The sequence below is a fragment of the Perca fluviatilis genome, chromosome 20 (genome assembly GCF_010015445.1).
Source record: "Perca fluviatilis chromosome 20, GENO_Pfluv_1.0, whole genome shotgun sequence".
NCBI lineage: Eukaryota > Metazoa > Chordata > Actinopteri > Perciformes > Percidae > Perca > Perca fluviatilis.
The window spans coordinates 17,066,372-17,138,460 of record NC_053131.1 but is presented as its reverse complement, the minus strand read 5'-3'; the positions used below and the strand labels follow the sequence as shown (position 1 = coordinate 17,138,460).

At 42.0% G+C, this 72,089-nt stretch overlaps 2 protein-coding genes across 8 annotated transcripts in view; both read right to left on the bottom strand.

Moving 5' to 3' along the window:
* Window positions 1–13,547: 13,547 nt before the first annotated feature.
* si:ch1073-358c10.1 (peptide methionine sulfoxide reductase MsrA 1) lies at window positions 13,548–51,948 on the bottom strand. 7 transcript variants are annotated; one of them, XM_039785995.1, is made up of 6 exons: window positions 51,696–51,934; window positions 44,045–44,113; window positions 43,664–43,783; window positions 39,025–39,129; window positions 25,211–25,317; window positions 13,548–14,659 (listed from the first exon to the last, which is right to left on the bottom strand). In XM_039785995.1, the coding sequence occupies exons 1-6, from the start codon at window positions 51,907–51,909 to the stop codon at window positions 14,486–14,488; spliced, it is 789 nt and encodes a 262-aa protein (XP_039641929.1). In that variant the 5' UTR covers window positions 51,910–51,934; the 3' UTR covers window positions 13,548–14,485. The 7 variants fall into 7 exon arrangements, 5 of the variants coding, with proteins under 5 accessions (XP_039641929.1, XP_039641932.1, XP_039641933.1 ...); XM_039785998.1 differs by lacking the exon at window positions 51,696–51,934 and adding an exon at window positions 46,688–46,993; XM_039785999.1 differs by lacking the exon at window positions 51,696–51,934 and adding an exon at window positions 46,477–46,645.
* A 17,876-nt stretch (window positions 51,949–69,824) lies between these two features.
* ythdf2 (YTH N(6)-methyladenosine RNA binding protein 2) overlaps window positions 69,825–72,089 on the bottom strand; it is a 9,186-nt gene continuing 6,921 nt past the window's right edge. The window contains exons 5-6 of the mRNA XM_039785579.1: window positions 71,890–71,955; window positions 69,825–71,559 (exon numbers count right to left, since the gene is read on the bottom strand). Of these exons, the coding sequence (XP_039641513.1) occupies window positions 71,536–71,559; window positions 71,890–71,955 (90 nt within the window). The 3' untranslated portion in view covers window positions 69,825–71,535. The remainder of the gene's footprint in view (window positions 71,560–71,889; window positions 71,956–72,089) is intronic.

The window sequence follows — 72,089 nt, the reverse complement described above, 5'->3', positions numbered from 1 at the left end:
AAACATGGGAAAGGAATACCAAAAGTAGCTGCAGGGCAGGATACTTTGGGGTTGTGAGTGAGAAAATATGTTGTTTTTTGTAATTTGGATGAATCAACCTTTGAAAAGCAGAAGGGGCCAATTATTAGTGAAGGCAGAGAAAGAGACAACTGGTTCAGGCTGATGACCTCAACACAGTGAGCTCAGATAAAGACGAGCACTTCAAACACCACTGATAAGCTTCACAGTGAAGGACGCAGAGCAGCTCCTTTGGCCAAAACAAGAGATAGCCCTGACAAAGCCCAGCTTATGAGAGGTGAGAATTATTGTTAAACTGATACAAATCACTGTGTCTCTGCACTGTATTCACAAAAGGCTCAAGTGTAAAGATATTTGTTCCCTGTGGGTTCCATGTTGAGCGTCAGCAGAGGATAAGAGTGTGAAGGATTCGGTCATATGGGACATCACCTTTATCTAATCAGTGTTAATACAGTCAACAGTGGCATTTTGTAACCGGATAGGCTTCAGCCTAACGTGACAGACAAGCTATGACAATCTTAGTTGTCAATCAAATGTGTGTGTGTGTGTGTGTGTGTGTGTGTGTGTGTGTGTGTGTGTTCATTCACATCACAGCAGCCCTATAATGACTGTTTAACAACCGGAGCAGTGCTCACCTGTGTCAACGCATTGAGTGACTGAGTTAATTATTGTCCTCCAGAGGTCTGTAAGGCCTCAGAGAGACAGAGAGATTACGGAAGACAAACTGAAGATCAGATAAGCCGAGAAGCTACCTTTCTCTTTAGCTGCAAGACTGATCGATCTCAAAATTTGAGTTCCATTCTGCTGTTGAAATATTACAGATAAGCAAAAGCATCAGTGCTGTTGTTCACGCTCATTTAAGATAATGCTCATAAATGACTTTTCTGCTCACGCCAGATGTGTGCCCCCCTCTTGTAAGGGAGGCAGATGATTCTACCCTCCCCGACCAACAACAACACTCCAATGTTAGGCTAACCTCCTGGTGACTTTATCGAAGCATCTGGCAAATGTTAGGCTTCACCTGAACCCACCGTTTAAGATGTAATCTGAGAAGCGTTCTTACAGATGCGGCTTCAGTAGGCAAAGCTGGGTGTGTGCGATCATGTACGTTTGTACTCTTGCATCTGTGTGCTCTGTGGGCTCAGCTCCCCTCGCGCGGGTTTAAAAAGACAATTGCTCGGTTCAGGATGGGAACCAAATAAGCCGGTGCCGGCACAGCAGGGGAGTCCTTTTCACAGCACGCACAATAACCACCCAGCCCCAGCGAACACAGTGCCTGGCTTGCCTTGTGAATGCACAGCAGTGACTGTGTGCAGCGCACGTGGTTGAGACGGGTCTATGTGTCCTTTTGTTAGCAGCGACTGATAAGTGCAAAAAAAAAAAATGGCTAAAACAGACAAGACCTATAAGACAATAATTCCACACTCCCTGCACAGCTGGCATTTTTTTTTTTGAGAAGCTATTTCCTGTTAAAATTCTGACACGGGAATAATGATGGCTTTGATTGGGCCCCAGTTAACGGGAGGAACTTCCTGTTCCTTTGTATTGGTTTCATTGTGAGGCGATGGGGTGGGAGGGGGAGGAGGGGTCGAGGCAGGGTTTGAGGGAAACAGCTGCTGGAGATGACACAATCAAGAACATCCCTGTGACCCCCACACCCCTGCACACCCCTACACACCCCTACACACACACACACACACAGAAAGAGAGAGAGAGAGAGAGAGAGAGAGAGAGAGAGAGAGAGAGAGAGAGAGAGAGAGATCAGCTTTCAGGCCATCATGTCATCTTGAAGTTCAAAAACAAGACACTCACTACTACACTAAATCAGTCAGTGATGCCTATCATCTTTGGTGTAGAGTCCTGGCCAGTGAGAATATCTAGATTAGTGTGGCTCTGTTCAGACAACAGAGGGGTAATACCTATTGCACCCAATTACAAGAAACCAGGGTCGAACTGAATTTCCAAATAATACTGAGAAGTCTTTTAACCTGCTAGGAAGACCAGATAGATGGTGTTTATTTCAACAGCACCATTCAGAGAATTTGTCAAACTGTTCAGTGTTACACTAAGTATTTCCTGTGATTGTCTTAACATTCCTGCAAATGCTCTATTGCGTTATGTGTCACCAATTTTCCACCAAAATAGCGTATAAAAAAACTGCACGAAGATTTGTGAGCACAATATAACCCAGGTTTGAATTATTGCCACAACAAAACTGTGAACAATTTAGTGGCGAAAGAGGCTTCAACAGCAGAGGAGTTTTAAAATATTATATAATATCAGCAGTTAAACCAAATATAGCTCAACTTTCGAGAACAGAATGGTGCTTTCTGGTTTAAAAAAGCGGTTACGAAATGTTGTGAAAAGGTTAGGGGTTGTCTTGTCTGTTTTGTTTGCACATTTCTAAGGGAAGTCTCACTTGTTATCTATAAAGGAAAGTCTGTGGTTCTTGAGTTAATTGCTGCAAAAGCAGGTGAACGTTGCATTTATTCATCTTTAAGAACCCAACCCCCACCCTACCACTCGCATGCAGGTATTCAAATGCAAGCACATAAACACACATACTTGCTTTTATGCATACACACCCACGTTTTCTATCTGAGTAAGGTTTTTCCATTAGTGTTTTTGCAGAGATCACAAGTTGTTCTGTTTCCTGCCACACAGAGGGTTTCGCCACAGAAGCTAACCAGTGTTCATGCTCTCTCTGCTCTGCATCGAAGATGATCACTGGAAAATCATCAGCACAACACACACACACATACACACACACACACACACATACCACAAACAGATGTATGAACACAAGCACAGCTAATGTTCAGCTTTCTCATCTCATTTATTAGCGTTCTCTCACCTCCTTTTCTCTATACCATTCTTCCCTTCTTTTCTCTGTCCCTCCTCTCATCCCTCTCTCCAGCAGTGCCAGTCTCTAAGGAGGGCTGATGTGAGCTCCAGATGTTGAAGTAGACTGGCTGGAGACAGAGAGGGCAGAGAGCTTCTCCTTCTCTTCACCTCCCCTTAAGCTTATATTACCTGATATTTTTGCGTTTTGTTGGATCCCTTTGGCTTCTGTGCCTTTAGGCAACTTCTTACTTTTGCCTTTAAGTCCACCTCTGTTTATGAAGATACACATATGTTTCAATACAAATTAAGCAAAACTATGCCTTTATGTTATGTTGTATGTATTAACTGCATATGAGCAAAAACGAATATTATCCCACTACAACCTTACAACAGAATACCAATGACATCATTATTTTCTATGGAAAGATATTGTGCTTTTTTTTCATTTATTTATTTGGATCCCCATTAGCTGTTAACAGAGCAACAGCTACTCTTCCTGGGGTCCATATATTAAAAAAAAATATTCTACAACCACATCGTGTGATAATATAAACAAAAGTGAAGGTCTTCAAATACAATAAAGAACACTGCAGACTTCACCACTAAAGCATCTTGTAGGACACTAAAGATCTGAACTAAACTGAATAGTAATGTAAATATATACTGTATACAACAATAGGAATTCCTACAGACATTTCTATAGAAACTGCTGTTAGTGTCTTTCTTTTAGTTGTTGAGACTAGTCTCTTGTCCTTCACAAACAAATCTCTGCCTCATGACCCCTCTCTCTCCCCGTTTCAAAACAAATGTTGTTGTCATCTTCATATAAGGCCTTAGTGCTTAGGTCAGGGGTCATCTAGCCTCTAAAGATACTATCTCTCTGTATGTGAACATCCATCAATCACTGTGGATACAATGTCACCTTCCTCACCTCTTGTCCCATACAGCATCTCTGCTCCTCCTCTTCACCCCCACTCTCTGTAATCCATTCGGATCCTGCGTTCGCTCACCCGGTCCCCTCCCTCGAACGCCTCGCTGGTGCATTCCGCCAAAGCACGCATTGATCACCGGTAGACACAGATAGACATTTAAGAGAGTTGTGCGAGTGTGTCGTTGAAGCAGCAGAAGCAGGGGTCACGCTGTGAAATTAGGCTGCATGACGGGGCTAATTGAACTCAGGGGTCACTAACGCGCATCGTTGACCATTCACGTTACTTAGCATATCTTAATGTGCTGATAAGATCATGTGTGTTACAGCTAATTTGAAGTAAAAATAACAAACTGAACAACAAGGTAGCGGTTATGATAAGTGGAGGAAAGAAGAGAGTTTAGTGGTTATTGCTTTACGTTACGGGAAAAGAGTGTAGCTTTCACAGTTTGCTGCCATAAACCCCCCAGCTGAAACACTTTGATTCTATTGAATTAGAGAAAAACATGATTGCCTGGCTGTTTGTGAGAGAACAGGAGGTTTGGCATTGGATGCAGTTTGCCATTAAACAAACCCTAGCTTGTAAAGGTATACATATACACACACAAATATATAAAATGGACTTGACAAGTGTTAATAAGTCCTTGTCACATTGGAATAAAAATAGAAGCTAGAAAACCCAAATGAAAACGTTCACACAGATCTTAAGACAGCTCTCAGGCAACTTTTCCCCCTTGATGTCTTGGCTGTTTTCCTCATTTAAGAGGCCACAAATCCTATGTAACTCAATATTTAAAATACTTCACTTTCAAAATAGACTGTCTACATTATCTCTACAGCCACATTAAGAAACAGCAAAAACCAAGTCCACTCTGTGCTCACACGCACACACCCATTGTATTCTATTCAAAGGTCACATTATGTAGCGATTGGGCATTTTGAAATAGCTGCTAAATCCACTTTGCTGTAATTAGAGCACTTACCAGCACGCCAATGCGTAATGCATTAGTCCGGTCACTTCTAGGCAATTAAGACTTGTTTAATTTCACCTGCTGTGACCCGACATCTCCTGAATATTATTAAGAAGCAGCTATTCTGGATTTCCTGTGAGAATTAGGAAACACAGAATAAGGCCACAGTTAGTAGTTCATACAGTTCTTAAGAACTTACAATTAAAATGAGACTGTAACTTTTGCTAAACAGCAGTCAAGAGACAATTATATTTGAAAAGTTTGCTAACATTAGCCCCCATAAGCTACTGGTCACACCAGATCAAGTAAGGCTGTATCTCCAGAGTGTGGTGAATAGAACAAGGGTGCATTTGATTTCTTATGAATTTAACTTTTCATCTGTACAAATAAGATTGTTTTATTTCAGATTCCAAAAGTTACATAGTCTCACTTCAACACATAAAAACACAAGAATCTACATTTAAAATTTAAGGAGTGATTAAACACATAATCAGAGATCCATTTCACCCTAAGACATTATCAGCAAAATACAATAAGCTTTTTGACATAATATATGGCAAAAAAACTTTTTAAAATATTTAACCTCCAAAGAGTGAAGTAAATATTAGGAACTGATCTACTAATTTGCTGCTTTGATGTTGACCCATGTTGTCCCGCCTGGCTTCTTATCAAATGACCCCAACTCTGACTCACATGCTGATGGAGAGTGTGTGTGTGTGTGTGTGTCCAGCCTTTTACTTCAGACCAAACTGCCTCTATATACAGACAGACATTATCTGCCTCCTTTGCCCATCTGGAGCAAAGGCTCAGGAGTTGCAACAGTGTTGATGATGACTTTAATAAATGTGTGTGCATGGTGTGCTTGATGCCCTGATGCCCCCCTCCCCTCCTCTCCTCTATTGCAGCTCTCTGTGGCTTGACCTTTGACCTGGTCATTTGACCTTCCCGGTGTAGAGTGCTCCTTGGTCATCCAGCTGCGAAATAGACCCTGTGTGTGTGAGCGCATCTGTGCTCTCGCAACATCCTGGAGGAGCTCTGTGCACTTTGAATGAAAAGGCCTGATCGACACATTTGTTTGTTTCCCCATAGGGTCGGTGGTTCCTACGTGATTTCCTTTTATCGTTGGCCTATTTGCTCACACTTAAATCTGCACTGTAAAAATCTTTCTATCACTGCTCTTCCATTCTTGCTCCCTCCCAGATTCCTTGCCCCCTCTGCAGAAGGACAGAGGAACTGCATGAACTGACACAATTTCCAGTTATGTATTTGGGACTCAGGAATAGAAGGAGGCACCTAGGCAGACAAACCACAAATGTCAAAAATATGTAAATCAGTTGGTTTTTTTAACCACAATAGATTTACGTTTCGGTTTGACATGCAATATTTTGAAACCAACTGGGTGAGGGATGAATATGAACATTTGTCAAGGTCTTATATAATAATGTTATATACACAGGGTTGATTTATTAGACTGAGTGGAATGTTTAAGATTATTGTCAGACCTCTACCGGAGAAGAGAAACAGCCCACCGATTTCCGTCACATGTGGCTGATAAAGAAACTTTCCCTTACAAATCTGTCTTCAACAGACAACAGAATGACTCCTTTTTAAAGGACAGTTCCAGCAACTTCATGGATACAATGTAAGCCTGTGCATGCTAAGCTACTGTGCCTAGAAATGGTGTCCCTCTATTTCTCCCCACATCTTTCTTTCCATTTGAACTCGTCGGGTCCCCAGTACAGCACACAGGGCCCCCTTTTCGTCTCCTCCCATCCCTCTCTCTTCTCTCCTTCCTCTATCTCTCTCTTTCTGTCTCTCTGCCCCCCTGCTAGGATCCCCACAGCTGCGCGGACCAGGTGCGTTCCGCCCCACACACACACACACACACACACACACACACACACACACACACACACACACACACACACACACACACACACACACACACACACACACACACACACACACACACACACACACACACACACACGCCAACGGACGCAGCAGGAAATGCCTAATACTAGTTTTAGAATGATGCCACTATGCCAGCTTGACAGGGAGGCTGCAGGATCTGTCACCAGAGAAGGCAACAGAGAGAAAGTGAGACAGAGACAGAGAGTTAGTTAGTATCTCGCAGCTTATTGGAGAAAAAAGTGGAAACTAAAAGAATGAAACAGTTACTTTATGTCTGAACATTATGTTCTAGTTTTAAGTCCAGATAGTTGACAAAACTTAGAATTTCTTAGCTCATAAACAGCATCTACACATGGCCTACTTCACTCTCCATGGAGGTCCATTTCCAGCACTGGATATCAACACACTACATCTCTTCTGGCACAGCCCAAATACAGTATATCCAACTACAGCTCTCTCCAGGGATCAAGTAAAAGGGACGTCTGTCTGTGCGAATGTGTGTGTGAGTGTCACTGTGCATGCATGTGTGACTTTATGTGTGGGTGGATGCACATGTGTTCTTATAAAAAAGTACCAGTTATTTTGGTCTGTGGCTCACCACAGCTCACACTCTCCCCTGTCTTGTGCTCATCTCACACGGCCCCAAGAGAAAGGGGAGAAGAGTGTGACAGACGGAGAAGCGGGTGAGCAAGACAAAGACATAAATAAAAGTAGAGGAGAAGAGGCTGAAGAGGAGGAAAAGGTATTTGTCATCAAAGGAGATAGTAATATATGACTCATGTACGTAATGAGTCAGTAGGCATTGGAAGCCATCACAGGGCTCTCCATTCATGTTTCTTCTAAAACATATACAAAATATACTGCTTATCTCTAACATCTCTAACTTTTATTTTGACTATTTTGATTCTTGGGGAATTTCAGAAGTACTTATTCTTTCTGCAAACAGCAATAATAAAATGAAATCAAATGACTAAACAACTGTGACTAAACAAAATAATGTACTAAACTATTTAACTCCGGCTACAACTAATGATTATTTTATTGTTCAATTAATTTTGTCTATAAAATGTCCATCACAATTATTATTAAAGTCCAAGGTGACATCTTTAAATTGCTCCAACCAACAGTCCAAAAAACCCAAAATATTCTTGGTTATGTTTAGCATTCTTCTGCATTCATTCATCAACTATTTTTGACATCACCTATCTTACAGCCCTGACAGCAGTGAACAGAGTAGTGGGGTTCAGAATAGAATCAAAATATTTACTAACCCCCTTCATACTTAAGTGGAAATGCATTTTACATCTATTTTTCTTTCAGACTCAGGAATTTACAACAAAGTGTGTGCCTTTAGTCAAAAATCACCCCAAACATTTTGGAGAAAAAAAATCCTGTTCTTTAATTTGCCCCCAAATTCTACTTTCCTTCAATAATAGCAATCCACTTTAAACTGGCACTGCTGTAATGCAAGTCTGTCACACAGTTTTGGTGCTGAACACGAGCTGTTCTCCCCATCATTATGGAGCGTGAAGCAGATGTACTGTATCCTGCCTCAGCACCAGCAGCACTCACATTATGAAGAACAATACAAAGACATGACAATTTCCAATTTTATATCTCAATATTTGGGCAACATTTGATCAGTTGACACGCTGGCTATGGTCTACATATTTGGATATGCTGTAACAGCTGTGCTGACAATGTTATCTTAATGACAAATGTGTGTTTAGTTTAGTTCAATTAAATGTGTTGACTTTATGTTGATCTGACTGTAAAGAAAAGTTTCAGTTTGCTATTGGCCTGTTCGCAGAAATTACATCACTGATAAAACAAATCCAATTTAAACTGGCTTTAGTTTTTTATTCGTTAATATTATTACATGGGCAAAATGTAATTGCAATGTCATTAACAATCCCCATTTTATTTGAAATGCATTTGCTCAATAATTTGTCTTACTGTTGATATATATTTCTATTATGCAACTGCTTATATTTTTAAATTGAAAGTATTTAGTTTCTAGTATTTGAAATAGAAGTTGTGAACCTAAAAGCTTGTACATGATGGAACTTAAGCCCAAACAAATGTAGTGGACATGTCAGAGGTCAACCTGAACAGATACTAAGGTGCACCAGAAGCAAAAGCCCTGGCATTTCATTGTGATGGAAACTTAGAAAGGCCGCCACGTACAGCACACACACACACACACACACACACACACACACACACACACACACACACACACACACACACACACACACACACACACACACACACACACACACACACACACACACACACTGCTGACACTTCCAGTGTGGCCACATTCTCACCTCAAACCTTTCCATTCACTGATTGTCAGGCCAGTGTTTCCACCAGCGGATGTTTTTTGAGGCCAGTGTTTCTTTGAAAAGACACAGAGGGCCTCAGCCAGGTAGAAGAAACCTACATCAGCTATTTTAGACTCCATTTTCTGTTGGATACCTGAAGTTCTACTTTCCAAGAGCTTTTTAAGCTGCACCACTAAACTCTTTTTTTGTTCTAAGCCAGTTTTCTGTTTGATTGTAGGTGATTGATCTGTCTTCACAGCGCAGGGTTTAAAATGTATTCTATTTTTCTTCAGAGATATTTAACAAAGTGCAAGACTACTGGCATAATATGGCCCGAAATATTCTATGTTCACTAAAATGAGTACATCAGTAAAAAGTCTGGAGAAAACTACTACTACTAGTAGAACTACTAGGTTTCTCTTTGCGTATGTGGAAGTAAGAAAGACACACACACACACACACACACACACACACACACACACACACACACACACACACACACACACACACACACACACACACACACACACACACACACACACACACACACACACACACACACACACACACACACACACACACACACACACACTCCAACAGGAAGAGTGTGGGTGTTTGGGAGCAGCTGCATGGAGAAGCATCAGAACCAGCTTCCTACTGGTGCAGCCAGCATCTCTCCTCCCTTGTCTTTTTCTCTCCCTCTATTTACTCATTTCCTTCACATCTCTAACACTGACAGAAACATATATCCAGTAATACCAGACAATACCACCATCATGCACCATCCTATGCTAACTTGAAAAGCAAACACAACAAGATTGAATCTGCACTGTTGGCAAAAAATTAGCTGGCGTACAGAAAACATGGTTTGTGCATGTTGCAATGCAAACAGTGTGTGCATGTGTCTCCTGTTTTTGTCCTCTTTCCTCAGAATGGTGACACACCAGCATATCACCACCTGAAAGACCAAATGTTGCACAACACTTTCCTGTGTAGAGCTCTAATCGAGGGCTTGTTGGTAGCTTCGATTCCAACACCTGTGCGAGGTGAGGCTCAGATGAGTCAAGGACAGCAGATAAAGCCAGGAAATTAACATAAGAAAGAGGTTTTGGAAAATGAACTGACAGTTAACAGCCTCAGCTGTAAAATGTCAATCTTTCATTGTTGCGCAATCATCTTTGTATGGACTTGATTTAAAAAAAAAAGAAAAAAAAAAAAGATGATGATGAACAGGATGTACTGCATCTGTCAGTGAATATGTAAATGCACTAGTTGATATAGTTATCTGAATCAAGGCCATTGGAGTCGTCCTCTAACACGAGACTGCACAGGTGCAAATGCCTTAGCATCTTTGTGTTTCACTTTCCTTTCCAGTTTTCTATTCTTACATACTAATGCTATCATCCTGTCCCATTCCAACCAGTATTCCTCCGTCTTCTACTTTCCTTTAACTCCTCTCTGCAACTCCTTTCTGTCAGCAGCACACCCCCAGTTAAGTGGTTACTGTGCTGAAGACACTAAGCAGTTATTTCTGTGTTTCCTGTGTGTCATGTGGTGGTAGCTCGAGCTAGCTAGCATGGCTGACAACACACAGGCTCCCAGGTGCAGAGTGTCACAGTGTGGGCCGTCAGCCAGAAAGCCTGTGGGCCAGTTAGCAAGCCAACTAGGCCCTGCAGCACGTGCTGCCCTCCACCCCCACCCTTAACCCATTGCTAGTCCCAGTGGAAAGGATATACAGGCTTGTGACATTTTCTCTATGGGAAAGAACGTCCGCTTGTGTATGTGTGAGCCTGTGTGAGCTTATTTTTTTTTTTAAATTTTAATTAGGGAATTACTCCACCAAACTAACCTGTTTTGGGATACAGTTGGTATAAATGATTTAATGTGTCATCCACCTGTCAAACTTATGACACTCTGGAATAAGCTTATGTTTCTCCCCCAGAGTTCAGGGGGTGAGGCTGCGCTGACAGAGAAGACCTCGAGTGAAACCAGCATGCAGGGGCACCAGGGTTCGCCCTCTTCCCCCAGCTCGCCCCCAGGCTGCAGATGCACCGACCCAGACAAGGCTGCACTTCTCTGGGCAGCACAGAGAGACTGCTGTGCTTCGGTTCCTGGAGCCCTGATGCTCTGATTGAGACCCTGCACCCATGCAGGAACCAGAGGGAGGGGAAGGGGAGAGCAAAGTGAGGGGATGCAAACACATCTGGCATCTGCAAAACCCTGCACACAACTCTCATATCATCATGAAGAAATGTACAGGCCATATAGAAAAGCGAGTTCTGTTTTCCCCTTGCTATCACACATGCAACAGAAGATACACACACCCCCACCCACACACACCCACACACATCCAATTGTGTGCCTACTACCTCTACAATCTAGAAAAGTAATTATGTGAGGAACAGGACAACAAGTCACAACAATTCTCCAGCTGGTAGGACAGCACCAGAATACACCACTCTCTGCTATTGTTCTATTTATATAGCTCACCAAACAAAGCCATGTTGGTGCCTAAAAAAACAAATTATTTAGTGACATAGCAGTTAAAGAGGAAATCGTCGGAAACAATGCTATTTTCAATTATGTATACATACACAGTATATACATGCAGTAAAATCTATTAAAGCTGTCAAGGGGAAGATAAACGAAAAGCTGTGAAAGGAGGACACAATACAGAGTGTATCAGAGTGCAAGAAATTTGTGTGGGTGCACGTCTCTGCAAGGTGTCTTTTTGGTGTGTTTGTATCTTTTGCGTGGGCGCTGCCTTTTGCATTAGGCGGCAGTACAGGACGGAGTTAGAGGTAGTGGTTGGGACATGTGTTTATATGTATGTGTGTTTGTGTGTGTGTGTGTGTGTGTGTGTGTGTGTGTGTGTGTGTGTGTGTGTGTGGGTAAGAGTGCAGAATACTTTTGATAAACAAGCAGCACCTCTCTTTATCCGTTTCAGCCCACTCGTCCACAGAGCCACGTGTTTATCTATTGTTTTCTTTAAATGGTTTGGCGATAACTTCTCTTTATCGGTTTTAAAGCAATACGAATTTGACAAGAAGGAAAATACATGCATGTAAGGGCATAATTGAATAACATATCAAATGCATATACACAGTGGTGTTGGTGTGCCTCTGAGCTGCCTCCTCTCTTCAGGGTGACTGAGTGAGAAGCATAGCAGCGAGCTGGAGCGGTACGCTCTTTGTGGCCAGCTGTGGGGCCATTAAAGGCCCATCTGCAGACAATAGGCTCTGTCTGAAGGGCACACACAGCCTGGTTCCTGTCCTGCTCTGCCTCACTGTGTTTGTGTATGGATGCGTATATGAGAGTACCATGCATTTCCATGCCCCATTTTAATCTATTACAAAGGAATACACATAAAACATACACTTACTCATGCAGCTACTTCAAAATGTCATTTCAATGTAACTGCATTAAACGCTGTAATTTTCCACAGCAAATCTCTACCTACATATAATGGACTCATAACCCCAATTTGTGATAACGGCCTCTCAATGTGGCAGAGATAAACAAGTCATCATTGCAGATGACGGAAAAACGGCGCACGATTAAAGCTTTCATGCAATTTTCTCTTCAAAGCCAAGGAAATAAAGATCACTTTATTAAAAGGTTATCTCCTCTCACACACTTGAAAAAACACAACAGCATGCAAAAACATAGGCGGGCGCTGGGAAACAGCTAGCTGGCCCAACCACATACCACTCAGCGTGGTTCGATCAAGCAAGCCACATCTTCACATGCCCTGACACACACACACACACACACACACACACACACACACACACACACACACACACACACACACACACACACACACACACACACACACACACACACACACACACACACACACACACACACACACACACACACACACACACACACACACACACACGGCTGCTGCATGCAGACACATGCAAAAAATATCTGTCCCAATACTAAAATAGGCCCTGAGAGGTTGCACCTGCACCTGTGCCCTGGTCCACACCTACACACAGGTGTCAGGATGTGACACATACACACAGACAGAGAAAGAGAGATAGCAGAGAGGGAGGGGGAAATACGAGAGCGGGGTGAATCACACTGCTGCGGTCGACCAAAAAGCTTTTTCTAGATATCATCTCTGTATTTTGGAGTCTAAAGATGAGTGTGATTTTTATTTTTAAATAGACTTCCAGGTGTAATTATAAAAAGTACTGCACACAATTCAGTAATTCCTCTGTTCTCATAATCATGGGTTTGCAGGGAGTGGAGTGATTGTTTAAGCAAAGTGTGTATCATATTGCATACATGAGTGCATTAAGTGTCTCATTTTGCAATCCAAAATGAGTGGTCTCTGATGGGTGCATTTGTGTGTCACACTGAGTCATACCCATTAGTCCCTCGTTGGTATGGTCCCTTCTCAAACAGGGCGAAAAAGGGGGAGAAATTATTTAAACAGTGCTTATCTTTAAAATATATATAGCTAGCTGCATGGGCAGACCTATGCATGCATGAACACAACGATACACACATGCACGGTACATAAACAAAAGGTTGGATGAGATACATTTTATTATTTCAAAGTGAGACATTAAGAAAATAAAGGCAGTATTCAGTCGGTCTTGATTGAGGTAAATTCAGCTATTCACAGTAAAATCAAAATAATAAGACTACTACTCCTAGACTGCTACTGATCATATTCAAATCTGCATTTAAGAAACTTGAAGAACTGTTACTAAAGTCTGAGCTCTGTAGTGTTCTGGCTTTAAGATGAAGGTGAAAAGGTTGCTGGATAGTAAAACTATTAAGGTTGGTTGATTTTCTTCTAATCAACCAACTTTGGAATACAAAGTGTTTACATGGTTTCTTAGCTACAATGTGTCACATTAAAAGGAATGCTATAAAAACACTGCTGGGGCTCGACTGTGTTCTTTGAGAAACATTGACACCTTGTGGAAGCTGACTGTTGCTGCAGTCCAACAAGATGCTGCTACAGCTGCACTAAAACTTCAAGTTAAATTCTCTTTTCATTTATTTATTTCATTTTCCTTTTCTTCTATATATTTAATGCATTTAATGTTTTATGCAAAGCAATTTGAATTCCCTTGTGTTTCACAGGTGCTATACAGAAAAAGGTTTCTTACAGTGTGGACTATTGTCTTACCGTTTACCAATTTCTTTATATATATACCGCTTTTATATATTTATACATAGTAGTACATAGTAGTAAAATATTCATGTTTTTAGCTAGTCTATTTCTGTGTACATTCTGAGCAACCTTGTACACATACTTGGCCAATAAAGCTTATTCTGACAATATATTAATTCTCCACAGCTGACAGACAGCAACAAATTTGATTGAAAATCTGACAAATAAGTTACTTTATTAAAATACTAGTAAAATACTTTTGAAAAGGAAAGATTAAGGACGATAAATGACAAAATAAAAGCCTTCATAAATCCTCGTCCTTTTCTTTCTCACCACGCATCCCTCACAGTTCATCCTTCCCGGCTCCAATGGGACAAGAGACTCCAGTGCCTTTGAGGCCACAATAGCCTTTAGGTACCTTCTTCAGGTACTGCTGGTGATAGTCCTCTGCATAGTAAAACGGCTGCCACTCCCGGATCTCTGTGGTGATGCGACCGTAGCCTTTTTTATCCAGCTCCTAGGCACAAAATACAAACATAACCCACAATAGTCACTGTACAGTTCCAAGTTTCCAAAAACTAAAGATAAGCTGCAGAAAAATGAAATGCCAGATGAACTGCAGAATGCATTTCAAATAAACTGTATAATTAAGGTATTTCAGCTAAAAATCTTCAAAGATTAAAACACTTTTTAACCTACCTTTTTATGCATATCACACACACACACACACACACACACTGGTATGACAATGATTATGAGGTTAGATTTAAGTTCACTTAAATTTGGAGATGCAGAACTACTGGCCTCCTTGATCAACAGCAGTGCTGTTAGAGGTTAAAATCACTAAAAGAGACCCATCTGTGAGGAAAACATTCCAAGTATGCAGCACCTTCATGTGTTTGGTTTCCATCACCACAGTCGTGACATACTTTCAGCACTACTTTCTCCGTTTCGCCTAACTTCCTCAAAATGAACACACCTCTTTAAATGGTTGTTCTATTCTGTGGTGTATTGGATGTGAACTTTCAATACCTCTCACTAATACAGTAAAAAGGTTTTGCTCCGTGGCTAGAAAACCGGGTGATTGAGTGACAGAAGAAAGGAACACCTTTTTCTTTCAGTAGTGCCGCTTGCCTCTGTGGCTCTCTCTGTGGGACAAAGCATCAAAGAGTATCCGCTCTCTTTGAGAACTCCTTAAGACACTTTTATACTTACACTTTTCTAAACACCTTGAGAAAAGGCTTCAAACACTCAAGAGCACACCTTACATATTAAAATATTTTTTTTACTGGGCTGGTAGACAAATTTGCACAAACAAAAAAAAAAAAGTGGGGGGGGGTTTTCTCTATCAAATAATACAAGCACTCAGCCCTCTCTAGATCAGTGCTCCTGAGAGCTAACAAAACAACAAGTTTGGGGTGCACTGAGAGTGTCTGTGGGCAACAAGTAGCTTGCATGTAGCGCGCTACACCTCTGAACCGCGTGCAGCACTGAGAAGCTTTGCTTTATGGAGGCGTCAATTGGCAGGGTTCAGCAAGCACCATGAAACAGAAGCTAAATGAATCCAATCCTGGCTCAACGTGTTCTTATCAGCTCCTGCACGATACTGTCATGGATCCTGCTGGAGAATTTAAGGATTCTTCATTCCTCGTAAAGGTGGTAAAACTTTAAAACTGCCTGTCAAAGTTTGTAGTTTGCTCCCTTTATGGAGGCTGTGGATAAGCTTGAATTCATGATGGATTCCAAGTTTTCAAGGCAGGAAAAAAACAAAAGGTCTTATGAAAGCTTCTCAAACGACTGCAGCATCATCTACATTTCTATTGTTAAACTGTAATGCTCTTCATGTTCACTTGTGAAATATAGTGAAAGACACAGCTTTCATTTTAATGTCAGGCCCAACAATGCAGACTTGTGAGACATGTCCCAGAATGGAGTTGTCACTGTATATGTGCAATAATAATAATAATAATAATAATAATAATAATAAAAAAATATATATATATATATTTTTATATATATATATTCAATGGCAATCAATATTTTTTTATATATTCAATGGCTCAAATGGTGTGTAACGTAAAAGGTGTTGCTCGTAGTGATGAACCCACAGAATTATCACCCAACCTTGCAATCCTTGTGAGCAGGTTCTACATCAATGTTTTGGTTTTATGGAAAGCAATGTCACCGTTTTGGTTCACTCTCACTGCTCTCATTAACCTCGTTTCCAGCAACAGCCGGCAACTATTTTTCAGTGAGAAAGCTCTGATAAACCCCCTATATGCTACCTGCCCAGCACCAGATGGCAAATGGATAACGTTGGTGAACAAAGTACAACATTTAGCAGCTAAAAAGCCAGATATTGCCTGAAAAAAGGATCGTAAATATAGGACTTGCATTCTCCAGTTGGCCAGGAACAACTCTTAATTAATCAAAATGTTCAGTGTCTGCTGGGTTAGCTGCTTTGCAACTTCATAGAATGAGAACATGTCACTGTTGTGTTTACAGGCTGTTCTGCTTTCCCCAAGTGGCCATATAAATCCATTAATAAAGATCTAAATATAAAATACATATATGGCGACAATTTAGAGGACCAACCAACATAAAGTGTCTTTGTAAGAGATTGGATCAACATGAGCCTCCAGAAACTCCCATTGGTGTTTACCTGGGTTGAGAGCTGATGACTGCAAAGACCATAGTATATTATTCACACCATTTTCATACTCCTCAAACCATTCAGTGACCCCTTGTGACAAGTATGGAAGCATCTGCATTTGTTATGATCTTTCACTTATGTATTCAGGTTCAACTTAATTTTTCGCCTACCTGTAACTATTAATTGCGAACCTTTCCATTCTTTAAATGTCAACTGTTGGTCAACCAGTCTCGGGCTGCAACTTAAAATTATTTTCATTATCTATTAATCTACTGGTCATTTTGAATGGATTGCGTTGATTATTGTCAATTAGTCTTATAATATAGTGAGAAATGCCCATCATAAATTCCTCTCATTTGAGAATCTGAAACCAGAGAATATTCAACATTATTGCTTTATATGAGTTTATCATGTAATCCATAATCAGAATTGTTGGCGATTAATTTACAATTAGTCGACTAACATTTTACGCACTTATATTTGCAAGTTAAAATAAGATACATTTGCTGTTTCTAACTCCTGAGTTAAAACCAAACCAAGCCAAATATGCTACACATCTTTTGCTGATGGTGTAACTGAAGCTGAATAAAAGTACGGAAATGATCATTTTGGACAGAACAAGTTGGTACTTTTAGGTCATCTGTAATGTGCATGTAAGAGTATAAAAAACAAATATCACCACTAATTATAAGATGGAATAATGTCACTGAAGGGCAGCAGGGTAATGTATAATTGTATCCACATGGAGGCAGTGTGGCACTAGCTGTGTGTGTGTGTGTGTGTGTGTGTGTGTGTGTGTGTGTGTGTGTGTGTGTGTGTGTGTGTGTGTGTGTGTGACGGAGGTGATGCAGTAGAGTCAGTAAATCAAAGCTCTGCGCCCCACAGAGAGGCTGAGGCAGCGGCTGACCTCTAAGTCCTCAGTGGCTGCCGCTACAATGTGAGGGCTCTAATCTCCCTGCAGGATGGACCCAGCGTCCACAAACCAAACTACAGCCACAACCCCAACCTCACAAGCATGTACATATTTACCTTTCAAATGCACACTGTGTGCAGTCTGACACAGGAGAACCCATTTTTCCTGCCTATATCCAACAGCATTGTAGTGAACCAGCTGACACAAGCGTGGAAGCTTTGTACATCATGGCCTAATTAATCAGTCATCATCATCACCAAACCACTGTAGTAGCAAAGCCTTCAGGGCAGAGGACGCTTCATGTGAGGAGAACACAATGTCCAAGAAAAGGTCTGCTATTCCGAGCAAACGTACACCCCCGCCCTGACACCCACGCACAACTCCCTCGCTCTCCATCCAGCCCTCTACAGCAGTCACAACACGGCGGCCATTTTAGATCTATAAATCAGAATGCATGGCGTCACGCCACTGTGTATAACCTTATGTGGCTTCTCTCTCTCTCTCTCTCTCTCTCTCTCTCTCTCTCTCTCTCACTGCAGCAGAGGAATTGAGGGAAGGATGTGGAGTGTAAAAAACAGCGAAGATGGAGGAGAGAAAATTCTAGAGAGGACGCGCAAACGAGATGTCCTCAAGTTGAGCCTTTTGATGCTGGTGATAATGACGTCCAATGATGCTACATAGAGGGAGAGAAATGTGTTCATCAGTGTTTGTGTATGCGGTTGTATTTATGTTTAAGTGTGTGTGAGGATTGAAACAGAGGGTCATGAATCCAGGTATAGTTCAGAGTGAGTGTGTGTGTGTGTGTGTGTGTCTACATTTGTACAAATCCCATCACACAGCCACATAATGGGGTCTCGCCTACTATTTGACGACAAGGTAAACCTTTACATTTTGGGGCAAAATTAGTTTTTTAGTTACGGTTAGAGTTGGGATGAGGCATGTACTGCTTATGGTTAAATCACCAGGGAATGAATGTAAGTCAATGCAATGTCTTCCTGAGTGACAAAAACATTTGTGTTTGTGTGTGTGTGTGTGTGTGTGTGTGTTCACTCAGCCCAGTCAGCCCTTCCTTTCTTCACGCCTGTCGGAAAGACTCCCCTGTCAAAGGCATGGCTGAACGGGTGCATCGCTCTCTCTCTCCTCTTTTCTGACTCTCTTTTTATCTCCCTCCATTGCTGACTCCCTCTCTCTCTCTCCCATGTGAGCACAGACCACCGCTTCGTGCTACCAAGTCCTCCCTGCTCTCCAGCCAAGCGAGAGAGCCCCTCTTGCCATCACCATCGCCAGAGAGACGGCCTCGGGACACAAATAGGACGTGACACCCCGAGAGAGGGTGGAGGTGGAGGAGCAAGAAGAGGAGGAGGATGAGGAAAATGTACTCTCTCCTCTCGTCCTACCCTACTGTCTTGTCTCTCTCTGTCCCCCCCCTCGGAAGGCCTACGGCTGCAGAGTGGTGGGGACGAGACGCGCATTGACATAGAGTTTGTGACACGCGATGACTCATGGTGAAGCCATTTGAGGAGGGATATGACCTCAATTCGGCGATTTATGTAATCATCCCTTAGTCCACTCCTGTTACTGGTGTGTGTGGTTACCGCCATTTACCATTTCTCTGGCTACTCTGCATCAATTTATTCATTTTTTTGGTGTCCTCATTTCAGTCTTAATCACAAATATGTAAATAATGTAATGCCAAAAAAAAGTAATGACAAAACATGTTTTACAAGGCTTACAGTGTATATATAATAATTTAGCAATGTTGGAAGAAGTACGGAGATCTTTTATTGCAAGCAAATTGCAAAGCCTCGATGTAAAAAATACAGCATTACAAGTATTGAGTCCTACATTCTTATTTTACTTAAGTAGAAGTACAATAGTACTCATTAGAAAATCAAATGATGCCTGTAAAGGTGTTATGTTATTGAAGTATTTGGAATTATCATTGTTGATGCATTAATGTGTAAGCAGTATTTCATATTTTAGCTGGTCTAGATGAAGCTAATTTTAACTACTTTATATACTGTTCTACTACTATAATACTGCATATTTCATTAGCTGATTACATGTTTTTCATGTAAAAATATTGATCTTTAACTAGTGACTACAGCTGCCAAAATATTTAGTAAAATAAAAGATTCTCTGTGAAATGTAGTGAAGTATAAAGTAGAAATAAAATAAAAATACTTCAGTAAAGAGCAAGTACCTCAGAAAACAGAAAGTTGTACTTAAATAAAGCACTTACATTTACTAAGTCAGAATGTAAAGACAAACGACAACAAATGGTTTGTACGTTACTGCAAACTCTTGATGTCATTTGCACAGACCTAGAGCCAAGGTATCGTTCCCTGCAGATGCACACCTCAACTTCGGCACACGCAAAGCCCTTCAACCTGTTAAAAATGTAAATACACTTTGAGTACTGCTGAAAGCAAAGCTACTCTGTGGTACAATGCTGGTAACAGACAGACTGTGGTTCTGCCTGAAAACACATGAAGTAGGCTGACATGATACTTATCGACTAGTCCGCGGCACCCCGCTTGCCCTCGATGACCTCAGGGAGAGAGACGGAGCGGGAGTGATGGAGAGAGGATGAAGAAGGAAGACAGACGGGGAGAGAAAAAGACACAGTGATGGTGCAGAGACACGCAGGGAGAGACTGAGGGAAGGAAAGGAGGAGAGCATGGGAGATTATATCCAGAGGCTGACAGAATGAAAACAGACTGCAGTGAGGTGGTGAAAAAGCAGTCTGAAAGAATGAGGATATAATGAAAGAGCAGTACAATATGCTTCTTGTTCCTGCCAGGTTCTGTAAAATACCTTATATGTAAAACATTAGTATAAATCATTGTGTGTGTGTTAACGGATGTGCATTTAATCTGCGAGTCTGTATGCACAGAGGATGAAGAGTTTTTTTCCCCACTGCCCTGCTCTGTTCATCTCTTTCTCTGCGCGGGTCAGGCATCCATTTTAGCTGGGCTCTAATCTTCAGCGAGCGCGCCTACATTTTGTGAGCGAGGAAGCCAACACTCCTACATTTTGAGAGGGTGAGAGGATGCACACACTTCAGTCTCGGAGCGAGGCGGTGTGCGCTCCTACGTTGTTTTGTTGTTGTCGTTTTATTTTCCCAGGGCAAACAACAAGTAGCTCAACATCTGAAGACTGAAAAACGCAGAAGATCATCCCTGCATTCTTGTGAAAAGCGATCGCCTTTCAACATTTCAGCTGCACTGTACCTAATGTTTTAATATCAATATCTCACTGAGGGGTGGCCATTTACCTTCTGGCAATTAAAAAGTTATTTGTGGACAATATCCCTCATCATTTTCTATTAACAGGTTACATCTTTGCGATCGATCCCTTTAGCACAAAGCAAAAAGATTTCCATGTAGAAAGGGGGGGGGGGGAGGCCCTCCTTCATCCTCTAGACTTCTAGCCCCAAACGATCCCCGCCTTTTTTTTCCAGCCATCATCTGAACCCCAGCATCCCCCTTTCAAGCTCATTAAGTTAGGATGCCTTATCAGAGGGCACACTCACCCCTCCAAGGCCCTACATACATGCATGTGCGCGCACACGCAATATTCAAGCTGGCTTGATAAAACCTATTGTTCATACATGCACACACTCATCTCTCTCTCTCACACACACACACACACACACACACACACACACACACACACACACACACACACACACACACACACACACACACACACACACACACACACACACACAGAACCCCCGTTCTTCCATTTTTCACTCCAAACCCTAACCCATCTCTAGCCCACCCCCCACCACACTCTCCTCCTAATCAACTCTTCCCAACCATTCTCTCTCACCCTCCACTCACCCCCACTCCCCCTTACCAAGCTCTGGGGAGACACATTTTAGCAGAGAGGGAGGGATAGAGAGAAAGAGAGAAGGGGAAAAGAGAGAGAGAAAGACGGGGGAGACAGAGGGAGAGAAAGAGATGCACTCCTCCTCTCTGCTCTGCTGCCATAGCGGCTTGGCTACAGAAGCCTTTGATGTTCTGCAAATTTCAAATTTCATTATAGAGAACCCCCTTCTCCTCTCCCCCTCCCTTTCCCCTCCTTCTCCTCCCCCTCGCTGCTCTCGCGCTTAAACAAGCTTTTCTGCCTCACTCCCCCCCCCCTCCCCAATGCTGAAGTTAAGAAACTGAAAGCCCTGCAGAAGAGACTCTTCATATGGGTTAATTATTCATTGGGCTGTGCGTGTATGTGCCAAATGTATGTCTGTGTGTGTCTGTACGTACATGCAAGTGTGTATGAGTCATGGGCTGGCAGTGGGGTGGAATCTGGATTTTGTGATGCCTGTCTTATCTCCGATCGTCTTGGAGCGCCTCCACGCACTCACTCTTGTCACTCTACCGAACAAGCACTCACTTCCCCCGATACGAGAGCATTGGCCTTTAAGGATAAAACACACAGTCGCACACAACCTTGCGTGCACATACGGATACACACAGAAAGCCCTTCCTCTGTACAGATGCCATTTTCAAGCCAGGGCGTTCTTGAGACTCAGCATCTATGCGGCAAGGCAACCATTTCAGGGCAGGAAGCTGCCATTTTGGTTGAGAGTGTGTCAGCTGCTTTGAGAAGATATGTGTCCCAGTGGCCCTCAGATGAAACTGGGGTGCCACTGAAGTGGTTGACAGATCGGTGGTGTCAGCAGTGTTGGTGGGGAGAGAGAAGGGGAGAACAAGAAAGAAGGAGGGAAGAGTCTGAGTGCTGTTTCTCCTCTGGATGTTCGTAAATGAGTGTTTTTTGAGTGTCTGCTGTAAACTGGGTTAAGGTTCTCAGCCTTTCCCCGGCATGGAGGTTTTCAAGAAGATAATGCTCGATATAATAGCCTTTTTTGTGCTGTAACATGAACCCATTGAACCTTTGGCTGTTTTTGGTTGGTTTTCACACCGTTTATTCAAGGGCTTATGGTGTAGTTATTACATGTCTTAGCTGGGCATTACTATGCTTCTAAATAAAAGAAATGCCATCAATTGAGATGTCAGTGGAACTACAGATAGGACAGTTTTTTGTGAATTTCTAAAAAAAGATATTATCAATATTTTTAGGGAGGGTGGGGGGTTAACACATAGCAAGAAAATTGTACCAGGAATTTAAAGGCATTTTGAGCTTTATTTTGCCTAAATATCATTGATGAGGTCATGAAAACATGACACCAAGCAAATGTTAATTAATTTTGTTAATATTATTGTTTCTATTTTTCCTTTTGACAGAACAATCTCTCCTCAGGGTCCATTTAGTCGCTGCTAACAGATAACATGATCTCCATCAGCAGATGGAGTTTGCTCAGTTGTTAGAGATTCTTTTCAGGGGATTTTGTGAACTTGTCATGTTGGCTAAAAATTTTGTTTCAAGTGCATTAAATGATCATTATATCAACATTTAATGATTAACAATAACGTTTAATACACCCAGTAGAGTGTGCGCCCCATGTAGACTCCTTGGCAGCGGCCTGGGTTTGAATCCGACCCGCGGCCCCTTGCCGCATGTTGTCCCCTCCCCCCCTCTCCTTTCCTGTCTTCAAGCTCTCCTATCAATCTTTAAAATAAAAAAAACAATAACACTTACATTCATTAGTATCGTTACAATACTAATGAATAATTATCAACGAACATATCATTAGAGGTGAAACTATTTTGCCAAATGCGGTTTTCAAGTTCAAGAAAGAACTTTATAACTCAAAATGTATTTTTCTTATTTCCATTTTCAATTTATATATTTTGGCAATGCTTAAAGTCTGTGTGTTCTTTAATTTCTGGTTTTATGTTTGTAAAGACAGCGATGGTGCATGGCTTATAAACCTGGGTGGGTGTGTGTGTGTGTGTGTGTGTGTGTGTGTGTGTGTGTGTGTGTGTGGGGTCACCGTCAGTTGATAGCCTGTCAGTCAGTCATGGCCCTCTGATCTGATTGCCCCCCTCCTCCTGCTTCCTGGTCTCAGCTGCCACTCCTCTTTCACCTCTGACCCCAGCCCAAGGTCAAGGTTGGGAGGTTGTCGCCATGGCAACATGAACAGCCCTGTGGCCCGTGACTGCTGACCCCGGGACCCCTAAGTAACCATGACGATCATAATTTGCTCCCCTCTGCCCCCCTGCCAGCTTCTCCATGAATACCATTTAGAGAGAGGAGAGATGAACAAACCAAAGTGATGCAGGGATCACCGGATTGACGGACTAATGGACGGCCGGCCAGATGGAGTAAAGAACAAAAGGGGGACGCGTGTGCCACTGAAAGGACGAGCTTTAGAAATTAGTGTCGATGATCTATTGACCCTCTTCCTCTCTTTCAGTTCAAGAAAGAGAGGGTCACCGATTGGACAGAGGTGGCTTCGCTTGACTAAACAGCATCAAACTCTAAGAGGTCACCACTCCAGAGACTGTATTTTAATTCTTATTCAAATAACTTGGACAACGCCACGCCAACGGTGTTTTGCTCATTCTCATTTTTTTACAGACATGATATACAAATCACAAACATCTAGTATTTAATGTGGCTGTTTGTAACTTTCAGTTTGTATACGGTAACTTTAGCCTACTTTGGATGAATCGAGAGCTAAACCGGATATCGCTGTCATTTTGTCACGAACCAAAGCATTAAGAGTTTTTTGTAGCAACAAATGTAATAATAACTTAGATTAATATAGCGCATTTCATGAAAGCACTTTACACAAGCACAGGGGGACAGGGGCAAAGAAAATAGTAGGCCAACACAAACAAAGACTGAAAATAAATAAAAACCGGGCGCTAAATAGAAGGGGAACGTAATTTAATGTTGGCTACTGACTACAACCACATTGTGCATTGTGCATTGTTATTTTATGAATGAAAGACATATTACATAGGCTACCTGAGGGCCAATTCGGGGTCGGTTTTGAATCATTTACAATCCCGTAATTGTCTCCATCTGTTGAAAGCCTGACCGTCGTCTTGTCACTTTCCCTTTTAGCTTTTACTGTAGTTGTTCTTTGTTTAACTTCCTTTTTATCTGTGATGGCCCTGCCCCATTATCAGCCATTACAACAACAGATAACTTCTAAAATAAAATACAATAGGCCTAAATGAAGAAATCTCCTGCTAAATCTAAATCACAAATCATTTTGTGACTTTGTGGGAAAAAATAGCGTTCTTTTCAATGTTAGTCTCGTTTGCTGTTACAGGTCATTTATGATCATCAGATGAAAAAATAAACGGTTTCAGAAACATTAAAAAGTTACATAATAGTAACTTTAAAGTTACCTCAGAACTGTAGACCTGTATGATGTGCGTGAGGTTGGGGCAATGGTTTGTATGTTATGCATCAACACTGAACAGCAAATTACAGACAATGTTACCCATTATTCACACTTTTTCAACAGACGCTTAACTTTACTTCACACATGGTTTGGTTATATGCAACGCCATGCTCGGGTAAGTATCATAATGAAACCTTCTGATGTGCGTGTGTGTGTGTGTGTGGGGGTATTATACCTGCTGGAAGGCCACTTTGCTTCTCAATGCAAGCTCCTGTTGAGTGGGGTTGGATGTGTAAATGGCTGAACGATACTGAGTACCACTGTCATTCTGCTGCCTCATACCTGCGTAAACACACAAGACACCCCACAAATAAGCATAATTACCACAATCGCCACAGACACAATGTCATTTGCATGTAAAAGGTTTTCACTATTATGTCATCATCCTGCATTTTGAATTCATGAAGCCAAATGAATTCAAAGATCAGAGCAGATTTAGGCTATCATTAGCGAGGCGGTGTGTAGGTGTATGGGCTCATGTACGTAGGTGGGTGTATTTTCTTTTTCTGTCATCTATGTGGCACTGTCAAAATTTTCATCAGCTTTACATCAGTGTGTTTAGAGTAGGGCCAGGCTTAGTGTACCTTGACTAGGAGGCCAAACAGCTGCCATAATTTCTATGCTTTTCAGAGGCTACAATCCTGAGCAGCTCTGGCATCCATGGCCCACTCCACGGCAGGTTTCTGTCTGTCTTTTTCTCTTACCCTCTCTCTCACTCAGCCTTTGTTTCTTCTCTTTGGTGAAGAGTGTAATTCTTCTCTTCATCTAGCCTTCTAAATCCTTGTCTTTCTTCAATCTTTGGCCTCCAGTTATGAGCTGGGGCAAGTGGCATGTGTGTGTTCTTTAAGTCTTTTACAGCTTTGCTTTTCAGCCTGCAGACAGCAACTGTGGCTTAGTTTGTTTAAGCAACACATTTCCTTATCTTTCCTGCCACTGTCACTTAGGTTGGACAAACTTGAACTACTGTTCAGTGATTGCCAAAGATCAATGGTATATATATATATATCAAAGGCTACATCAATGGAGGAGGTGATTCTGCTTCTGTCAAAGTATGTTGAAGTGTATTTGTCATGCAACAGTATTACTGTTTCTAGGAATTTACTTAAAGTAACTATACGTAACTTTTTAATGTTTCTGAAACTGTGTAATTTTTCATCTGATGATCATACATGACCTGCAATAGCAAATGAGACTAATAGTGCAAAGAATGCTATTTTAATGTAGTTTTTATTAATGCCTCTGCCCAGGTCCGATTTTTCTCGCAAAGTCACAAAATAATTTACGGCTAGCAGAGTGGCTCTAAAGTGACACATTCTAATGGGTCACAGATTTCAGCATAACACCGGAAAAGCCTCTTAGAGTATCCAGCCAGGTAAAAGGTAGCAGGAGATTTCCTTATATTTTAATGTTATTTTAGAAGTTATCTGCTGTAGTTATGGCTGATACTGGGGAAGGGCCATCACAGAAAAAAAGGAAACTAAACGAAGAACAACTTTAGCTAAAAGCTAAAAGGGAAAGTGACAGACGACGGGCGAAAACCTGAGTCAAACTGGGTCGGGCTTTCAACAGATGGAGACAATTACGGGATTGTAAATTATTTAAAACTGACCTCGAATTGGCCCTCAGGTAGCCTATGTAACATGTCTATTTCATTCATGAAATAACTTCACAATGCGCAATGTGGTTCTACATCAGTAGCCAACATTAAATTACATCCCTCTTCTATTTAGCACCTGATTTTTATTTATTTTCAGTATTTTGTGTTGGCCTACTATTTTCCTTTCCCTTGTCCTCCTGTACTTGTGTAAAGCGTCCTAGGGTTTCATGAAATACGCTATATAAATTTATTATATAAAGTTATTATTACATTAGTTGCTACTCCTAATGCTTTGGCAGTGATACCCGGTTTAGCGCACGATACATCCAGAGCAGGCTAAGTGACCGTATGCAATACTTGAAATGCAACGATGCATCTGGAACGTTTTACCTTATTGTAAATGAATGATTTTCTGTCTGAGCAAAACATTCATCGCAACCATATGACCTCCCAGTAACACTAACGCAGTAATACAGTGGGCAATACAGCACCATAAACAAAATACCTTTACGACAGCAGGTGTGGTAAAAACACTACAGTTTTTGTCCGAAGCGGCCGCTAGAATCAACACAATCTGAAAGTTACATATAGCCAATTTAAAGCAATATTACCTAATTATTTTGGCTACTGAGGGGCAGCAAAACAAGCTGTAAACACAACGACATAATGTTAGCAAATGGTTGCCTATTTACACATCAGATACAGAGTGGCAATAGCATTCGTTCGGAGTCGTGTTTGTGTCCTTCCAGAAAACTTGAGTCATTGACTTCCCTTTTTGCTCTGTTTTGGCTAAATGCCAGCTAGTTGGTTTTCTTTATTTCTGTTGAAAACAGCTGTCTGCTGAGGTTGGAAAGGGGTTGCTGAGAGCGGTAAGAGTGAACCAAAACATTGAGCTGTAAAACCAAAGCAATGAGTTGGCAACTACAGAGGTAAGTGATAATTATCTGTGGGTTGGAACCCCTTTCATTCATATATTACTATGTAAATATAAAATATTGATTAGTACTTATTATTTTTAGTAATTAGTAAAACAGTTCTTATCTAAATTGTAATGCGTGATGAAGGAGGTCAGTTTGTGTGAAGAAATGTCTATTGTGCTCTAACAGGAGAGAGAAATATGTCAAGTCTATCTATAGGAAGCTCAGATGACACGATAACATGATGAAGAAAACAACATAATTAACCAATCAGATGTGGCCACTGTAAGGCCAGTGTTCCTTTGCCACATTTGTAGTGCTCTTTGCCATAGGATTTCCTTAAGAGATCAGGTCTTTTGCCCATATAAGCTTTAGCACGTTCATTGTGTTCATGTACATTTTGTCAAACAACATACTGTAGGTCACATGTTAATATTTCTCTATGTTGTTTTCTATTTATATTGTGGGAGAAAAACAGATTTTCACTGAATATGCTGACAAGCTGGAGCCACAAGATGCTGGCATCTTCCCAACACAGTGATCTGCATATCTTGTTCTCTTTAGATTATGTTACCTTACATCATGGAGTGTCACAATCTATCTGTGACATTGTCTGTTTAGATATAATATAATGGCTATAAGTATTCATCTGGTCTTCAATCAAATCAGAGCAGACAAGCAGACGTTTCTAGCTCTCCAATGCACTCTGAATGCCTCAAAGAATTTGCTTCACTGAAAATGTCCCCAACAATATTAAATGCTTGAGTTGTTCAAATAGATAAAACCTTGTATTGTGGAGATTACCATGTTAAACAAAATTTATCATTCTCTGTTTAGTACAGAACGTATTGCCTTTAATATCTTCTCTATCAAAAATACAATGCATTTTACATTTAAAATATTTTATGCCAGCCCTAAGTAAAGGTAACTGACATCTGCATCACCTTAAAGTGAATCATACTGTTAGCCTTAGGGAGAAAACCAAAAGGAATATGTGTACCTTCCTTTTTGCAGATTTTTAAAGTTTAAAGTGAAACATCGCAGATTTCCAACCAGCTCTGTGTCATCGCAGTGTTTGCAGACCATGTCAATTTTGATTGGTTGCCAGGCTTCAAGGAGGAGGGTCTTACCTAATATGAGCCTGTCAGAGGTCGGACACCAGTTGAGGAAAATTTAATTTAATTTTAATTTATATTGATTCCAGTGGGGAAATTACAAATTACCACACACACACACACACACAACCTATTTATGCACAAAAACAGATGTCAGAGTGAGTTGGCTGCCAGTGCTGGACCAGCGCCCTGAGCAGTTGGGGGGTACGGTGCCTTGCTCATGAGCACTATGGCAGTGCCCACGAAATGAACCAGGATCTCTCCAGCTACCAATCCACACTCTATAGTTTTTTGGTCGGTATGGGGACTTGAACTGGCAACCCTCCAGTTCCCAACCCAACTCCCTACAGACTGAGCTACTGCCACCCCCGAAAGTAGTGGAAGAAGAGGAGAGTGGCGTGCTAGCCGATAACTGCAACTCGATGTTGAGACCTCGATGGACCATGAACGATAACCCTCATTTCTGAAGTATCTGGTTTTTGTCTGCAATTTGTTAGTCTCGCATTGCCAGACCTTTTTCCACAGCGCAGCGGAGAAGGGTCTGGCTAGTCCACACAGCAGTAAGGGATGGGAGAAAAACATTCTCTTGTTTATTGGCATTTCTTTAAACCACAATCCTCTTGGGAGGTGCTAAGCTCGGAGCGGAGCCATGGTGCCTTGTGGAACGTGTACATTCAAAGGTTGTTTTAGTCGTGCAACAGAAAACTCAGATTGGACAGATAATCCAGCTAGCTGTCTCGAATTCCCTGCAGAGATCTGAGGAGCAGTTAACCATAGTCCTCATAAATCGACCGGAGTTTAAAATTACAACACAAAGAAAGCGGAAGGTACCGGGACATCTGAAAACGGACATCAGAAAAAATTGACATCCGGCAGAATTTCCGGCAGAACGAGAGCAATCCGGAAAGTGGAATGCCGTGGACATAGACTAGCAATTTGTTAACCCAAAATTGAAACTGAAACCAAAGCCAAGCTTAGTGCATGATTGGTTACCTGAGAGGACTGGAGTGGGCTGTCCTAATAACGTGGGTGGAGCAACTGCGGAAAAACAAATTTGGTTTGTGTAAGGTCTGCACTCGTTCTTGTTGTTGGCAACCACAGGCATTTAGTGTATGTTGTGGTCTGTTAGTAGCTGGTAGTCATAAGGCTTAGTTTTAATTAAATCCCCTTGACCTAACAACAAATCATTTTACCAGTTGCAATGATACAATCACAATAGTTAGTAGTTAAAGTATTGAACAACATTTTGATTTGGTGATCCCACTAAGATGAGGAGTCAGCACTGTCAAAATTATTCCAATTCATCATGAATGTCTGGACCAAAGTGATGGACCAACCTACAGTACAGGCCAAAAGTTTGGACACACCTTCTCATTCAATGCGTTTCCTTTTTATTTTCACGACTATTTACATTGTAGATTCTCACTGAAGGCATCAAAACTATGAATGAACACTTATGGAATTATGTACTTAACAAAAAAGTGTGAAATAACTGAAAACATGTCTTATATTTTAGATTCTTCAAAGTAGCCACCCTTTGCTTTTTTATTAATAAGGGAAAAAATTCCACTAATTAACCTTGACAAAGCACACCTGTGAAGTGAAAACCAATTCAGGTGACTACCTCATGAAGCTCATTGAGAGAACACCAAGGGTTTGCAGAGTTATCAAAAAAAGCAAAGGGTGGCTACTTTGAAGAATCTAAAATATAAGACATGTTTTCAGTTATTTCACACTTTTTTGTTAAGTACATAATTCCATATGTGTTCATTCATAGTTTTGATGCCTTCAGTGAGAATCTACAATGTAAATAGTCATGAAAATAAAGAAACACATTGAATGAGAAGGTGTGTCCAAACTTTTGGCCTGTACTGTACATGTTAAGGAAAAACTGAGAAGCAGCCCAACTCATTTCACAAACGTGAAGAAAGTTAGGGAGACTTTGAAGAAATAGCATTAGTTTGTAAGCTGGAAATTCCACCGTACTACAGACCACCATTGCCATCCAAATTGTGCCATGCTGCTAGCGTGGCTAAAGCCACCTGTAATTTAATATTCTACATATTTTATAAACATGTATTTTCAAATGTAACTTCTTTCCATATATTTTGTATTTATTGTACCATTCAACCCACGCTCTCATTTGTCTGTCTCTGCATCCATCTCTACCCTCACCCTCTTTCTCTCCATCTCTGCAGTGCTGGATGACGGCCATCTTGCCCCCAGCGCTGTTGTTCAGTGATGAGGCTAATGGTGGTCCCTGAATCAAAGGCCACCGAGCCACTCTGCCATTGGCTGTCCACCAGAGCCTTTACTCTGATTGGCTGGCTGGCAGGGGTCTCGTAGCTTTGCTGCTCCCAATGACCTTCCCTGCTGACCCCAAGCTTCTGACCAACACACACACACACACACACACACACACACACACACACACACACACACACACACACACACACACACACACACACACACACACACACACACACACACACACACAATCATGTGTGGACAAAACATGCATTAAATCATGAGCGGAAAGCCTATATGATATAAACATTATATATCATGAAACTATAGTTGGACAGCTGTAATTTGATTCCAGCTATTTTACAGCAGAACAAGGAATATAATATCTACCTAGCAGGAAAGGTAGACATTTAATATCTCATATAACAAAGTAAAGACGACAAAGGCTTTTCATCACAAAGAAATAGTTAATGATGTATGGAATGTCAAAGAAAGGTCAAGAGACAAACACCCTTGAGTAGTAGTAGCTGCTTCGAACGCATCAGACGAGGAGTTACTCCCTAATCAAAAAATTAACACCATCCAAAACATCAGCCTAGGATTTGACTATACTAAGTCCAAATGCATTCCCAAAAGCATTCAGTCCTCAAAGAACTACAACGGCAACAAATACCAGCCAAAAAACTCTGATTCCCCCCCTCCTGCCTCCGCCATCTCCCTCTTGCTCTCTCCATTTTTAACAGCCCCCTTCGTTATTTTCTCCATCCATCAAAGGCGGCAGTAATTATTAATGAGAGCCTCCCTGTTCTCTCTGCATTATGCATGAGAGCCTTGCCTCTGAAAGCAGAGGGTAATGGGGGGTGGACAGAAGGGGAGGGGCTACGGATCACACACACACATAGCCTCTCAGGGTCAGTGACCTACGCCCACAAAGCCAAAAATATTAATTAATATACCCCCCCTAAATAACAAAATTTAAAAGTAGCCTCTTCAACACAAAAGCCAAAATCAGACAAAATGGAAGGGTGGTGGGGGGATTAGCTGCTCTCTCCAACAGACATTCATGCACAAACCTGCGTACACAAATGTCCATGCATACACTTTTGGGCTTGCTGTGATTAAACCTGCTGAGATTTCTTGCAACTGTAAAATATCTCTTCCAGTGTTTTCCCTTGCACACAAAAAAAAGAAAAGAAAAAAGGCACCGCTCAGTTTGTCCCTGCTGGCTGTTGAGGATAGAAGCCTGCCATTTCTCCCATTGCCAACTTCACCTTCACTCCTTCCTTCTGCAAATTGTGCTCATTCAGCCTTTTGTCTTTGGCTCTTGCCTTATCCCTCCCACATTCATTTCCCTCCACCTTCCATTGCCTTTTCTTTGTAACCACAAGTACATATATCTTGTGTGCATACGTGTGGTAGAGGGATAGTGAAAGAAGGGCTGGGGATGCACAAAGCACAGCCAGGCTTGTGATTTTAAGTTGCAGGCTAAAAAAAGGAGAAACAGCAAGAAGGTACATTAATCAGATTAAAAGGGAAGCTGGAGAAGAACTGGTAAGGAGGGAGGTGAAGATGAAGAAACAGAGGTAGAAATTACAGGCCGGCATACGAGTGAGAGCACTGTACCAAGGCATGCAACGCCCCTCTATAGAACCAGTGGCCTGACCCCGGCTTATTCTCCCTTAGCGTCTTTTTACACGACGATCCTTCATCCATTAACCACTGTAATAGCTGAGATTAGCCTCACCTCTTGACCTCTTTATGTACCGTTGCAGCTTTCCATATGTCTCTTTCAGCTCCCTCTCTGTATCTCAGGAGCATTCAAATGGATGTCAAACAAAAAGAAAGATTGCAAATGATGCAAAAACCCCAACCATTTAATCACGGAGACGAAAGAATAAACATTTCACCAGTCAAGCTATATTGTCAGTGTCCGCCATTGTTCAAAATGTTTTTGCATAATTGCCAATTTTTTGCATCCTTCTGAGCGTGGAGGAAAAACATTCAAAGTGAATTCGGAATTATCGCATTTGGCAGTGCTTACCAATTAGACTGCAGCAGAGTGAACACTAATGAACAATCTGATGTGGTTTGTTTTTTTCTTCTTAATTTACCTCTTTATGCCTACCATACCTGCATTTCCCTACACTGTCACACAATGTAATACTTATTCACCCTCTTCAGGTTGAGAGAGAGAACCCTGACACTGCCCTGCGCCCAAGCTGGAAAATCAGTGAGGATATTTGGTGTTTTTCACACTGATGGAGTCTGACCAACAATCGTTAGTCCTACTATTTTGTCATAAAAGTACATCACAAAATAAAAAAGAAGTATAATGAGTTATAGGGCATTATACTTATTTTTATTTTATACATCCCTGTGTGTGTGTGTGTGTGTGTGTGTGTGTGTGTGTGTGTGTGTGTGTGTGTGTGTGTGTGTGTGTGTATGTGAGAGAGAGACAGAGAGAGATAGTACTCAGGGTTGTGCCGTGCCCCGCGGTCCCGTTACGACTGTGTGCGTGCCAGCAGAGCCCTCTCCTCCTCTCCACTCTCAGCTGCTATTTTTGCCCTGTTATTATGTAAGCCGCTCCTGACGCGAGAGAAACAGAGGCAGAGTACGGAGTTGGGATGGTGAGAGCATCCCCAGTGGACACACATGTACACTCGCCTGCACACACACACACACACACACACACACACACACACACACACACACACACACACCATCTATACTAAGGGGAGTAAATATGTGACATATGCAAACATACAGAGCAAAACAGAAAGCAGTGTGCTGCTGGCTGTCAGATTGCGACACTAACCTACAGAGGCAACCTTTGACCAACAGCAGAACTGTGTGTGCCTTGGCAATAGTATCGTGTGTGTGTGTGTGTGCGTGTGTGTGTGTGTGTGTGTGTGTGTGTGTGTATTTAAGGTGCACATGCACATCATGTAGATTACTGCAGTAACTATCTATAATCTGTAACTATATATGCATTTCAAAAATCTGTTATATAGCTCTTCTTAGCTTCCATTTTATTCTCACTACTGGAGCAGTACTCTCTAACATGATCACTTCACGGTTCTGGGCATGTTGTCAGAGCACTGTGACTCTGGCCCTTACGCGGTTTATTTTTAAATCTAACAAGTAGAGCTTTTTCTACTGTTGTACTCAAATCAGTCCAGATGAGATCACAAGTTGAATTTCCTGCATTTAAATCTGTGATATTGTATGTTAAAGTTTGGCCATGACAAAAAAAGATATAGTGTTCAGGTCAGCAGTTTCAGCAAATTCTGCAAATATATGGCGAACATTTCTATAATAACCTTCTGTCACTCCCACAACTAACACACAGTTTTGGGATCAATTTGTATCCATCTATCATTTAACAATTTAAAAATTAAGTAAACTGAAATGTTATGACTATTATCCATTTCCCTGTAGGCAATGCATTTGTAAGACAGTACAGTTTTTTTAAATGTCGCACATCTTATTTCAGAGCAAAAAATCTTTTAATTACAGTTACACATATGATTTTGTGTGATGTCGACTCAATTTTCCAACACTCAAATGACAATTTTGACAGCCTGAAATTAACACTGAAAATGTGTAGGCTCTGTGTGTATTTCTGAGTTTGTGTTATTTGGTGTTAGTCATTATTAAGCAAAACACTGATGCTGAGGTCTCTGTCTCTGATCAACAATTACAGCTCAGGGTGGGATCTGATGTTTTCTTGTTTTTTTAAGTTGTAACATCTTTCTTTTTGTTGTGCTCTTTCTTCCTTATCACTACCCCCACTGTTTTCGTTTTTCACCGTTTTACTTTCTTATCTGGGAGAGTATTTTTTTCCATGCAAGGTGAACAAGTGCACAAAAAATGCAGGAATTTTGTCTAACAAAACTAAACAGTCTTATAGAAATATACTTAGGTTATAAAACGTATAACATAATCAAACGGAAACACATAACTCAACCCCCACAGCATGCACAATCACACACACGTGCCGCAATCTCCATAAATTAGGACTGTCAGTGTGTGTGAGGGTGTAATAACTGACACGTGCTAATGAGAACGCATTTCTCAGCCAACCAGTGGACAGGGAAGGGGTTGGGTTAGAAGTGTGGGGGTGGCAGAGGTCACAGGTCAGGGGTCAGGGGTCAAGGCCACCTCCTGTGGGGTTTGGCTTTAGATGGCTGGGGCATCCCCAAATTGAGGGATGTGGTGACACAAGGGGGACATGGGGGTACCCCAACAGGGAATTGGCGTGTGTCACAGCCAGCTGGGGTGAACATATTATATAAGGGAATATTCATGCTCATTTTAATTGTCAGAAAGTAACTGCCACTAGCGTGACTCGGCAGATGGAAGACAGCTTGATTTATGTCTATTTTGTGACCTGACCATATCCATGCTGGTGTATATGTGATAAGCTATTTTTTTTAGCTAAAGACAGGCTATAAACCCTATGCAGAAACTACACAACGCAGCTTACAAAAAAATTTAAAAAACATAAAAAGCTCAAATGGATAAAACTGGGCACCATCACTGTTTTTTTAATTTGGCTTGCTTATTTAAAAGACCTGTAATATATCTCTTTTCTGCCGTGTGACTCCACCGTCTACCTACAAGGGTGAGCGTGCATGTACGTGCAGGCGTTATCAAATGAGGACAGCCGCCACGGCCATCTTAGCTGTGCATTTGTGTTTTTGTGTCTATCGCTGTTCACTGACGCAGCATCAACAGCCCACACCATAAATACTGCATGGCCTCAAAAAATAGAGAGAATGGAGGGAACGAGGCAAGAGGAAGGAAAGGAGAGGAAAAGAGATGAGGAGGAAACAAAGAGGAGGGGAAAAGCCTCGGTTGTTAAGAAGAAGGGTGGCGGAGGACGGGGGGCGGGAAGGGGGGGAAGGGGGCAAAGGAAGAGATGGGAGAATGGGGAAGGGGGGCATGAGGAGCTGGGAGGAGAGAGTTAAAAGTGGAGTGAGTGGATGCAAGTCTGTTTGTGTGATGAGCGGATGGCCTTGGGGAGCGGTCGACTCACTGCGCTGCTCTGCGGATGTGCTGACGGGCTCCAGGCCGTTTGCTCGCCCCTCCGCTCTGCTTGCTGCAAAGAGGACAGGGGTGGGGGTGGGGGGTGCAGGTGAGATGGGTGAGGGGGAGAGGAGACTGGAAAACTGGGAGAGAATGTGGAAAATGGATGGGGGAAGAAACTGAAAAGTGGAGGAGAAAAGAGGCATAAGAAATCACAGGGAGAGGAGGAAGGGAGGTGACCTTATGTTTGAATAGGTTAAGGAGCAAAAAAGGGTGGTAGGGCAACCATGGGAGTAGCAGTAGAGTAAAGGAAAGGGAGGAGGTGACAGGTTGACAGGGTAAAGAAGTGGCCAGATAAGATGCGTCTATCCTCCACTGGGAGCTGAGGGTACGAGGGATACAGGGAGCGAAATGGGGCCTATGTTCTGTAACAAGGAAGTATCCAATACACCAACTGACATGCCATTGGTGCAGCTGTGTGCACCCTCGGCATGCACGTGTGTGTATGTGTGTGTGTGTGTGTGTGTGTGTGTGTTCTGCCTATTCGCATGTACGCACAAATGGAGTAAAAGCTGTCTACGAGTGGGCATAATGACCACTTGTGCATAATGTGAAGTGAACAGTATGGTCCTGTATGGAAATGTGTGCACAATTGATCTGCAGTGTGTGAAAGAACAGCAAGATGTGTTTGCATCTCACTAGTGATCATTCTAAATACATCAAATCATGTTTTCAACCCCCCACGATAAAACAGAGCTGCTATTGCCCTCTGACATTCAGATGTCACTTTGACTGTTGAGAGTTTACTCATGCTCGAGTGTTTCCACGCACACAAGTGTTCCTTCGCACAAGTGTGAAGGTATGTTGCTGAAGAGTTGCAGACATAAGAAACTTAGAATATAAGAGCAAGTTAAATGGGGGGGTGGGTGGGGGGGTCTTTATGCAACATCCCAGGGAAGCCAGCAGATTGAGACTAGTGTTGCTGAATATGGAAAGAGGGCATACAGCAAAGGCTGCTGGGAGTTTCTGATTGGCTGCTAATGTTGCTATCCAGGCTACGATTGGTGGAGCTGGCGCAGCCCGACATCACGTTGTCGGGACTAAACCCTTTTGAACTGAGGCAAAGCAGAAAGGCACAGATCTCAACACACAACACACACACACACACACACACACACACACACACACACACACACACACACACACACACACACACACACACGCATTAAAAGGAAGTATTGCATGCAACTGAATATGCATGTGAACAGTGTGTATATAAACCGGGCTAGGCTCTGTGTTGATCGTGTCAGGAGAAAACAGAATTCATAATGTTCCTGGGCTCGTCTCCATATATGATGATCTCTAGTGAATATGTGCAGTTGAAAGTGAAAAGAGCGAACTTCTTTAATTTCTCCATTCTCTTTTAAGCCCGGCTCTAAGGTGGACAGAATAAATTGGAGCTTAAGCATGCGTGAAGGCACAGCCAGCGGGCCCCTTTCCACCACTCCACGCCACATTTGTCAAATCAGAGGAATTTCTGGTACACGTGAACACAGAATCAGAGAAGAGAGAAGCGGGATGGATTCGCATTTAAGTCACGCACAAGAAGTAACACTCCCATAAAAGAAAGTGTATTTGAGTTTGTGTTATTTCGGAATATGTCGCCTGGTCTCAACTGTAACAAAAAAAGAGAAACTAGCAGAGTTCATAGTCAATAAGCTGCATGCTATTAATAAAACATGAGATGAGACAAGGCAGTGAGTCAGGGGAAATGCATCACTACTCTTCTGGCCTCACTGCCTTCGGCCCGTGGCGTGTCGGCTCGACTCTGCCTGGGTCAGTAGTAAGACGTGTCTCTGCCCTTGGCTACAGTGAACAGGAGAATCTCCTCAGATCGGGATGATGTGGTTCTTGGATGAACCTTAATAGTTACTTGCGCCCCTGCCTCTTATCTTGTCAAGAATGTGAAGAACCTATGAAAACATAGAGCTGATCTGTCAGCTTTTTGTGCACAAACGTGTATTTAGGTCACACGGTGTATGAGAAAACAACCATGACAGATGCAAAAGAGATGACAGAACTGATGTGGGCAACGTCACTGAGTGTGTGAGTGAGCAAGCCTAAGGCTGAAGGTTGGGCCTATGAATCTTTGATCCATCTCTTCTCCAACTTGTCATGCTCCTCCCTACATTCAATGAGTGAGCAGAGTACACACACACACAGTACACACACACACACACACACACACACACACACACACACACACACACACACACACACACACACACACACACACACACACACACACACACACACACATTAATGTTCTTACATCACCTCCTTCAGTGAGCAGAGAAAACAAGAGACTCGAAGAGATGAAGAGATGGGTTATGGGGGATGGGGTTCTTGTCGCTGCTGGTGGGGAGGGGGGACTGAAGAGAGACGAATGTCATTAAAGAGGAGAGGTGAGGAGACCAGGATCCTATGAAGATAAACATATTCGGCACGCTGTACAGAGTGTGTAGAGAAGGAATATGGAACCCAACCTCAGCCAAAAAGTAATTGCTAATAACTCCGTTGAATCATTTTGGGTAAATGTTACACCATCACAGCAAAGCCTCACCAGTTTCCCTTGATTAACAACTTTAGAATTGCTGTCAATGGATTAAAACCTGCCAATTAAACGCACTATGCACAATAAAATTTAAAATTTAAAATCATCAACATTACTCAAACCAGAAAAGACCAAATATAGCATAATCATTGCATCAGTCAGAAGCCCTTATGTGAAGTAAATGACAAAAGGCTGGTTTTACATTGGCTTAAGTACATGCCATGCACATGTTCCAACACAGAGGGCTATTCTGCAGTTAGGGCTTGGAACATGCACCACACTGGTTTGCTCTCCATGGATGGCTGGATCTCCGACACATTAACACTGTCTGGCATTGACTTGCACCCAAGAGACCTCCCCCCATCCAACGTCTGGGCATCATCCTTCTGCTCTAATACACCCTGTGACCCTCGGGACGGTTCTTATTTGTGGGCGACTTTTGGGTTTGTGTGTACGTGTGCATGTTGCTACCTTGTGTAGGATTGTGGCTTTCCCAAAAGCGCTTCAACAGTTCCTCAAGGCTGACGTCTTTCGGGGAGAAGACCACCCTCACCACCTCGGTGTGACCGGTCAGACCTAAAGAAGAATCACAAACTTGCATTATTCAAAATTAGGGGTCTACAATTAATCGCAATTTTATCGAAATTGCAATGTGGACTAGTGCAATATCCAAATCGCAGGCGGGAGCGCAAAATATGTGTCAAACCATTCTGAATTAAGTATTGTGGTGCTGCAGAGACATCCCAGCCTACAAATTGTATCCTACAGAGTAAAGAAAAAAAATGTTTGTTTGGTACACTGCATCACACTTTTTTATGATTTTTATTTTATTTTAATATTTTTCAATGAAAATAAGAATGATACAGAAATAATCATTCCCTCCAACATCGTGAAACATATCAGTCAAAATAATAAAAGTTTTTTTTCCCCTCATATCATGCAGCCCTATTAAAAATCAAGTTGTATGACATTTACGCTCATTGCTCCCCCGTCCTCCTCATTCTACTCTTTCCCCCTAAATGCTGCAAAATGTTGGACACAACCATTGAGTAACACCCAAGTCATTTCTTCTCAAACTGGAAAAATTGCCCGTTGAAAATTGCTAAGGACAGATTATGTATAGCATTGTGTGTTCGGTGTAGGTGTCACTGACTGCATGTGCCACGGGTAGAAGACATTCAGGATAAATCCACACTTATGGCACAATGATAGAGAAAGAGAGTGATAAAGAGAGGTGCAGATAGAGCTAGAGAAGGTATACAGTAAAGTTTAAGGTTTACGGTGAAAGTTGCCAAAAGCACACAGACACTGGCTCTTGTCTGTAGCTGCCAGGACCCCAAAGCTTCAACAAGCTGCCTGCAGGCATTCTCAAACTGGTGGAGGCTTTAGGTCTCACATGCAGGTGCATGTGCACACAGACACACAGACAGACACACACACACACACACACACACACACACACACACACACACACACACACACACACACACACACACACACACACACACACACACACACACACACACACACACACACACACACACACACACCTCTCAATGCAAACATATACCTTTGCTGGATGTAAATACAGAGGTGTTAGCTTAGTATTGTATCAATAATAGCCATTAACGTCTCTCAAGGACACATGCAAACGCACACACGCACACATGCACACACGCATCAAGTGCATTGCAGACAATAGGAGACAATGGCTGCCAAATTCATGCATCTGGCCTGAGACCCACTTACTGTCTCTGAATGACACTTGGCATGCCAAAAGCATCATTTCATGCCAAATGAACATGGAAGACTTCACCTGTTTAAACAGTTGTAAATTTAAGAACGGACACACCTTTCACTGGATAATAGCAGTCTGTCATTAGTCTCTGACAACGAATAGTCAGTGTTTGCTGGAGCCCTTCACCTTGTTTTAATTATAAAATGCCAAAATACAGTATAATAAGGACATGTTATCAACATGTGTGTGCCTTCTTTACTATGTACAGTACAGGCCAAAAGTTTGGACACACCTTCTCATTCAATGCGTTTCCTTTTATTTTCATGACTTTTTACATTATAGATTCTCACTGAAGGCATCAAAACTATGAATGAACATATATGGAATAATGTACTTAACAAAAAAGTGTGAAATAACTGAAAACATGTCTTATATTTTAGATTCTTCAAAGTAGCCACCCTTTGCTTTTTTATTAATAAGGGAAAAAATTCCACTAATTAACCCTGACAAGGCACACCTGTGAAGTGAAAACCATTTCAGGTGACTAACTCGAAGCTCATTGAGAGAACACCAAGGGTTTGCAGCGCTATCAAAAAAAGCAAAGGGGTGGCTACTTTGAGGAATCTAAAATATAAGACATGTTTTCAGTTATTTCACACTTTTTTGTTAAGTACATAATTCCACATGTGTTCATTCATAGTTTTGATGCCTTCAGTGAGAATCTACAATGTAAATAGTCATGAAAATAAAGAAACGCATTGAATGAGAAGGTGTGTCCAAACTTTTGGCCTGTACTGTACATAATGTCACAAACGGGCTCAAAGAATCTGCCAAGAAGGGAGTCCATACGTATTTGAAAACAAATGGAATGTATTAAAACTAAGGTCAACACAAATAAGCAATACAGAGTCAAAGTCAGAGACTTCAGCCATGAAGGCAATGCATGGATGTGTGGCACGTGTGCTCTAGAGGTGTTGAATGTGAACAAAAGAGGAGGCTGCAGGGTGGACATCAGCTGTAGGAAGTGAGAGGCAAGATGAAGGGCATGTGCCAGTTTATAGTCAAAGGCCCAGGTGAGCTGTCAACCAATTTTCTACTGGAGGTTGGCTGGGACAGCCTTCACAATACACTAACTCTCACCATATGCATTTTTTTTCTGTGGTTACAGCGAGCAGTGAGTTAGGTTGTAGCCTAGCAGTCATGGTGCAGGAAAGTCAACAATAATGGTAGAAAACAGAAGCAGTACAAAAAAGGAAAATGATGCATAACTAGCTGTCAAGACCTGTTAGAAAAACAACATGAATATGCACCATGATTTTCCATACTTGTCCCATCTGAAGGGGGTAAAAGGCTGAGAAGTGATGCCACTAAAGCTGCTAGAGATTTAATGTTTTGCTGAAGGACACTTCAGCAGGGTGAACAGCCTTCTAGGTGAGAATGGCGTCCCAAATCACCAGGACATCCTGTTGCCCTTTTTTGTTCAATTGTCCTCTGCTGTTGGATACAGCAAAACTTGACTACATGAAGAGAATGTCCTCAGCAAAAAAAAAAAAAAAAAACAGCATTGGCCGCTTGTTCTAACATTTAAAAATACCTATGTTGAAGTTTTCCTTACAAGCCTCCTCTTGTGGTTGTGAGAGTACTCACTGTCTTCTCTAAGTCAGAAAGAAAGAAGTAGCATGGTGTTGTTATACCGTCTGTTGGGTCAACAAAACAGGTGACATTGACAAAGAAGTTCACGCCTAGTCCCGTGCCAACAGGCAACACTGGTTTAATTTAACTATGACCACAATATTTCCCTAACCTCAACCAATAGTTTCAGTTGCCTAAACCTTGGCAGCGCTTTGGCAGAGATGAATCCTTTTTGGAGGGATCATCGTAAGGGTTGTTTTGGAAGACGCTGACAACCTCAGCAAACTATTTGGTCACTTAGGTAAGAAGATAGTTGGATTTTACCCCATGCAACACTGTAGAGCTAAAGCACAAAAGGTTCCAGCATCAACTCTTGATTATGTATTGTAAACACACTGCAAAATGGACTGTACTGTGAATTAGTCGAAATAAAATATGCTGATTGGTAATAACATCTCATTCTATCCATCTGTCAGCTGTCTGCGTGGCCTGTCCTCACAAGACAAATTTGACACACCTCAACCTCTCCCATTTCTGTCTGTCAGACCAGCCACCTATCTATCTGCCTGTCCTTCCATCCTTCCTTGGCTCTGCTGACAGTTCCATCAGCCCCTTCTTTCTGTCCATCTGTCCGTCCATCCAGCTGTCTGTCCTGCCCTGGCTGTGTTGACAGCTCCTTGGTCTCATGCCGTCGCAGTGTTCTGCTCCGTCATGGCCACTGGAGCGACGCCTGCACTCTCTCAGCCGATGGACAAGCAACCATTCTCTCTCACACTTTTTTTTCCTCAAATTTTCTTTTCCCTCAAAAGTTTATTTTACCCGTTTTCTGACTTGCTGCAGCACTCTTTTTTTCTGTCATCTGTCTCCATCCTCCTCCCATAGCTGACCATCCTGTTGCTGGGAAGCTGACAGAATGAGAGACTTGGAGAGGCAGAAAGATAACGTACAATCCCTTGAAGGGTTCTGCTCAGAAAGTCTGCCAGCCAAGCCCAAAGTGTCTTTCCCCTCCTCTCCATGTCCCCCATGCTGCGCCTGTACCTAGACACTATCCCTGCCTCTAATGATGTGCCCTCGGAAATGAAGGAGCCCCAAACTAACAGCTCACGACTCCTAAAACGCAACAGAGGCACACAGAATAACAGAGAGCTAGACATCTTCATTTGAATTATATATCAACTCCCTACATGAATCTACACACAAAAGGAGGAAAACGGAAAGAAACAAATCCGTACGTAGACAGGTAGCCAAACATTTTCAAGGGCTTTGATATCGAATACACAGAACTCAAGTTTGTATCTCCAACATCATGTTCGCCAAATCACAGTCTCATGAAAAGAAGCCCGTTTATGGCGCTTCATACAGACTAACCTCTGTTGGCAAAAAACGCCGCAGTACAGCACAGTACAGAGCCCAATCCTTACAAGTAGGTCATGGGGGGGTGGGGATGGGGGGTGCAGCCCATCTGGAGCAGTGCATTCTGAGTAGTTGACTGCAGATGAAGGGAAGGCGGCGAGAGGATGAGTGCGCTGTACTTTCAACACCCTTTCCGATTCTGTATCTTTTTCTTTTCCCTCTTCATTTCTTGGTCTCTTGAACCCCGACTGATTTCACAGAGAAATGTCCTGCCAACCCACTCCACCTTTTCCCAGGGAGAGAGCACGCTCAGGTAACAAAATCAAAGTGTTGAGGGAATGCATATGGGAAAATGTGCAAATGCACATGAGGTGTCGAGTGTATTACCTGAGCAGACCTCGTGGTAAGTGGGGTTGGGTGTAAAGCCACCGGCGTAGCCCACCTGTGTGGAGAAGACTCCTGGAAGCCGCCAGAAAAGTCTCTCAGGTCCCCAGAAACAGCCTAAACCTGGCCATAAAGACAGCATGCAAGCAAACACACACACACACACACACACACACACACACACACACACACACACACACACACACACACACACACACACACACACACACACACACACACACACACAGTATTAGTGCTTCTGTGCTACCATACCATCCACACATTTTATCAAAATGTGTCAATAACCACACATAACAAATGGTAACAGAGGATTCAATATTGGGTTCATTTTGATTACAAGAATGTGTGATTGTGCGGTCTCACCAAACATGATGGTCTCCATGCCTTCTGGAAAAGGCTCAACAGTGGGATTCCCATTGACTGCATGCTTGTCTGTAAAACGAAACAGTGTGCAAGTGTGAAATCAAATCATAACAGCGCTTCAACAGCACAAATTACAGTATGTGTGTAAGGAGGCCCATTAGCGGCCTCAACTAGGCCTTATAGGTCTGCACTTCATTATAGGCTAACCCAGGCCAGCAGATTAGAGCCGGAGGCTTCTGTGCTGGAAGACATTTAAGAGATTACATGGCTTTGCCCACCAGTCTATCCCTCCTGTCCTCTCCTCAATACCTCACAATTAAACACTATAACACAGTTATTTCCTGATTTCTCTCTTACTCAACTATGTATGTGTATTAAAGTGCTTGGCTTGGCACCATTGGGTATTCACAAAGTGAATCAATGGCGACACTTCCACGGCACGCGCCTGTATAACCTCACGAGCAGGGGAGGACCTCGCAACTAGACCCAATGCTGTCCTAATCTTCGCCATGTTAAAAATACCCGATAAGTAAAACAAACTGGAGTGCTGAGAGGTGGCAGGGGGGTGGCACTTTACTGCCAACTGTGCTGCATGGAATTAGAGCGCTAAAAAGGAAGTGTGTGTGTGTGTGTGTGTGTGTGTGTGTGTGTGTGTGTGTGTGTGTGTGTGTGTGTGTAGTCCACAGATGTGTGAGGAGGATTAGGGTTTAAGAAGACTGAGGTGATTTAGCGTGCAAATCTCCACTAAGCAAGGCTGGTTTGTACTGCAACCACTAATATTAGTCTACAGATAAACAGGCTACACCAAGAGCTTAGGCACATACCAATAATGGACACTTGCTCTAAGTTCAATGTGCGATTGCTCTCTGGCCGCTCAGAAATGTGATGTGTGACATTGACCTGAATACAATCAATCTCTAATCTGATAGAGCCATAACAGTTCATTTCCTAGATAGGCCCGGGATCATCTCCAACTGTGACATCAGGCCAAACACCAGTTACCTGCAGTTTATTGCAGAATGTAAAGCCAGCTTGTACAGAGGCATTGAAAAGAAACGGTGCCGTGTCTGGGCCTTAAAGATTAGCACGTGTTTTGAAGAAGACAAAAAGCACCACAGCACATGATCTGATAACACCTGTCTTGTTGAGCCACCTTAAGGGCACTTTTTGATATTAGACAAAGTTGTTTGGTTTTTCTGTGCAGTAACAGATTGCAGAAGCATAAAAGACTCCTAAAATGTCACAGAGGCCTGGGCTGCCTTCAGGCAGTCCCTTCCTGTCCTCCTGTTGTGCAACTGTTCTGTATTTTAGCAGCAGGTTGTTTGGCACTGCCAGGTCATGTTCACGGGCGCAGTCGACTGCAATCAAAGTATATCTGTGTCAGCGTACTGGCTAAATATTCTCAGTCCACAGGGGTGACTTAAGGTGGTAGGCGGACAGAGGAAATCTTCATCCTTCTTCTGTGAATTTGTTTAGTCTCCATCCTCTGCTCACTCTCACGCTCTTGCATATTCTGGTCACAGAGATAAAAAGTATTGAAGTTGCCAAATGACAGAGAGAGAAAATGTGAGAGTGAGAGAGAGACAAGTGTGCGATAGAGGAGGAGGAGTGGGAGGAGAGATTGCCTGCCAAAACAATACAAGGAGTAAATAGCCAGTGAGAAGCAACAGATAAGGGTAACAGAGAGGCAGTGAAGAATTATTTTGGCTTTCAGACCACCAAGCCTTTGGGCGCTATATGAAAAGACCAAGCACTTCATCCAAGAGAGAACACAGAGAAAACAAACAAGCAAACAAATAAAAAAAGAGGAGGTAAAAATTAAGACAGCCAAGAACACGCCGACACAGCCCTGTCCAGAGAAGCCAACTCCGAGCCCCCTGCCCTCTCGCTTCACACTCTCTTCCTCACACCACCTTCCCATCATCCCTCACTTTCCTCTTACAAACACGTGCACACCCTCCTGCACGAACACAAGCAGGCAATCACTCGCACACCAACCTCTGCTGTGGGTATTTCTCCCATGGAGCAATTGGCAGAGGTCCAGGTGGTGCCAGGCTGGCTCATTACACTGTGCCTAGCCCAGCGTTCCCCCCCCTGCCAGCCCAGCGCCCACACCCCATTCTGCCAGAATTACCCCACCTAACACGGAGAAAGAACTGGCTGAATACCCTCACTACGCTGCCTCACTACACCAGCGAAAGAAAGAACAGAGGACGACAGAAAAAAACAAGCAGGGAGGGTGACTGACTGAGTTTACAAAAGAAGAAAAACAGGCTGAATATGGGCAAAGGATTTATGAAAAGGATTTTTTTCTCAACTTGGATGAGATATGGGCGTAATTTCTTTTGTGCGGCTTTGTTTTTCGAGGATATCTGAAAAGCGCAGTGCAGGCTATACAGTACAGCAGGACTGAAGCGGAGTACTTTGGTCACCTTTTGTTGCTTTTAGCATGGTGGTTGTAGGCGGCTGGACCAGAACCAAAACATCGGACCCTGCCACTCTGCTTGTATCATGGTTACCATCAGTCAAGGGCACAACAATCTATCTGTTGCTTAGCAGATAATAACGTCCAGTTTGAATGGTTTCGGATGGTATTTAGTCTTTGTTACCCTTCGATTCTACCCGTGGTCCTGTGTTTCTCACCCGTAAAACTGAAGTCCAAGCGCTGCTGCCCCCTCATGCAGAGACCTGGGAGAGGTACTATCCCTGGGTGCCAAAACTGGTGAAGGAAAGGTCGAATTCCAGGCTGCTCTGTTTATTTCCTTCCAAAAATCCTTTCCCTCTCTCTCTCTCTCTCTCTCTCTCTCTCCCTCTCTTCCCTCCCTCTCACTATTCCTCTTCCTAGCTTCACACAGGTTGGCAGAGAGTCAGGCACGAGTCGTCGGAGGAGGCTGAAGCTTTATAGTGGTGCCAACTACCCTCGACTGTATGGGAGGATGGGTAGGGGCGAGAAGAGTGGGGCAAAGGAGGGGAGGAAAGGGGAGGAAAGAGGCAAGGCTGGTGGGAGGTGGTCAATCTTTAAAAACACTAAGAGGTAAGTTAAAAAAAAAAAAAAGGCTGCTGCTGTGGCCTAAAAACAATCAACCAGCCTCGGTAATGAGAGTCTTGCGTACATTGAAAGCTGCCTCTGCTCAAGGAGGGAACACTGAAGAGTACAACTTTGAAGCCATCCATGCATTCCATACATACTGTTTCCTAGCAACGAAAACAGTTGCTATGGAGAAGACTACTGTACCTACTATAGCACTGGCTCCATTATCCCCTTCCAGCAAGATGGAGGAACATCCTGTAGGGGCCTGCACAATTATCTTTACTCAAACACTGATGAAGAACATAAGGGGATGACATCCACCTGGACAGCACAAGTTAATAAATGCATCTTTTTCTTTCTTTTTTTTAACTACATAGTAAAGGGAATATCATACTAAAAACTAAATGTAACTTTACACTCTCCCTCTGCAGATACTGTATACCAGAGCAAATGTTATGTTCTATAGCGCTTATACTCTTCAGTGGCACAGTGGGCTTGAGTCAATCCCAGCATGCATTGGGCAAGATGCAAGATAATGCATTCTCCAATTCACCTAACTGTCTGTGGTATGGAAACCGGAGCTCCTAAAAGAAAAACCCATACAGACACAATACAAGCTACAAGCTCCAGATTTCAGGTTGGGTCAGAACACAGGACGTCCTTGTGCTGAGGCAACAAGCCTAATCAGTAAGACACAGCGTTGCCCATGAGCAAATCTCTCATTTATCTACTGTTTGTATACTTCATTTGCATGCTTTCTTACATATTTCTCTTCCCCTCTGAGCTTATTAAAAAAGCCAAAAAAGCAAGGGCATCTGGAGACAGCAGAGATGGGAAAACAACAGAGCAATAATGACAGAAATATATCTTCGCCATGAACCTGCTTTGAAGAGTTATAGTGAAGCATGTAACAGAGATTGATTTTGGTCAGCTGACCTTCCCCCATCCTGTTTGGAAGAAATATTGGCAGTCTATTCTGCACCGACTCAAAATAATAGCTACTGTGCCCCTACCATGTAGCAATCTGCCATTGGATCGTTGTCGCCAAGGTCACAGAGTACATTATAGAGAGTGGAGCGAGCGAGGGAACGCAGGACACCGGGACGTCTGAACAAGGAACAAGGAGCTTCTTTAAAGAGGCTGGAGGGGTACAAGCAACTTTCAAAATTAGTGATCTTCATCGTAGAGAGAGGGCAAATGTGTGCACTCTCTCACACACACACACACACAAGACTGGGACAGCACAGGGCATATGTGAAGACAGTGCTTGCAATCACTAAATTATACACACACACACACACACACACACGAGAATAGCCCCGTCCCCACCTAAGCTGCCCCCCCCACAGTGAAAGGGGAGGAACAGATTTCCGCCATGCGGTGTTTCCGAGCTGCTTCAACAGACGGAGCAGGAACTTACGACGGGGCGGAGCCTTCATGCGCATAATGCCCAGATGGGCCCCTGGACGCTACGGCACCGCTTCCTCTTTTGCACTGACACCCAGCTCCCACAATGCACTTTTCGGACGCCTCAGTCTGAGTAAGTGAAGTCGGGGGCCAGGTTCAAATCGCACCATGTTTTGTGTTTGTCACATACTCCGACAAGCGCTTCTGTCCCAAAATAGGACGAGGACAAGCTAAATGAAAAGGTGAAAAGCGGAAATGATTCAATACTACATCACAATAATGGATACAATTATGAATAGGATGCAAAAGAAGGTGTACATGTTCACATGCACTGAAACCAAGAAAATGGGAATAAAATCTTCACGTTAGACATCATATTTCCTGTGAGCAGAAATGTGTCTCAGACAGTGCTGAGAAGTTGATCCATACAGATTAGTTTTAGCCTTGATTTAATCATAAACTATATGTAACACAATCCCACCATACATCCCAACAGGCTTTTGATACCTCTTCAGATTTCATTACTGTCCACATCACAAATACCAAACAGGCTAAGAAGTATAGCAGCAAATGTACCTTGGGCATTCATGGTTTAAAAAGGTATGTAGGTAAGTATGCTAGATTAGGTTCCCATAGCCATAACTCAAAGGAAGAAATCACTACATATCTGGGAAGTAAACTGTGTGAAAACATTCTGCCGAGACTCGCAACAATGTATGTGCTAGTCTGATAATAATATAGACTTTTTTCACATTTTAAGACAACAGTAGTACAAAGAATATATTAACCCAAATATGTGCTGGCGGATGTCCCGCAGTCAGCCCCTATGTGTTGCTTAGACTGACTTCTCTTTATAAAGAGTCCTAAGACCTCACAAATGGTACAACATACTGCACTGTAAACCTACATCGATAAGTTAATTTAAAAAAATATTATACTTTTTTGGCTTATTCAACTTTTTCTAAAAGTATTTTGTGATAACAGACATACAGTGGCTTGCAAAAGTATTAGTAGGTGTGAAAATGAAGACCATTGAGCAGTCTTAAAAAAAAGTTGGAAATAAAATAGGCCTAATAGACATGCACAAATTGGGAAATGGCTAGAAAATAATGTCCAAGTTTGTGAAGCTGCATCATAACACCCAGGCAGTATGCAGACAAGGTCGTCCCTCAAAACTCAGCATCCGAGTAAGGCTGGTTACACACTGCCTGCGTGGCGTGAGCGTGGCGTTTCTGTTGAGTGTCAGCTGCATGGCGGCTGCGTGGATTTTTCTATGTCTTTACACACCAGAAACGTGTCTGACGCGGCGCTGCTGCTGCTAGCCTTGTCTGGACACATGTAGGTTTCCCATTGATAAAATTAAATGCCATGTTAAACATAAATATATACGGATTTGATTACAGCAAAGACAACGTCGGCAGTACTGACGGCAAAATAGGCTACAGAATATTTTGTTCTGTATGATATGTATTGATTTTTTTTTTATTTATATCTGCATTTATATCAAAACCTAAAGACTTTCAAACATCAACATGTCATTTATTAATATGTATTCGTGTCTAAATGACATATAAAAATCTTTTCCTATTCTATTTTGCCTGGAAACACTTCCAACACGCTTGCGTATCCGTGAAAAATAGGCTTTGGTTCTATTTCTAGCATGCACGCGTTTTCGGCGCGTTTTCGGCGCGGCTCGAGACGTGCGTGTCACGCAGGCAGTGTGTAAGCTCTAACCTGTTAACATGGGAGCCGAAATAAAAACGGACACGCCACGCAGCTGACATGCTCACGCGACACATCCAGTGTGTAACCGGCCTAAGAAGGAGACTTGTGAGGAAAGCCACCAAAAATCCAACACTCAATTTGAAGGAGCTCCAGAGTTCAGTGACAGAGTGAAGATGCACCATATCAGGCGCTTTGCATAAAACTGGCCTGGCCCTTTTGGAGGGCGACTACAGAGAAGCAATAACTCAAGAAAAAAAACACATCAAAGCAAGAAGCATGAGAGTGACCGAGCTGAGATGTGGAATGGGAGGAAGGTTTTGTGGCCAGATGAGACCAAGATAGAGGTTTTTGGCACTATGTGTGGTGCAAACACAATACTGCCCATGCCTCAAAAAACACCATGCCCACAGTGAAGTATTGTGGGGTCAACATCCATCTGGGGTGATGCTTTTCCTTAGCAGGGACTGGCCATCTTGTTAGAATTGAGGAAGATACTGCAAGAGAACCTGCTTCAGTCTGCTAAAAAACTGAGTGGTTTAAAAACTAAATAGATTAAAGTTCTACAATGGCTGGATCATATCAATCTGATTTGCATAATAATAAAAAAAGAATGGAAATGTTCTCAAGGACTCCCAATTAAAACCATTAAACAGACATCCTGGACCCTTTCTGCAGAATGGAGACACAAAAAAGTGAAAAGCTGTGGTAAAATATTAGCCATATCAAGCTCAGACTCAAATTCTAACATACACTTTGCAGAGAAAGCAGGAGTAGATGCCCTCAAGTAGGGCTGGGCAATATATCGATATTATATTGATATCGTGATATGAGACTAGAAATCGTCTTAGATTTTGGTTATTGTAATATTGTGATATGGTAAGTTGTGTTTTCCTGGTTTTAAAGGCTGCATTACAGTAAAGTGATGTTATGTTCTGACCTTACCGGACTGTTGTAACTGTTCTATTATTTGCCTTTACCCACTTAGTCATTACTGATGATTAATTATCAAAACTCTCATTGTGTAAATATTTTGCGAATGCACCAATAGTCAACACTACAATATTGTTGTGGTATCGATATCGAGTTATTTGGTCAAAAATATCGTGATATTTGATTTTCTCCATATCGCCCAGCCTTACCCTCAAGCCATGAAGCCATACAGAACACTTATACAATAATACACACACAGAAAGTATGTAGCCCACAGTATATGCAATGTGCCTACAGTAGGCTTTTTGTGTGTGTGTGTGTCTCTGTGTGTGTGTCTGTGTGTGTGTGTGTGTGTGTGTGTGTGTGTGTATAACTGTGTATGTGTGTGTGTGTGTTTGTGGTAGGCTATGTCTATCATACTTCTATTTTATTCAAATACCTGTCTTACATCAATACCAAGTGAACAATAGCAGTTGTGAGCGCTTCAACAGTTTACCAGGTGTCAGCTCTGAACAACTTCATCATTTTGGATACAACTTGTCCCCGCGTGTTATTTACCTGTCACGACCATTTTCTCCTCTCTTCCTTTCAGAGCGCGGTCTCTGGTTGGCAGCTGGGTCTTATCTGCCATTGAGTCAGCAGCAGCGAGCGACACAGAAACTAGAAGGAGCCAAACGGTTTGTGTTTGTGACATGGATGTCAATGATAATAACACCGTTTTTTTAGAACAACTGTGAAAATGGCAGAGTCTTCCGGGATGCCTCATAGGCATAGCGACACTCTTTTGCGTTTTACGGCCGGGACGGGAGAGCAGAGAGGGAGAGGGAGGGGTGGAGAGACGGCGGCGAAAACGCCACCAATATGAATATTCATCGTGCGTGGGCAACGTCGTGCACTGCATATTAACTAATCAAGGGGTTAATATGACTTTGGCACAAAAGCCTACGTGTGCGGGAACGTTATTAAATTTAAATAAATTGCGACGACGTTCCGCATGCAAATTAGCTCACGCCAATTATCAGCTCTCATTCGGTGGGAGGTGCTTTGGGTAGATCAGGTTGGAGTATGGATGTATGGATGAGTAGGTCTGCCTTTGTGGTTCATTTTACATCAAGGAATGCGTGTGTGGGATTAAGCCTGATGAATAACAGCTTCAAGAGTCCACTGTTAATAGCCTACAAAATGGCCCAGCATGTGTTACACAAATGTTAAAAAAAAAACAAATCAGCATAATCTGTCTGTGTATGATAGCTGTCACTCAACACTGAGCAAATGTTTCTTTAAGAGCATATAGAAAGAGAGATTGAATTGCATTGACCATTTAAAACTATTCCATAAGTGATTGTATTAAACTATTCTGGTGATTCTGTATATGTCTTGATATTATGTCTATTGTTGTTGTGTATTTGTATTTAGTATATTATGTTGATATGTGCCTTTATGTATATTGTTGTCTCTATGTACAGTATGTTACTCCTACATGTCTATCTATTGAACATATAGAGAGTTAACACCTACCAAAGTCAAATTCCTTGTGTATTTAAGTATACTTGGCCAATAAATCTGATTCTGATTCTGAAATCTGATTCTGATAAATGTACATTTGTCTCCACACTACTCAATGCTGGGTCTCTTTATCTTTTTTATTTTTGGTAACTTAAACCTGAACCTTAAAAAAGTATTTATTGTGATATCATATGTAGGCTAGCTACACCTGCATGGTGGGGTATGGCAAAATGGTATAAAAGACACATTTATCATGTTTAGAGACGCTTTCTATTTTCTGCTCTTTACATATGATTATCAGGTTGGTTAGGTCGTATGTATCTGTTAACAAATAAAAGCATCAGCTAAAATGATATGTAACAAATGCCAAACTTATAAAACGTAATCACCTTAATAAGTAATATAGTTGTCTTCGAGTTACTTGGTCAGTCAATGGTATCTTTAATAAAGGCATACTAACAACATTGAGGTCAAAATCCACATACATGCTGCCATCTTCGCTTTATTTAGATGTGCAAATTGATGCCTAAAGTCTTCAAGCAAGTCATAGCATTCATCTTGACAACTCTGCAACACTGAAAGTTGATGTCCGGGATGTGTCTCAGTGATCTAAAGCTGGATATGCTCTACATTCAGTTATAGATGGAGCCAAACCAGTAATGTGATAGCAATGAGGGTGATTCTTTCCGTGTGGGAACTTCTTGTGCATGCTCTGAACCAGCCAGTTTACCAGTAACAAAGAATCCGGTGCATTGTTCCTATCCTGCAAGCCAGAATAACTTCAGACCCTGCTGCAATACCCCCTTTCCCCCCTCTGTCTTCCTCTCTCTTTTCCTTTCTCTCTCTCTTATCTGCTAGGGAAATGAAGCTCAATCACCTGCGGAGGAGCTGAGGGCGGCACAGGGGACTTTGCAATGCAAATGCCAGGTAATTACCCGAAAGCTAGGAGAGTGGAAGCACACTGATGAAAATAGAGCAGGCAGAGAAAGAGAGAGAGCGAGAGAGAGAGAGAGTGAGAGAGAGAAAGAGATGAACCAAACACTGGGTTCACATGCCTGTTGATGCAGGATGATTGGGGTGTTTTTGGGGAGTGTGGGGATGTAGGAAGAAGAAAGGGGAGAGGGGAGGAGGGGACAAAAAGGTGATGAGAGGCACAGGGATGGATAGGAACCACGTACATACATACAGAGAGCCCACGTTGTGTGTGTTAATTTTCTCTCTGTGTGTGCCTGTGAATGTATGTGTGCGTTCCTTTAACAAATGATCAATACATTTAGTATTTTCCCAAGTCTGTGACGGAGGACTTTCAATTCAGAAGACTATCTGTAATGAAACCAGTTGTTTTGTGTGAGTGCGATAGCAGTTTGAGTAGAAGCGTGTGTGTGTGTGTACACTTGCATGCATAAGTGTTTGCGCATGGGTGCTTGTGCGCACATAGGCATGGGTGCCTGTGTGCACCATTGTGTGCGTGCTCTCTAATGGGCACTTGTGTATGTAGTGTATGTTTGTGCATGTGGTGGGTGATTGCATGTGTGTGTGTGTGTGTGTGTGTGTTGTAGCGAAGGATTTAGTGAGTATGCCAGCTTGCAGCTGTTTGATTGTCAGTGAGTGAGAGTGAAGAGATGTGCAGATGTGAGTATCAAAGAGATTATGAAATGACCTGGAAATAAACACTGCAGTAGATTTGAACCGGGTATCGTGGCATGTTAAGCCCTCTGTGTGTTGAGAGGTGGCTGGAAAGCTGTATGGTTATGTTCGTTTAGACCGTTAAATGGAATTCTTTTAATGAGACAAAATGCTTATTTGCAATTCAATACAGGACTCTAGCGTTTGTTTGTTTGATTGTTTGTGTTTATGGAAGATAATAACAAGCAAAAGTGTGACTCACAAGCAGTTTGCACCTTGACTCAATAGCTGCCTCTGATTAACATCTGAACAGAACAGGAGCCAGCCAACCAGAAAACTGTTTTGGCGATTTAGTGTAATTGTGGCTTTGCTAAAGTCTCACTTCGCCTAATTAGAATAATAAATCATGCCGCCTCGTTGTTTTCAAAGGGCCCTCCATCGTCTCGCCGAAGCAGGTGGGATTGTGGGATGGTGTGAAAAAACAAAGGGTTTGATTGCTCGGCTGAAGCCACAGTCAGTTAAAAGCAATGTGGTGCTCTCCGGGGATTCATATTCAAAACTGAGCCATATCAATTCATAGACCTGAGTAGATGAAGCCAACTTGACAAATTTTGATTCATATGCTGGCCCATGCTTGACTTCACTTGACATAAATCACTTGGCTCATTGGAAAATGGAGAGAGAAGATGGGGGTTGTTTGAATGACATGGAAGGCTAAGGGTAGATTGCATGGTGGTACCTTTCCAAGATGGTTGTTGTGTCTTTCAGTTGCTTTCTCCAGGGAGGTAAATACACATCTGATATGTTATTCCAGGTGACCATGTAATATAACATCATCTCTCTCATTTCAATGAACTTTACTGAAACAAAATACAAAATCAATGTCAATAAACCTAATTGTAGTCATAAAGAACATTAGACAAGTCACATTCAATAATTAATTATAACAGTTGTAACAAATGGGGCTTCAATTTGTGATTATTTTCATTATCAATTAATCTGCAGATTGTTATCTAGATTAATCTGTGAATTGTGTCACTACAGTTTCCAGAGCCCAAGGTGACATCTTCAGATGTCTTATTTTTTTGTCTGACTAACACAAATATTCAGTTTACTATCCTAGTAGACCAAAGAAATCAACAAATATTCACATTTGAGAAGCTGGAAGTGATGGTGTTTTGGTCTTTTTGCTTTAAAATTGACATCAAAAAATCAATGGACTAATCGATTAATCCTTTTAAACTCTAGTAACCTCAATATCTGTCTTATCTTATGATCATGGAAATGTATACCATGTGGTAGCAAAACAGAAAATATTGGTCTTAATCATAAATATTCACAGTCATGGCCGATGACTGTAAACTTGATTCTTTTAACTGTGAGAACTTTCCTCAGTAAAGGAGGAAGAGCATCTCTTTCTCAGCCATTTTCTATTTAACAGTGATTACAAAATGTACTCCTGTTGGGGCAGCCATTTCTTTTTGTGTATTCCTCTCATTTGATGGTAGCTGAGTCTATTCTCGGGCGGGAATGGATGTGCCTCTGCTTCTGAAGAGATAGTCTGCCAATTTGTAGTCTGTCTTTAGAGCGGTGTAGCATATCGTTTTACTGTGAGTTTTGGATTTGTTATTTCAGTGGTTCAAATAATTACATTTAATTTGTTCAGTGATTTTGGTTCATTGTACAATGTTTACAGTGTGAGGGATGATTATGTTGTAAATATGGAGAAAACTCATGCAACTATGGGCTTTATAAAGTATTGCAGGGATTGTTAGGGGCTAGATTTTAAGTTTAATAGCTCCTTTTCAATAGAAGAATAATAGTTCTGCTATAATTGTTTGGAACTCTTTCTCATGAACCCATGACCTCTTCAGACTATTATATTGGATTAGATTATATTGGATCCCTTTAATAAAATGTAATAAACTCACTAAGTCCTACTTTTCAGCTGCAGTTATGTTGTTGGGGACATTACAATTTTTTTTGTAAGACCTAATTGTGTCTAATTTAATCAAATGTCAGAAACATTTTCTTTTGAGCATTCAATTTCAGACCAAATTTTTCTACAGACGTTCTGAAGATGTTGTAAGGCAGAGGCGGAAGAAGTATTTAGATAATTTACTGAGGTAAAAGTAGCAAAGCCACACTGTGAAACAACTCCACTAAATGTACTTACGTGAAGTAAGAGCACTCATTATGCAGAATTGCCCCTATCAGTGTTATAGTATTATATTATTGGATCATTATTATTGACTCATTAACATGTAAGCATTCATTTCACGTTTTATTTGGTCAAGGTGGGGCACATTTTAACAGATTTATATACTATTGAGTAGTTTAACCTATAACAATGCAGTATATTTTATAAACTGATTATATGTTTTGAATGTACAATCTTACTCTGAAAAGTAACTAGTAACTATATAGCTGTCAAATGAAGTATTCCCCTCTAAAATGTAGTGGTGTAGAAGTACAAAGTTGCATTAAGATGAAACTGTTCAAATAAATTAAGTAAAGGTACAGTACTTGAGTAAATGTACTTAGTTACTTTCCACTACTGACAAAAGGTTGTATTCTTTGTATTCATTTTATAGTATTCACTCTTTCTCTGACTTTTCTCTAGTTGTCCTTCCAAATCAAAATTCATCATCATTCCCCATCTGCACATTAGTTGTTGCATTTTTATAACTTTCAGGATGGCACGTAAAGCTTTTATATCATATCACATGCAAATACGGTAGCGGGAGAGGAATGAGATGAACACAGAAAAAACAAGATGAGATTTGAGCGAGCTGAGTGCAGCAATATAATGCCAGTCCACTTCCTCTCCCTCTCGCTCTGGCGTTCCACCCGTGCTAAGAGTGGCTGGGCTAAGCCACTCTTGCCCTACATACAGCCTAAACAGCAGATTACTGACTGTCCCTCTAATCCCATGCACCAGAGCATGTGCCACTGTCACCATGCACCAACCACCCAATCACCCTGCAGCCACCGTCACAGTGCCTGCTGTTCTGCTAGCTGTGCAACCCCCACCCCGATCCCTAACCTTCTTCCCTCTTTCTGTTTTTGGTCAGTCTTTTCGGATTTAAGGTTTTATTTCAGAATAAGGCACGCTGGAAGTTAAGATATTGAAATACTTGACTCCACTCACATCTCTTTCTCCCTCTGTCTCTCTCTCTCTGTCTTCCCTAGCAACACCCTGTCCCATCCTCATCCTCCCAGTGCCCCCCCCTCCCAGTTTTAACCTCCTCATGACCACCTGGCATGGGATAGCTTCCTCCAGTCCCTCAGCCTCACCTAAACCACCAGGCCTGAGATTAGGGTTAATCTGGACCTTGTGTCATCCTGTATCTATTCACTACCCCCACAGCCCCATTCTTCCCTCCCTCCTCTTTACCAAAGAGGATTTGGTTTGAAATCCTTTATTGTGAACCCCCGCTCCCCTTGCAGTGTCTTTCTGCCTGCTGCCAACTGCAACTTTTCCTCCCGCACCACATCCTCAGCCAATCCTTAAACAGATACTGATAGAACCTGTCCCCAAGCTATGTTGGTTAAGAGTTGTGAGCAAAGGATTTCTGCATTGTCTTTCTTTTTAGAATAAATTTGGAATTAGGCAAGCACATGCACTATGCTAAAATGAAATGCTTGCTTGTATGTGTGTGCATATGAGCATGGTGTAATACATCACTATACTGTACTTTGATGTGTGTGCATACACTTTAAAGACTTGCCATAATGGTGTGCATACAATAGTGTATGTGTGCATTATTGTACAAGTCTAGAAAAATCATACTTCGTTGTCTCAATCACCCAACCCCCAGTGCATTGAGCCAGGCGTGCTCTCCCGCTCCTCTCACCCCGAGGACAGAGTGAAGGCACGGAGGCCCGAGTTGGATGAAGAGACTTCCCAATGGGGCAGAGAGCAAAGATGCGTAGACAATGAAGACAAAAAGCGACAAAGATACAAAAGTGCTAAAGCCCCTTTTCATTTTTTTGTCTCCGAAATAAATGGCAAATTCTCCCTCAAGCAAAGTCTCCTTTCTTGAGTTGAAAAGCCAGCAAAAAGCATTTGGCAGACAGAAACTGGTAGAATGGAGAGTAAGAGGTAGCGAGGCAGCGAGGGATGTAGGCCAGCAATAAAGTGTCTTATCGTAAGGGGCAGAGAGAAAGACCCTTGAGCATGAGAACCTGCATGAGTTGGGCGCTTTAATGAGAAAGCGGCATGGAGGATCCGTTGAAATGATCACAAGATGCTGAGCTTATAATGTTAATGTCAAATTCCTTTGGCAATCATAATCAGCCAATTTGTTGAGCACTGTTTAATTTGTTCCGATTACACAGATAGTCTGTTCGCTTATTAAAAAGTCTGAGTACATGTAACATAATGATTATTTATAGGGTTCACTCATATGATTCCCAGCCAGCCAGAGGTTCCACATGGCTCCAAGACACACACACACACACACACATACACACACACACACACACACACACACACACACACACACACACACACACACACACACACACACACACACACACACACACACACACACACACACACACACACACTGCTTGGTGACATTATCGTTCATGTAGCAAACCTTCATGCATAGAGGTAGGGCGGGATGCTAAAGATCTTCTGAAATGGATTAGGAATATGGAATCCCAGTAGCAAAACTAGCAGCGAGATGCAGGAGCGACTGGTAGAGCGAGAGTGACTGATTAAATGCGAGAGAGCGGCATAACATGCTGAGAACGGAAAAAGTCAGAGAGTGAGGGGAGAAACGAAGAATGTTCAAAGTGATTGTGCAAGAGTGCAAAATGTCCACAGAGAGCAAGAAAGAGAGAGCGAGCGATGTAGTTAATGGATGTAAATTAATTGCTGTCATGTGGATTCTGATCCCAATAAATCAGGGTCAGTGTGGTCTCCGGTGCCATCACTGCATGGTTGGGAAAAGGCAGGAGGGAGCCTCGAGCTGATCGACACACACTCACACACACACATATATACATATGCACAAATACATACACACATACTGTTATTCACATAAAAAATTGCACAAGGAACATCACATTTTTTGTTCAACTGTTGAACAAAAAATGTGAGGTTCCTCGTGCAATTTTTTATCAGATGGAACTTTGTGCATGAATGTGTGCAAATGTAATGTGTATTCTGAAATAAAATGATATCTGTGCAACCAGAAAAAAGTTGTGTAATACATGAAATGACATGTAAATAAATGAACAGCAATATAAAATAAAAGTCACCGCAGCACTCCTAACCCATCGTATAATCTGCCTACATGTGATATTTTGGATCCAGCATGCTGCGCCATAAGATCCCCTTCTATTAAAAATGCACCTCAAATCCAAACAGAATACCGAATGCCAACCAGCGCAGCCCTACCTGGGTTATAAATGCAATGTGGTCGAATGAATTAGCCATGCTTATTACTGAAAATTACCACTGTGCTTTCTGCTTAACTAGGCTGCAAAATTGATTTACCTTGTTTCCCTATGACCATCACAAAGACATCCTGTTATTTTGAGGGCTGTGGGTATTATTGTTTGTTAATCAGAAAATATGTGAACCATGTATTTTAATTACAAATCATACAACAGCAATTTAAAAAAAACAAAAGCCTTTAAATAAAAAAAACAAAAGCCTTTAAATAAAAAAACGTTGTCCACACATTAAAAGAAGCTGCCAAGCTGCAACAACACATAATTCGGGGGGGAAACAAAACTGTCAATGCTGATGTTAACGCTTCCGTATTTTTTAAAGCATTCATTACACTTTACAGTACAGTATGCCCCATATTATATACACCATGTTTTCTTTGATACTGTATGCCCCAAAGCAAATCACTCATGTTCAAACAATAATATCTGAACATGACAGAAATGGTGCAAAATGGGAAGTAGGTCACATAGCAATTTATTTGACAAAAAGGGATGGGGGTGGGGAACTGGGGCATGGAGTATGCAGAGGCAGCAGCAAAAATGGAAGATTTTTGGGAACGCAGATCAGATTGTGCGTGTTTGTGTGTGTGTGTGTATGAGTGAGAGAGAGAGAGCTTAAATTCAACCTGGAAGTAAAGTTACAAGCTCATTCAAGAACTGCTTGGTCATTGAGGAATTGAAAAAAAATGTCTTCTTGCTGACACATGACTTGTGTATACCTACATTTTTTGGTATTAAGTAAATATTACAAACACACACACACACACACACACACAAACACACACACACATCAGAGGCTCCATTGCCCCCACTGAAATTGAAACTGATATTGTGATCACTGGACCATATCAGCACATCTGACACAGAGAGTGTGAGCAGCATTGATCAGCTGTCAATGAACTGCCCAGCTACCCCCAACCCCTGGCAAAACCACACACACACACACACACACACACACACACACACACACACACACACACACACACACACACACACACACACACACACACACACACACAGTGTGATCTGTGTGTATCGCCACTGATATTTACAAAGTAAATACCCCAAATCCACATAACCTACTGTAAATACATGTATTCCCATGCACAGACCTCCACACACTCGTAAGCTCTCTGGCTTCCTCCTGATCCTGTTTAAATCCCGTCATCACTGAACATTACTGCTGTATGATTTGCAAGTGCACAAAGGCCACATACCTCTGTATTCTCCACTGACCTACAGCGCTAAATGCTACAATGTATCAGTTGTACAGTTAGACATAGTGCTGATGCAGAGACTCCTTCAGTTGGCTGCAGGTTCACCTACCTCTAGGCCAGAACTGATGTGGGATTGCTGAAATATTGAGATATGTTAATTTTTCGGTTAAAAATAAAAGCTTTCAATAAAAATGCTATGTAGTGTTTTACATACAAATAAATTCTGATGATAGGTGGTGATTGCAAATTTTAGGATAAAAATACAAACATTTGTTAGCACATGTCCTGGAATAAACATTGAATGGAGTTCAATGTTTATTCCAGGACATGTGCTAACAAGTATTCAACTGATGCAAAAAAAAAACAACAAAAAAAAAATAAAGATGTATACAGATTAGTTTTACTGACATATAGGGGACATTCTCGTTGTGACACATTTTAATTCTGCTATAAACACATTGCAATCGGTGGTATTGCAATGTGGAAGTTCCTCACCCAAAGAAGGAAAAAAAAATGAATTAACAATTCTGCCATTACTTTCCTCTTTTTTTTAACACAATAAAATAATTAAAATTGAAATTGAAAATAGAATGTCAGTCATAAAGATTAGTGTATTTTTGATGGCACCTAACTAACACAGGTATCAATCCGTGGGGCATTAGGTTCATGTGGCCCTATTTACACATTGAAAGACGATCTACTGTACATACTCTCCACACAATCTAGACAATCTGTGCACACTGCACGGAGGATCTGTAAAGCCACATTAACACATGAGAGAGGCTCTAGAGCACCAGTCTTTTCTAATGACTCGATAATCCGACCCAAATGCTGCCTGCTTGCTAATCTCTCCATCAGATTACCGACCTAGGAACGAGCACTGTCTATTTGTCTCGGCCTGTCTCTGTCTTCCTGCCTGTCTGTCTCTCCCAGCTTGTCTCTTGGTATAACTCCTTGCGTCTTTCCCTTGTATTTCTCTGTATGATACATTTTTTTTATTTTTGCTCGAGTCTCTGTGATCTTCCTAGCTGCCTGCTAGTAGGGTTGCATGCCTGTTCGCCCGCTCTCATCCTCACATGTACAAGCTTTTAAAATCCAGAACGGGGTAGCAGGACATCAAAATGCAGTCACAAATCTCCTTCCTCTCTTCATGCCAACATGTGCAAGGGTAAACATAACCTAACCTAAATGCATAAAAATATACAACAATAGAATGCATGAAATTTATGGCATGTAATTTATGCCCATAAATAATAAGGTTCCAGCCTTCTCCAAGAAATAGACAAAACATATTTGACACAAATTGGAAAGAGTGGACAAGATTATTCTAAAGAACAAATATAGGAAAAGGGAATTCTTTTTCCTTATATTAATACTGCATTCACTTACATTCTCTCTTAAAATCCATCTACAGTATCCCTCAGAAATGCCAGAAAGGCCAAGCTGTCTTAATCGTTCCACACCAGAGCTCTGCTGCAATGTTATTGTGCATTTCATGTAAACAAATCTAAACTAATGTCCTATTTGTCACACATCAACCATGTCCGATTCTATATATTTACTATAAAACACTGCCGTTATTTTCTGCCTGCGAGGCCCTACAAAATGTCTCTTTGATTTTACAGAAATCACTCTATGTCTGCCTTTTGTGTGTGTGTGTGTGTGTGTGTGTGTGTGTGTGTGTGTGTGTGTATTTGGACTGAGCTGCATCTCTGTCTTATATACTGTAGCTCAAACGGCTGTTGACTGTCTGCAAAAAAACTTTTTACATTTAGCTTTTCACAAAATAACAGTTGACGCAACTTATACTAAGTAAACGTGTCTCTGAATTATCCTGCTTTACCTGGCAGTTCTTGCAGATTTGGTGACAGAAGGGAGATTGTATAGTCCATGACAAATATATCAAATTCTAGGACAATTTATCCCATCAAGGTATGTAATTCTGCATGATACTGAAATAGATTTATTACACTTTTGATAAAACGGAGATTGAAGGGCGAGAAGTAAATCACTACTGGCATGCAGCCGTTAATCCTGATCCTGTTTACCCTAAAATATACTTTAAGTGTTAATGTTCATAAAACAATTACTGCAATAAATGTTAAACCCAAAAATGTATTAGAAATATTAAAATAATACAATACAAATATATTGTATTATGACAAAGAGTGTTTCATTTGATTTCATGTGTAAAATGTCATTGCCTTATATGTAGGACTGCGGATGTAATATGACAGCACTGTAGGTCTAAACAGTTCTAGAAAAAATGGCAAAACTAAGACTTACAGCCAAAACAAGCAAAGATTTGTGAATACAATGGGATCAATCAAAACATGGACACACAAAAAAAATTCTCCTTGCATAGATATGACAGTTGTAGATGTCAACACATTTCAAAATAATGAGAAAGGTTAGGAGCGGGGATATCAGGACGAGCTAAGTGGTGAAGTGAGGCATGAGACGGAAAAGAGCAATGGAGGGCTGGAGGGAGCCAGAGATGGAGAAGGATTGGTGAAAAAAAAGAGGTGAGTTGGGCCCTGGTAGATTCAGCGCTGTTTGTGAACGAGTGTGTGTGTGTGTGTGTGTGTGTGTGTGTGTGTGTGTGTGTGTATGAGAGGGAAAAGGAGAAGAGGAGGGGGGTGTTACTGCGGCTGTCCATTTCCCGGGATCAGCTGATGGCCGCGGATGATGGAGCGGATAGGGGTCAGGGGTCAAAGCCTTGCATTGTCAGCCTGGTCCCCTTCTCCCGTGGGGTTCCCCTCCCTCCCTCCCTCCCTCCCTCCCTCCCTCCCTCGGCCCCCTCCTCAATCCATCCCCTGCTGTCTCCTGCACATTTACATACATTTATCAACACTGTGTGTCGGCGTGACTCACCCGGCGAGAGGATGCACCGCATGCATTACTGCCTGGCTACCCCTGCAGTCTGCATCGCCGCAGCCAGTGCATCCACCGCATCCACCGCAAAAGTCATATGCGTAAGCATTTTATATTGTGTTCAGGCACCGGTGCATGACAGATATGTGCATCTGCATCAAATGTGTATGTGTGTGAACAAATTTGTGACTGTCTACATGCACATCGGTTTGTGTGTGTGTGTGTGTGTGTGTGTGTGTGTGTGTGTGTGCAGGACAAGACAGGGCCTCCCATCCCCCCCCCCCCAGTATTAGGCCTACCCTCCTCACCCCCTCGTCCCCTCCCATTACCACCTCCCCCACTTTGCCTGTGTAATCCCTGCCAGCTGGCCTCGTTGGCTAATCCCTCTGCACTGATCAGCTGGGCCACGCATCCAGTACGGGACAGGACAGGGACAGGGGCAGATAGGGGCGGGACGCTCTGTGTGTGTGTGTGTGTCTGCATGTGTGTGTGCGTGCGTGTGAGGTGGGGGGTGGTGTCAACCAGAAAGCATAAATTGAAGCCTGTGCCTTCGCCTCAGCGCAGTGTGTCTGTGTGTGAGCCAGTTGCCTGTTCCTCCTCGTCCGTTCATCCCTTATCTCTGTCCTTCTCCTCCTTCTCCCTTGGATCCGTATACATATATACCTTCCTGGCTTATATATGTATATTTTACATCTTGGGCTTTTTTGTCTTCCTTTCTGGTGTTGTCTTGAGCAGATCCAAATGGATTTTTCTAATTGTGGTGACTGGGTAGAATTTAGCTGAGTTTTTTTTTTTTTTTTCTGCTACCCTCTCTTCTCTTTCCCCTGACTGCATGCGTGACACCTGCCTGCCTCCCGTCCCTTCAGCCCCCTTGTCCGACCATCCCACCACCCCCCTGTGTGCCTGCTCCCCTGCTCTTCCCAACCCACAAGGACCTTCACAGGATGGAGCTGCGCAGTCCCAGCTACAACTACAGCAACAATAACAAAACCGGGACCAAGGACCAGAAGGAGGAAATACTCTGCAGCTCCTCTGCTATTTTTTTTGCCTCGTCTTTAGAGAGAAAGGATGTATTTGATCCGAGCAAACTCTATTCTGCTTGTGCTACGGCAGTATTCTATAGGCATAGATAGACAGGAATTGAGCACAGCGGTCTAGAGTTTAAAAAGCGAGGGATTTTAAACGTAACAGTTAGCAGCTTTTCTGGATGTGAAAGTCTTGCATAATGGCAAAAAAGCTAAATTTCTCATCTTTTTGCTTTTTGCTATCCATCAGTATTTACTCTTTGCTAAATTATGTGTATGTAGTTATTAATCAGTGGATTGAGACTGTTATTTAGATCCTGTTTTCCAATCTGTACATGACTATGGTTACATGCACAGAGTGCAGAGAGAGAGAGAGAGAAGAAAGAGAGAGAGAGAGAGAGAGAGAGAGAGGAACAGTAGAGAAGAGATGGAGAGTAGGAGGGAGGGAAAGACGAAAGGTAAGATAACGACACAGCTATACCAACTGTAATGAAGAACTGCTTGGTCTGATTAAACCATACCAAGCTCTTAACCAGGAACAGCGGAGGCAGTGCTATGGTGAGGATAAGGCATAGCGGCGCATCGCAGTGTGTACTCATAAATATCTAGTCGTCATCCTTTGTTTTGCTCTGAGGGGAAGATGGTCTGCAGGAATGGTAGCAGTCAGGTAGCTGGGCTGCTGCTCTCTTTATGGTGCAACAAAGGTAGCTTTGCTCGCTCGCTCTATCTCACTCCCTGTTTCTCTGTGCTCTCCTCTCTCTGTGGTGCTTTTTAATGATGTTATGTGTATACAGAGAATGCCTTAATGGTGTGAATGCTGCTTTGATGGTCACTACATGTATTTTTTTTTTTCACATTTTGTTGCTGGAAACCCTTTCTTGCACTTCCACAAACGCATGCATGCATTTACAAACTCTAAGCTGTTCAGTCAGAGGAATCACAATGTCATTGGCTTGTATCATGTACTGTATGTTTTTTTTCCCTGAATTATCTGTATAGAAAACCTGTTTTCAGGGAGAACGCATGCTGGTGTGGGATTAGCATGCAATGTACTTTGACGTGTGAAAGGACCGCATAGCCGCCTCTGAGCCCACAGAGAGGAGAGATCACAGGTGAGGAGAGAGGAATGAGGAAGTGAAACAGGCCTAGATTGACAAAATACAACATTAGGATGTACTTTTAAGAGAAAGTGACAACGTTTGGCAAATTGTATTCATGTTCAAAATTGCTGTAGAACGTCACTACAAAGGAGGGAAAGTGTTGCAAAAAGCGGGGTAAGTGACAGAGGAGAACAGGATATGATGATGAACTGAGAACATTTTGGGAAGTTTGGGTTTGAGCTCTTTGTGTTCACAGTGGACCTTGATTTAATTTCAATACAATTAAGGCACGCGGTGAATGCCAAGAGAGAGGCCACAGTCTTCGCTTACCTGAGAGACCAGCGTACAGCCGCTACAGGACAGGAGAGAGGTGCTGATACCTACACAGACGAATGTTCGCTACAATCCTATGAGAATAACAAACGACATTATTAGCCACAGAGAAGAAGCATTAGGCAAAGAGGTTACAGAGCCGTGACCTAAGGCATGTGCACAGATCAGTTAATGCAAGCCAGAGAAATCTAGGAGAGACATAGGAGTGCAATGAAATACACCAGACTCACTGGGTACCAGTCTAAGTGATATACTGGTTTCCATAATGACAGAACAGACAGAGCCGTAGGCAGCCTACCAGTGTCGGTTCTGTGGCCAAATGGACAGAGGGATCACACCAGGGGGATTTGCCATGTGGTGACAGAGGGCCACTTCAAAGGTCTGTGTGTTTACGCATGAGCGTACACTTGCCCTGTCTGAGAGGAAGATGGAAAAACAGGGTGAGAATGCTATAAGAGCACGATGTGCTGGTGTAGGGGAATTATTTCTATCATAAAAGGCAATAACCTCCTGAATCATTCTCATGCATGCAGATTTATTTTTGTTCAACTAAACATGATTCCATGACCATCCATACCCTGAAAATACAGCTTTGCACTTTTTTTTTTTATTGAAATTATAAATGAAATTAAGTGTTTTTGTTGTGGGTTTCAATATCATGCCTTTGTTTGTGTTTTTTTTCTGCAAAGACGTCTCAATAAAGAAGTCATTTCATGGACTACATTTCTATTTGTACTATCTAGTGTTTCTTTTCAAAGTAAAAAGGCCCAAAGCACTTTATGTGATTTAAATAATGAGCTTTATTTCTACTCCTATAATCACAGAGCTGCATCAAATGATTCAAGCTGTAAATCGCTGTAGGCAATAGAGATGTGAGTTGACCTACATCTCAGATGATGGAAACGAAACATGCACACAAAAAAATTAAATAAATGAAATAGTGGATCTTTGGTCAGATTTCTTTAGATGTATTTTACTTACTACTGTAGCATTTTGTAAGGCTATAGTCTATTCAAAATTTTACTCTGTGTTTATTGTAGGAAGAATTGATAAATTCATCATAGTAAGTATAAAATTGAGGCTAGCGACGCAAAAGGCATTCCCCCCTCCCTCCCCCCAGAATACTTCCTGCATCTATATTAAGCGTATGCTTCTTTATGTTTTGATATGCCAGTGGATGACATTTCATTATTTGCTGTCATCTCCACACAATTAGAGCATGCAGAGGGCAAGTGTGCCACATATGTTGAGACGGAGGTCATCAATTGTTTTCAGGCCCCTTCGCCTGTCTACACATTATGCATTTTCAAAACTCTCAATAGAATTGGGACACTGGGAGAAATGAGGGGGTAATACTCAATAGTCACAACAGTGAGGGACCCCTGGCAATGGTGAGCAGGTGACCACATGTAGGCCCCCCCTCACATGCTAAAAACACTCATCATCATGACATATTCCTTTAACTAAAAAGCCTAGTTTTGTTTTTTTTAAACTGCTTTTAGCTATGATGCAAATTAATGCTGATAAATGAGTGACAGGTTTGGAATTACAGGGCTAAAGTCTAGGAAAGGCATTTTTGTCCATGTTAAAAAAGTAATTAAAAAAAGACTTAAATATTAAAAGAAAACATTGTGCCATATAAAGAAGTTATAATAGCATTTATTAGTAATTGGTAAAAAAAATATGATGAAGTGACATGTGTTTTTCTATTGAAAATAAAGCAGTCAAAAGCTATATGTCCTATACTGCTGCGGGTTTCACCATCATTACATTTTTTCTTTCTTTTAAACATTAGAATAGGCCTTCTGAAACAAAACACCTGGAAAGAGAGCAGAAATCTAATTTAGTCATGTAAATAGAGGTCGGGTTGGCGACATGGTGAAGCGTCACTAATGGAAGAAAGAGATGGATGCCTTATGATAATGAGGGGAACATAAAGCAGAACCATGACCTTGCAGTGCGATATGAACGCACAGACACAACGCAGCTATGTGTAGCTCTCTGACTGAACAATACTTCCTACAGGACAAATAGTATCATTTTCCCCCCTATATATAATTGCATAAATGCAAGGTCGCAGAGAGTAATATTGGAAATGTTAACAAGTATATCAAAGCAAAAATAGGATACCCAGTGAATTGTTAGCCTACTTTCAATGGTTATATTTCTTAATAATTATGTCCAAGTTACAGCCTATGACTACAGCACATGATAAAGAAACAAGGAGTCCTCACTCCACACACACACAGACCCTAACAGGGAGGAATTTCTCCTCTCACCACTGCAGGGCAACTTATTTCAATATTTATTTTGTTTCTCCATCTCCTCTTTAGCTTGTTGTGCGCTCTGAGATGTGAGTGCTGACCTCCTCCCCTCCTCCTTCATGGTCCCATTTCCCTTTCTTCTCCTCCTCCATCGTCTCGGTGGCTGTATCTGCCTCTCTTTTATGGCCGTTCATTTGCATCCCAGGAGGGGCTAAAAGGCGTCCCCAGAGACGCGCAGATAAGGGTCACAGGAGATCCCCTCGAGGCAGCGTGTTCGCCACGCACCCTCAACGCAGACACGACACGTGCCGTCGACCCCCCTCTCGACATCCGCACAACGCAAGCGTGCGCACACATACACACTTCTCTTCTCTGCACTTCAGCCCCAAAAAGGAGTGATGCTCGCCGTTATCCCCTCAGTAGTAGCCGACATCAGCCAAATACCTTGCCTTTTATAATATGCCCATCATTGCTACATTCTGTCATGAAATTATTCAGGCCCCTGTGTGGGCTCTGGCTATATAACTCCATCAGTTTCATCACAATTTGGACTTAATCCACCTTTTGGGAAGGAACGTCATCTCCTACAGCATATGCAAAATTCCGTGACAATAAAAGTAATAATTTTAATAATTCACCGAGACTATATAGGCTACAATCACTAAATCTTTGACATGTGGATCAAATGCATGAATTTGATTTAATACAGCCTATAGGCCTACCTATATTATGTTACGTTTGCAAACAGTGTAAACAAACCTAACTTCAACCCATTGTCGCTAAATCCCTGTATAATTGGGGGGAGGCATTTCATTTTGATGGTATTTACCAGTTAATTTATGGGTTGTGTTTTTATGGCTCAGGTAAATTCGAAATTTTGTAAATTTCATCCGTGTCTTGCTGTTGGCTGTTTCAATCTGCTATTCCTGCACACTGACCCATCCAAGCGCCAGCATATAGAACCACATAGCCTAGCACTGATTAATTACGTTTTTATATTTAACTTTTTTGTTTAACAGTTTCTATTGTCGGTGATAATAGGCAGCGTTTCAAGTAATTACAAAACAAATAGCAATACATACTACTCGACGAATGTACAGGCCTTAAGCTTGGACCCGTCGACGCTCTGCTGAAGAGCCGGTCCTCTAGTCAGGATAGAAAATGAACAGTAACCAATGCTGCGTCTCCCTCTTGTGGCCGCTTCGTTCAATACAACCACACGAACGAGGAGAGAAAATGGCGGATTGCAGATAATTTCAATCAGTACACACACAGGTATACAAGACAGGATTTAAACATTTCCCCTGGGCATCACATTTTCACAACTTAAAAAAATTGATAGAGCCTAGATGGTAACGTAAAAATACATATAGTCCATCTTGCAAAAATAAGTTAAATTTCAGAGGGTGTACTACCACAAAACATTACAAGTACAGCATGGGAAAACAGCATTTGGGATATCCAAACATGGATTATGTTCCGCCTGTTTTAAAGGAAAATGATACCACACAAGTAGTCAGGTTCAACAAGCCACCCATGTGACTAAAGAAAAAAAGAAAAGGAAAAAAAGCGAATGAGAAAAACCCACACACCACTTTGTGGAGCATCTTTATTATGCCACAAATAAAAGCCAGTAGTTCTGAAAGAGGACCTTGCAATTTATTTATTTTTTACTCCCAACAATTTCATTCTGAAAATGGTGGAAGCTGATTGTGATATTATAGTGTGTATGGTTGGCTGAACAGTCAGAAATGGAGTGTGGGGGACAAGGTGGGTTTGGAAAATAGAGAGGTAAGAAATGCAGGTGAAAATGGGTCAGGTTGGGGAGTGGACGGGTTGAGTATGAAGGTTAGCAGAGAAACATTCATTCGTATACCCATCTGGGAAAAGAAAAACAGATGAAAGGAATGCACAGACGCGCTGCATGACAAAATTGCGGTACACAGTCAAACAAGGGGAATGCACACCAGTTCTGCTTAATATACCACATTTATTACTTTTGAACTGATTAATAGAAAGAGTGGGGGCAAGGCCACTCGCATCACTGTTTTTAGAAAATGGAGGAAAGAGAAAAAACAAAAGCAGCCCATAGCAACGATGAATTAATTTGTCCAAGAGAAAGAAAAAGAGGGTAAATAAAGTCCAATGAAGACTGTTAACAGAGGGCCCCAATTTTTTTTAGACCATAAAAATTATACACTGAGCAAGGCTCATCAACATAACATTTCTTCTGCTTTCAAACTCTTGACCCCCCCCCCCCACCCTACTCTTCCTCTCCAGATCCTCCGTACTCCACCTTTCCCACACAGTCCAACATTCCACATGCGAAAACAAAATAGAGGGCCATCCTGAACATAGTAGTCCTCTCAAACAAAACCATGGCAAGCATGTACGAAACAGATTCTGGAGTGAGCGCAGTTGATACCAGTATACGATGAAAATCCACTTAGGAAACTCCACTGGGTCTTTGTTAAAGATGTGAGCATCATCAGAAGACAAGGGGTGAGAAGGGGTTTACAAAGAAAATGAGACAAACTGCCCATTCTTGCCTTTGGGACACTATTATAAGCCAACACTACGAATTTCTATTGGATTTGTGTGTTTGTGTGAGAATTACAGACTTGCTCTTGGACCATAAAAACAGGATGATCCTTTCTTAAAAAAAAAGAAAAGAAGGAAAAAGCAGCATACAAGGGAAAAGCATATGTAATGGAATGGGGTGGGGCAAAAAAGATTTCACCTAAGGATGCTATGCATTTATTTGTAGTCCTATGAATAATCGTTTCCTTTTCTTTTTACTACAAGTTCGAAGTAAGTCTTTAAAGTCAAAAGAAATCAAGAATGTCTTCATTTAGTTTTTTGTCCTTAGTTAATTCTTCACCCCTATTAGAATTTCTTAGAGAGATCTGGATGTAATGATAGGGTGGGCAGGGCTTTTTGGGGGAGGGGAGGGGGGCATTGCAGTCTTTTGACCAAAGCACCAACTGTTACTTGACTCGTCCTTGGCGCTCCTAGAACACAAATAAAAAAAAAAAAATACACAAAGTTACACACAACATACAAAAAGGTTTGCATTTTCAAAATACAGTTGACCCAGAAGTCCTTCTGGTTCCTTCTTTAAACAAGCCAAATGTGCACATGCCCTCCCAGCTTCCATTTGTTTATTATGAAAGTTGCAATTCTTTCCCAACTGTAAAGGACAGTTCAGATATAGTAACAGATACAGGTTGTAGATGCTTGACTTCTGCTTAACATTCATGAACTGCAAAAACTTAATATGAACCTGAAAATGTCTGAAATTATAACTGCTCCTGCATCTAGTGACAGATGAAGAAAGTTACCTGCAGCCTGTAATGACTCCTGTTGCTTGGGTTGCTGGGATATGGCTCACTGCCTTGGACCTCCACCTGTCACACACAGGAGTAAAGACTGAGTGTAACTGGAACAGACAAGTCACTAAGACCAGATCTCAGAAATTTGGCCAAAAAGTGTACATATGCTGCATTTTCACTGCATGGTACGGCTATACTCAACTCGCTCT

Coding starts and splice junctions, on each gene's coding strand:
- si:ch1073-358c10.1 (XM_039785995.1), bottom strand. CDS start 51,909: ATGCCTATGAGGCATCCCGGAAGACTCTGCCATTTTCACAGTTGTTCT. Junction 44,114..51,695: donor GGAGAAAATGGTCGTGACAG/GTAAATAACACG, acceptor TTCGTTTTACAG/ACAAGCATGCAGTCAATGGG. Junction 39,130..43,663: donor TTACCACGAGGTCTGCTCAG/GTAATACACTCG, acceptor ATTCTTCTTTAG/GTCTGACCGGTCACACCGAG.